Raw genomic sequence first — 60,948 nt, 5'->3', positions numbered from 1 at the left:
AATTGTGTAAAACATGGCGGATTTGGTGTTTGATTTGAGACTTGGCACAGAAATAAAACGAAAGTTTACTGATTAAAAATATTTTAATCTGGAGTTCATTTATTTATTTTAGATCTAAGAAAGGACGTCGTGGATAAACGTATTTTTTGCCGAAGGTTTTAATTGCGCCTCTTTTTTATTTAGTTATTTTTTTATGTATTTACATTTTCTATAAAAATGGTGAAACAGAAATGCGCGCTGAATTGATAGCGTTAATAAAATTTAGTGCCGTAAACAATCATTTTAATTTCGACAGCCAAATATACATATACATATATATTAATACAAAACGAATTAAAAATGATGTTACCTAATAAATGTATGCAGGCTGAAGATCCACATATAGAACACAAGCAGAGAAAAGATGATGATGATCATGAATGTGTCTGTTCTCAGTCATGTTTACATCAATGACTCCCTCTGTCTCATCCACATTAACCCCAAACTTCTAACTGCCTTCTGCCTGCTGATTCTTATCTCCATAAACTAGTCTACATCTGTGGTGAGTGAGAGTCAGGAGTTTATACACCAGTGGATTGAAAAAAACGCGCAGTAACAGGAAATCAGTGAAAATAAAAAAAAAATTTCACCAAATCAGTGGATTGAAACTAAAGTAACGAGCCGGTTTTGAAAATGTAAGAAGTAAAAAGTACAGATATTTGTGTAAAAATGTAATGAGTAAAAGTAAAAAGTTGTCTGAAAAATAAATAGTGGAGTAAAGTACTGATACCAGAAAAATCTACTTAACTACAATAACGAAGTATTTGTACTCCGTTACTTCCCACCTCTGGGCTGCACAGCAGAGATCTTATAACTCCTGAAATTAAAGACGTTATATGCAATATATATTTGTTTAAAAGGGAAGAAATATTGGATTTAACTAATTTTGAATTAACCAGCAAAAAGGTAAGACCGTGCCTTAATTTTTCTTATGGTATCATTTTACAGAAGTATATTAATGATAGTAAGCTTTATATTTCTTTTTAGATTTGTGGGGATTTCACAGCAAAAATTTTTATATTAGTTTGAATTGCCAAGTTAACCCCGTTAGCCTTTCACTGATGTAGGTTACCGTTAACTTTCTAGCGCCAGTTAAAACGGTCTAATAACGACTGTTGATAGCTGGTAAAGAAATGCGATTAAATAGTTGCATTTAAAGACAAACGAAATGTGGAACAAAGCAGCGTTAGTTTGAGCACCGCACAGATCATTCAGCTCTGACCACCATCAGATACAATCTGAGACCCTACTGCGATCAGCATTGAGATCCAGGTAGAACTGTCTCAAACAGATCATTTATTCTGTTCCATATGAATATGATGACCTCAAGTCATCACTGATTTATTCTGTTACACATGAATATGTTGACCTCAAGTCATCACTGATTTATTCTTACATATGAATATGATGACCTCAAGTCATCACTGATTTATTCTGTTACACATGAATATGATGACCTCAAGTCATCACTGATTTATTCTGTTACACATGAATATGATGACCTCAAGTCATCACTGATTTATTCTGTTACACATGAATATGATGACCTCAAGTCATCACTGATTTATTCTGTTACACATGAATATGATGACCTCAAGTCATCACTGATTTATTCTTACATATGAATATGATGACCTCAAGTCATCACTGATTTATTCTGTTACACATGAATATGATGACCTCAAGTCATCACTGATTTATTCTGTTACACATGAATATGATGACCTCAAGTCATCACTGATTTATTCTGTTACACATGAATATGATGACCTCAAGTCATCACTGATTTATTCTTACATATGAATATGATGACCTCAAGTCATCACTGATTTATTCTGTTCTATATGAATATGATCACCTCAAGTCATGATACCATCCTGACATCCGTATCTTTTGAAAAATAATGAGTTGTAAACCCATCTGCATCTGCTAAACATTTAAATACATTTTAAGGACTGGGCATCTTGGATGTTGTTTTTGTGTAAGACCACTTGCAAAAGTTGCTTGCTTTTAAGGGCCAGATTTACTTAAAGTGTACAAACCGTGATTTACTTACAGTGCTTTTACTTACCGTTGTACAAACCTTTTCAGCCTATCTAGTCCCTGTATCAAAAAGTCAATTAATCAGCAAGAGAGTGAAAGTGTAATGTCTTGTGTGATTTATAACAGACAACTAATAGCAGCTCTATATGTTATTTAAGTACCATGAATATTGTGCTTTGTTTTTTGGCAGGAGGAGCATTGAACAAATGAAGATTAATCTACAAAACCTTGACCCTGAATCAGGGCTGGATTTGGCCACTCACCACTTTGGGTCTACAGCAGCTAATATGTTTTTATTCTTTTTTTTTAGCGGACTGTATGAGATAATCTGCTTCAGTAAGTGGCACATATACTTGGATCAGATTTGCAAATAAAAACAGAAAGGTTCTTGATTTCATTTTAGACACGAAATACAATGTTTTTTGTTTTATTATTGGCTGATTGACAATATGTACAATGTTCAAAAACATGCACTTTAATAAAAAGTTTCTTTCAAATCTTAATTGATTTAGTTTTTTTGGCCACCGTTAGCTTTGTGTTTTCTATTTGACTTAACAGGAAAACTTAATGTGACATCTGTCATTGTTTCTGGGGTTGTTTCTCTGTCTGTCTTTCTTTTTCTGTTTGCAAACAGTGGACGTATTTTACGTGACTTGTCTGCATCACAACGTTTCCCAAAATGATATAGGCAACAGGGATTCCATGACCATGACTGTCTCTGACAACTAATGTAAATAAAGGAAAATCATTCTGGTTGACACCATGTGTTGCATCCACAAAAACAATCTCTCTTCCATATTCATGAAGGTTGTCTCTCATGGATGGTATTTGGAGAACTATGATAAGATCTGTTTGAGAACTATAAGGCTGATAAAAAAAGACATTGTCTTTAGAAGGGCCCTCTAGAAGGTGTGAGATACTAGTGGCATCATCTTTGTGTTGCTGTTTTTTTTCTCATCATATATGTCCGAATATTTTCAATGTCTTTTAGGGTAACAAAATAAGCTCAGTTATTGAGATCAGTATGTCCTTGTTCCCTTGACCACTCATATGATTTTAGGAGAATTATATCTGGTTTAACACCAAGAGATATTAAATCCTGAATATGCTTGATAAGCTCTTGATAATGTTTTCTTAATGTGTCCCTCAGAAGAACTTAATGGGTCATGTCCTGAATGAATGATATAAAGCTTTTCTCTATAACTAGTTTGTTGAGCCAGTCTGTCCTCTTTTTAAAAGAAACATAGGCCTTGCATTTGGCACGTCGACTTCGTTGAGTGCATGCTCCAGAGCGCTTACATAAAAATAAGAAATATCCATGTTTTTGATTTGAAGACTTGCAGAATTCACAGTCCTGAAGTTGGCGTCTTTGGATGCGTTTATAGCAGTGAGTCTTTGCTAAATAAATTTACAGGCATCCAAATGATTTTCTAAAACAAGGACTGTTATAGCTGTCTCTTTTTTGTTTCCTTTAAAGCACCCCTCTCTGTAGACTGTTGTTTTTATAAATTCCTCCATCTCTAATGTCAAAATCTAAAGAGCAAAGAGACAAAAACAATTAGATTAAACATTAATAATGTAAAGTGAACATCCATGATAATCTCAAGAAAACATCATATTCATATGTAACAGAATAAATCAGTGATGACTTGAGGTCATCATATTCATGTGTAACAGAATAAATCAGTGATGACTTGAGGTAATTATATTAATATGGAACAGAATAAATTATCTGTTTTAATCGGTTCTACCTGGATCTCACAACAGATCGCAGTAGGGTCTCAGATTCTGTCTGATGGTGGTCAGAGCTGAATGATCTGTGCGGTGCTCAAACTAACGCTGCTTTGTTCCGCATTTCGGTCGTCTTTGAATGCAACTATTTAATCGCATTTCTTTACCAGCTATCAACAGTCGTTATTAGACGGTTTTAACTGGCGCTAGAAAGTTAACGGTAACCTACATCAGTGAAAGGCTAACGGGGTTAACTTGGCAATTCAAACTAATATTACAATTTCTGCTGTGAAATCCCCACAAATCTAATAAGAAATATAAAGCTTACTATCAGTAATATACTTCTGTAAAATGATACCATAAGAAAAATTAATGCACGGTCTTACCTTTTTGCTGGCGGCACATCCTGAGTTTGCCACTGGTGTGGTGCAGGTGCAAACCGTTGTTTATTTTGTATTTTGGCGGGACTGCAAAATGGTGATAGTAATTGGGTCGCGCATATTGATGACGTCATAAACGCTGATTGCTGAGGAAGTTGTTGTCCCAGGGTCATCATAAAAGAATATTGATCTCAGGGCATCAAGGACTTGGCAAAATCAGGACTTGCCACCACAACACTAACTACAAAACACCACAAACCATCAGCAACCATTTACACACCAAACTCACACCTTTTTCTTTAACTTTTACCCTTTTCATGGATTTCATAAAAAGAGCGGTCCAGCAGCCGAACACTGAACACAGGAGCAACAGTCAAATTAAAAACTTTTTAGTCCGAAACATGAGTGATGGCCAGTAGGAGGCGCAATTGATACACATTTATTTCTTATATCAATAATTATCAGGTTTTATACTGCTATCATACCGATACATGCATTTATAGTTTACATAGAAATGTTTGATACTGTACCAAAGGCATCTACATATTTATGCATTACATCATACATTATTTTTAGCAGAAGCATCGATATTAACCTCATAAAATGACCCTGGGTTTTCCCCGTGTTTTTTTTATTATTTTTTTCTGTACATTACAGTTTTCCTGGGGATTTTAAATAAATACAAATTGTGTGTTTTCCTGAAAATTCTACAGAAAAGAAAAGGAAAAAGTATAAGCGGTTCATGAAAAACAGAATGCAGTAGCTGCGTAGTTATGACTTTATACATAAAATATTAAATAGTATTGTGACTAGCTTTCAGTCAGTACACACCAACCTCACAACGTTCATCTTTTATTAAAAATAAAACATATTTATTGTATTATTTTGATGATCTGTAGACAATATCTCCGGTGCATTTTTACACAGGAGATCTGAAATGTATTTCACACACTAATTAGTGCACTACTTTATATAAAAGAAAAACAACAACTTTCAACTCTTGTTGCAAGAAATAAATAGGTAGCAATTGCGCCTTTTACTGGCCACTGACTTTTTGTTTCGGACAGAAGTTGTAATTTCACTGTTGCTCCTGTAGGAGGCGGTGTACCGCTGCTGGTCAGCTCGTGTTATAAAATCCATGAAATGGGTAAAAGTTAAAGAAAAAGGTGTGAGTTTGGTGTGTAAATGGTTGCTGATGGTTTGTGGTGTTTTGTAGGTGATGTTTGTGGTGAGTGTGTAAGTGTACGGTGTTTAAAGCGTGTTGATGTAGAGTGTAAAATGAGTGTATTGAGGTTGAGAAGATGAGAGAATGAGAGAATAAAAGGAGAGCTGGATGATGTTGTGTAGTATAAAGTGAGAGTAAAAGACTGAGTCCCGCTGTATCGCCCAGGCTACACTGCAGTGTCTATTCACAGGCGCGATCCCACTACTGATCGGCACGGGGGCTTTGACCTGCTCCGTTCCCGACCTGGGCCGGTTCACCCCTCCTTAGGCGACCTGGTGATCCCGAGCTCCCTCAGGAGCACCATATCGATACCGAGCTTAGTGCGGACACCCGATCGACATAGTCCACTGCAGTCCAGAACCCCTGAACTCAAGCGATCCGCCAGCCTCAGCCTCCCAGTAGCTTGGATTACAGGCACGCGCCACCGCGCCCGGCGAGAACAGTGCACACATTAGCCGCTTTTCAATACTGCTCTGAGATACTGCCCTCTAGCGGACACTACAGACACTACACCGGTATTCATTTCCTTATTTCTTCTCTTGGGTTTATCACATTCCAAATCAGTTAAATCCAATATTTCTTCCCTTATAAACAAATATATATTGCATATAACGTATTTAATTTCAGGAGTTATAAGATCTCACATGGACTACTGAAAACCAGCTCGTACTTAGTGAACTGATAACATGCTAACTTTAGTAGTAAACTCTGATAGCCAAACTGTGCCAAATTAAATTACCAAGGTTTTAGAAGTAGCTGTTCAACACGTTTAATTTTGGAATCTTCAACACCATTCTGATCACTGCTGTGCAGCCTGAACAATACAGCAGGACTGAGACTTTTATTAATAAAAGAAAGCTTTAGATACCAAGCCACAAATGGCTGCTGTAAAAAATATATAATTGCTAGACAAAAAATCTGTAAGTGTTTTAGCATTTAATGTTTACATTTAAAACTTGGGAACTTTAGAAATATAAAAGCTACTTACAGCTTTTTTAGGCCAAGAATCCAGACTCGTTGAGGCGCACACTCAGACCTGCTGTGACTGAATTTTACTGATCTAATTGTTGAAAAAAAAAATGTGTAGGAATAAACAAACTTATATACAGAACCCATGGAAACAAATGTCAACATATATTTTTTATAAAGGAAAAGATGCTGTCTATAGTGTCCGCTAGGGGGCAGTATCTCAGGGCAGTATTGAAAAGCGGTTAAAGTGTGCAGTTCTCTCGTCGGGCGCGGTGGCGCGTGCCTGTAATCCAAGCTACTGGGAGGCTGAGGCTGGCGGATCGCTTGAGTGCAGGGGTTCTGGACTGCAGTGGACTATGTCGATCGGGTGTCCGCACTAAGCTCGGTATCGATATGGTGCTCCTGAGGGAGCTCGGGACCACCAGGTCGCCTAAGGAGGGGTGAACCGGCCCAGGTCGGGAACGGAGCAGGTCAAAGCCCCCGTGCCGATCAGTAGTGGGATCGCGCCTGTGAATAGACACTGCAGTGTAGCCTGGGCAATACAGCGGGACTCAGTCTTTTACTCTCACTTTATACTACACAACATCATCCAGCTCTCCTTTTATTCTCTCATTCTCTCATCTTCTCAACCTCAATACACTCATCTTACACTCTACATCAGGGGGCCAAAATTCAAAGCACACTTTAGGTCACGGGCCAAACAGGATAAACATTTATTGAACACACTAAAACTAAATGTTTTTTTTTTTTTACATAAATATGGATAAAAAAAAGACAGGAATAATATTTCAGAATAAATCAACTTGAACTTAAAAAATATCTCCTGCCAAAATTATACAAGTTAGAAATATGAACATGCTGCGAAAAAACCCCTGAAAAAATCAATAAAAATTGTGCTTTTAAGTAAACGTTAAAATAACAACAAATCAAAACAATCAGATTTCTTTGCTCTTATGCCTTACAAAAAAATAATAATAATTTAAAATAACTTAAAATATTTTGCTCGCCATAAAAATATCCCCTGTCAAACACCAGACGTCTCACAGCTTCATCATGCAGCTCTTCAGAAACTCTCCCTCAGTAAATAACCGGCTGATGTGACTCTGATTTCTCCTCTGCTTTAACACCAGCTTCACTTTGTGATTTTGCTCTGGTAAAAAAAAACGTCTGCTGAAATGCCAGATTCTTCTTTAACTCTTCTACTTTCTGTATCTTCTGCTCTGCATTCAGGTTTTTCAGCTTATCCTGATGTTTTGTCTCATAGTGGCGTCTTAAATTCCTTAATTACAGCCACATTCGCTCCACAAATAAGACTCAGCCTCCCATCAGTTTTGAAAGGCCCTGTTTTCAGAATCCACTTTTCTCTTGGATATTATGAGCAGCTAGCTTTGCAATAACTTTACAATAGGGTTGTATACATCAACAAAAGCTTGACTTATTTGACACTGGAATGTTTCCAGGTAGCCTGGTGTTTGGCAATCAGCTGAAGTGCTGCATAATGGGATCTGTAGTTTCTTTTATCAGCTCTTTATATCGCCGGGCAATAAATAACAATAATAATAGATCTATATAAAATGATCTGGTGGGCTGTATATAATTGTACATTGGGCCACATCTGGCCCGCGGGCCTTGAGTTTGATACATATGCTCTACATCAACACCTCAACCTCATCAACACGCTTTAAACTCCGTACACTAACACACTCACCACAAACATCACCTACAAAACACCACAAACCATCAGCAACCATTTACACACCAAACTCACACCTTTTTCTTTAACTTTTACCCATTTCATGGATTTTATAACACAATCTGTCCAGCAGCAGTACACCGCCTCCTACTGGAACAACCGCCAAATTACAACTGTATAGTACAAAACATAAAGTAATGGCCAGTAGGAGGCGCAATTGGTACACATTTATTTCTTGCAACAACCACAAGCAGCTTTTCATACACTGAAATTTTACAAATATATACATTTATATATTATATAGAATTATTAAATTTTGTACCAAACACACCGGGGACATACACTTCAGAACTCTAAACAGACTAAAAAAACAATGTGTAAAAATGGGAGGAAAGAATCATGTGAAAATAGTTGCTGATGGTTTGTGGTGTTTTGTAGGTGATGTTTGTGCTGAGTGTGTAAGTGTACGGTGTTTAAAGCGTGTTGATGTAGAGTGTAAGATGAGTGTATTGAGGATGAGAAGATGAGAGAATGAGAGAATAAAAGAAGAGCTGGATGATGTTGTGTAGTATAAAGTGAGAGTAAAAGACTGAGTCCCGCTGTATCGCCCAGGCTACACTGCAGTGTTTATTCACAGGCGCGATCCCACTACTGATCGGCACGGGGGCTTTGACCTGCTCCGTTCCCGACCTGGGCCGGTTCACCCCTCCTTAGGCGACCTGGTGATCCCGAGCTCCCTCAGGAGCACCATATCGATACCGAGCTTAGTGCGGACACCCGATCGACATAGTCCACTGCAGTCCAGAACCCCTGAACTCAAGCGATCCGCCAGCCTCAGCCTCCCAGTAGCTTGGATTACAGGCACGCGCCACCGCGCCCGGCGAGAGAAGTGCACACATCCGCCGCTTTTCAATACTGCTCTGAGATACTGCCCTCTAGCGGACACTACAGACACTACACCGGTATTCATTTCCCTCTCTCTGCTCTGGGGTTTATCACATTCAAAATCAGTTCCAAATCCAATATTTCTTCCCTTATAAACAAATATATATTGCATTCAACGTCTTTAATTTTAGAAGTTAAAAGATCTCACCTGGACTACTGAAAACCAGCTCGTAATTAGTGAAATGATAAAATGCTAACTTTAGTAGTAAACTCTGATGGCCAAACAGTGCCCTATGAAATTACAAAGTTTTTAGAAGTAGCTGTTTAACACGTTTAATTTTGGAATCTTCAACACCATCCTGATCACTGCTGTGCAGCCTGAACAATACAGCAGGACTCAGAACGCCATATGACACAACCCAGCCAACATTTTCATGTGGGCCCCATGTGGGTTTTAGATGGGCTGTCACTTGGGCCCTGCATGGGCAACCCAAATGGGGCCCAGAGAAATTTGTCCATCGGCTCCACATGGGCCCCATGTGTGTTAGTCAAGAAGGGCGACTGATGGGTCCATGGTGGGCTTTAAGTGGGGCCTATATAGGTGTTCTTTATATGGGCCCATTTGGGTCCCAGATAGGTGTTAAAAATGAGGCTACATGTGGGCCCCTTATGGGGTTGATATGGGACCACAGTGGGTGAGAATTGGGTCCCATTTATTAATTTCATGATTGATTTCTGTGGGTAAACTTAACGTGTACTTAATCTAACTATGGAAAATCCACTGTCAAACCATTTTAAACCTCAGTTACAATGTAAAACTGTGCCTGACCAAACAAAGAACTTATAATAGTTATTTTATGTGCTGCTCTATGTTTAAAATTACATGGTTAAGTATTTGAACTGTGAAAAATAAATGACTTCAACTCAGAATGTGTAAATCACATTTAATTTAAATTAATTTAAGTAAAAAAACAGGAAACAGGAATAACATAATTACTAAAGTAGAATAGTTCGCTGGTGGGTCTATGCAGATTCCTCGGCTGCATACCTACAAAACAGTAAAGAAAGAGAAGACAAAAAAGGCAATTTAGGCCATTTTAAAATACTACCATTTACAGCCACCAAAAAAAAACATGCATCAATATAATTAAGACATATCCTAGAATCTCATCAGTGAATTGTTCCCACCTCTGCCTCACACAGTGATAGCCAGTGTTGGGCAACATTACTTTTAAAAGTAATGCATTACAATATTGAGTTACTCCCCCAAAAAGTAACGAATTACGTTACTTAGTTTTTTATGGAAAGTAATGCGTTATATTACTTTTGCGTTACTTTTGTGTTACTTGTATCTCTTTCAGGCCTTACAGGTGTAACAGGTGTAATATAGATAATTGACATTAAGAAATAAGTTATATTAGAGCAAAAGACATTTCTTAAACATTTAAAATGCTTAATAACTTCTTAGAGAACAATAAGATGATCGACTAAATTTTGACCACAAGGCTGAACACTTTCCAGTCGCACTTCTGTACACTGCTTTTTAATCTGCCTTCGGCATCAGAAATGTAACGATGTCGTTCGTGTATATAAGGTTAAGGGTGTGGGCTGCACACCGGTGATGTGGAGGGAGAACATACCTTTCACTGTCATCTCATAAAACATCGTGCAATTCCGTAAATATGACCTCGTCCTCGTCTACATCATTCTCTGCTTCATCATCAGCTTGAAACATTCTGAACACTTTTACAAAGTTCGCGCTATTATCAGTGACCGTTGCAGTTTAGCTGTGAATTTGCTCTCTTTCTTTGCTGTGATGGCATCGTACATGTGTCTGCCACGAAAAACTTTTATTCTGAGCAGTCAAAAGAGCTGCAGAGGTGGAAAGTCTGCAAAAGTTTTTTTATATTTCTGTCTTCATTTCCATATATTCAACATTATACACACACACACACACACACACACACACACACACACACACACACACACACACACACACACACACATCTGTAGTGCTGGGTTGTTCATTTTAATTCAGTATAATTTTTTTATGCAAAATAATTTAACTGGAAAGTAACTCGCATTACTCAGATATTAATGTGTAAATTTATAAAGTAACGCGCTACTTTACTCATTACTTCAGAAAAGAAATATTATTACGTAACGCACGTTACTTGTAACGCGTTACCCCCAACACTGGTAATAACTTATGCTGGGGGAACAGTCATGAAATCCAAAACTTATGAATGTAACAATTAAAAAATTAACCTTGCGTCTTAACTTGACTCTTAAACGAATATTTGGCCATTGCCAAATACCAGTGATTGAACAATGATTCTGATCAGCTGAAAGATGTAAGTCACACCTCGGATCATGGTGACCCTGAAAGTTCAACGCACTGCAACTGAAGAAAACATATGCAAATAGAAAAAACACCAGCAAATCAAGAAAACATCTTCATCTGCAAATCCTCACAACGCAACTAAAAATTTTGCACTCAAATAGCACAGACCACAAAATAAATGTTTCATAGGGACCCCAACAGGTGACGATCCCGGGACTGCTTGTTTAGTGTCTATTGATCAGTGGTGTTGGTTGTTGATCTGAAAGGTGAGTTTTTTGTTTATTTTAACATCCTGATCATAATTCCTTGGCTTTGCCAGTTAACATAAATAAGTTTTACAGTTAATTGTGTATTTCATCAGATTATTTAGGATGATAATATACAAAAGGCCAAGAAATCATAAATAAACAATGATAAAATAAACAAACAACTCACCTTTCAGGTCATCGACACACATCAACACCACTGACGAATAGACATTGAACAATAAGCAGCCCCAGACGGGTTTGTCACTTGTTGTGGTCCCCTTGAAACATTTATTTTGTGATCTATGCTATTTGGTTGTGTTGTGAGGATTTGCAGCATTTTTCTGTACTTGGTTGCATTGTGAGGGTTTACAGCACATCTTTTGTCAAACTGATAACGTTGTATTTTTTTATTTGCTGGTGTTTTTTTTTTTTTATTTGCATGTGTTTTCTTAAGTTGCAGCATGTTGAGCTCTCTCAGCCACCGTATAGGATGCCTTGAGGATCAGTAATTTATAAGATATTTTTTCATTTCAGGGTGGAGTATTGCCTTAATTAAACAGAGGCAAAAACAGTGATTGGGATAAAATAATATTAATTGTGCAGCCCTAGCTATAGTTTATATGACTTACACTTCCAGCTGTACTGCAATCCGATCATGGTCCCGCTGGGCTCTGAAAGCACGGTTGCCTTCTCTGTCTCTTGCATTTGTGAACCATTTACCAAGTGCTGTCTCCAGCTCTTTCTTACTGACAGTTTTCAGCAAACGGTTCTGCTTCAGGCTACCTGTAAAGAAAAAAAATTATTATATAAAGTAGAGCATGCTACTGCATCAACCAGGGCACAAGCCATTATTTGTATACATGCAAGTTACATGAGCATAAGAAAAAAAAGACAAAATATTCACAATCATAAGCACCTTCTAATCCACCATTTGCCCAAACTGTTAACTGATCTGAGTAAATAGTGTTAATATTACACAATACCATGCAAAAAGTCAAATGCATCAATATGGTGAATTTCAGGCTTTGTTGTGATTAATGTTTATAATAATTAGTGGGGACTTGAACCCAGATCGATTATTAAGTTCGTACTGGTTCACTTTGGACCGTGAATATGAACTGACCACTGTAACATTAGTTTAAGTTTTTTATAACGATGAATTGTCTTGAAAAAGCCTAAGTGGAGCTGACACAGCAAGTGTTCCACTTGACTCCACAAACCGAAGCGTGCTTGAGATTAAAAAAAAAAAATACCGTGAAAGCGAATTCGGAGTTTTCGGCTCTCGAATTTGTCGGTCTGCACTGCACGGCTTAAGGTCAAACACGTTTGCGCATGCGTGAAGCCACGGGGCCGAGAGCCATGGGGGGGTGGGTCTGCTTTACTTTATGAACGGCACAAAATGACGTTCATTATTTTTAACGTTTAATCATAACGTATCATATTTTTTTAGTAATGTTTCGAAATTATAGAAATATGAACGTTTTTTTTAATCACCTCTACCTATTTCATCTTAATCACATTAAAATAAAGTTAAGTATTGTCACAGTTTCCTCAAAGCTTTTCTCTGTGTATTGTATATACACATGTTATAAAGGTAGTGAAAGAGAAAGAGACTCCACAGTGCTTTTACTGTTTCACCCTCCTGTTATCATGAGGACACTATATGAAGAAAACATTTTAGTAGACAATTTCCTAGTTATCTGCTAATCGTTAAGAATGTTCAGTTCTCCACAGGTGTTTATCTCTGAGGTGAACCAGTTCACTCTCCACACTTACCTTTTAATATCGTGCCTGTAAATTTAATTACCACAAATCTTTCAGAAGTATACATTAAATGAAAGCAAACAGTAAAATGTGATTAATTTAAAACAAAAGATAATTTCTTACCGTGACAGAGAGGTCAGGTTTTCCAGGTCAGGTCAGGTCAGGTCATCCAGGTCAGGTCAGGTTATCCAGGTCAGGTCAGGTTATCCAGGTCAGGTCAGGTCAGGTCAGGTTATCCAGGTCAGGTCAGGTGATCAGTACGTGATGACCGTTACTTCAGAATCAGAAGGTGGGAACACAGGAGCCAATGAGAGACTCTGTGAGCTGCACAACTAGTCTTTATTTTTATTTATTTTTTTATTTTTTTATTTTTTTTTACTAAAGGTCATACTATGTTATTGTTAAAATATATACAAATTTTGTTTTAATCATATAAAACACGCAAAAAACATATTAACTGAATTTATCATCAATTTAATCAATTTAATCTAAACTGGGGCCCACATTCAGCCCATCAAAATGCCCACTTTGACCTCATGCCCACGTGATGCCCATATAACCCAGATAAAACCCATGTGGGGTCCACATGGACATTTTGGCTGGGAAATGGCTGCTTTAAAATATATATAATTGCTAGACTAAAAAATCTGTAAGTATTTTAGCATTTAATGTTTACATTTAAAACTTGGGAACTTTAGAAATATAAAAGCTACTTACAGCTTTTTTGAGGCCAATAATCCAGACACGGTGAGGCGCACACTCAGACCTGCTGCGACTGATCTAATTGTTAGAAAAATGTGTAGGAATAAACAAACTTATATACAGAACCCATGGAGACAAATGTCAACATATATATTTTTTAATAAGGAAAAAGATGCTGTGTGTAGTGTCCGCTAGAGGGCAGTATCTCAGAGCAGTATTGAAAAGCGGTTAAAGTGTGCAGTTCTCTCGCCGGGCGCGGTGGCGCGTGCCTGTAATCCAAGCTACTGGGAGGCTGAGGCTGGCGGATCGCTTGAGTTCAGGGGTTCTGGACTGCAGTGGACTATGTCGATCGGGTGTCCGCACTAAGCTCGGTATCGATATGGTGCTCCTGAGGGAGCTCGGGACCACCAGGTCGCCTAAGGAGAGGTGAACCGGCCCAGGTCGGGAACGGAGCAGGTCAAAGCCCCCGTGCCGATCAGTAGTGGGATCGCGCCTGTGAATAGACACTGCAGTGTAGCCTGGGCGATACAGCGGGACTCAGTCTTTTACTCTCACTTTATACTACACAACATCATCCAGCTCTCCTTTTATTCTCTCATTCTCTCATCTTCTCATCCTCAATACACTCATCTTACACTCTACATCAACACGCTTTAAACACCGTACACTTACACACTCAGCACAAACATCACCTACAAAACACCACAAACCATCAGCAACTATTTACACACCAAACTCACACCTTTTTCTTTAACTTTTACCCATTTCATGGATTTTATAACACGAGCTGTCCAGCAGCAGAACACCGCCTCCTACAGCAACAACAGTCAAATAACAACTTTTAAGTCCGAAACATAAAGTTTACGCCAGTAGGAGGCGTAATTGATACACATTCATTTCTTAAATCAATACTTAGCAGCTTTTGTACTGTTATTATACCGATACATGCATTTAGATAGATTACATAGAAATATTTGATATTGTACCGGAGGCATCTTAATATTTATGCATTACATCATACATAATTTCTAGCAGAAACATCGATATTAACCTCATAAAATGACCCTGGGTTTTCCATGCATGTAATTTTCTTTTTTGTGCATTAAAGTTTTCCTTGGGATTTTAAATGAATACCAATTGTGTGTTTTTGTGAAAATTCAACAGAGAAGAAAAGGAAAATCTTTTATTTAAAATAAAACATATTTATTGTATCACTTTGATGATTTGTAGACAATATCTCCGGTGCATGTTCACACAGGAGATCTGAAATGTATTTCGCACACTAATTAGTGCTCTTCTTTGTCTAAAAAAAACAACTTTCAACTCTCAACAACCACAAACTTAAGTTAAACATGGATTACACTTAACCTGTACTTCAAATTCTAACTAGGAATGATCACGCAATGAAGTTCTCTGAAGGCAATCTGTCATTTGGTTCCTGTGTCCATTAAAATGTCCTGTTTTGTAGATCAGCTTCAAGTTGGCTAAATGTTTAGATAACACTAAGCTTTACAAATAACATGTGTTTAATGGTGTCTACATTTAATAACAGTCTGAGCCAGCCTGCAAACATCAGTGGAGGTTCTAAGTTCTGAGTTTCAGGGGGGGTAGGATATGATTTCATACTGATCTTCAAACTGACTTATACCTGCTCCATTCAAAGAAAGCAAGCAGTTGTGTCGTCTGAATTGCATTAAGAATTAACAAGATTTTTTTTTACAAATGATGGATATTTTAACACTCCAAGAATATTCGACTCAGCATTTTTCTTCACTAATTCATGTTTGCAGAAAGTACTTTCAAGATCAGGGTCATAGCAGCTCCATCTGCTGCCTTAAGCAAAGACAAATAAAGATTCATGAAATAAAAATTAAAAGAGCAATTCTTTTTTTCATAGTACAGACATGCAATTATTGAAAAAATGCGTCTAGGAACTGCAGCAAGTATCTCATAGCTTTCAGCTGTATATTTAATAACTAACACTGACATGGTTTAAGGTCCCACCCTTGCATGCTGACGGAACACGTACTGTACATGCACACCCTGCTTCGGCAGCGTTACAAGCTGAGATATATGCCCTCATTACGACCGGCCTCGAGAGTTTGCTATTAATTTATGGCTTTATTGTTATGCTGTAGAACAGATAAGAACACTCCTGACTGTGAAAACACAGTGCACTTTGAATGTGAGTTCCTGTCCTTAAGTAAACAGTGTGGCCGCACCTAGTCTAGCCTTCAAACAAGCCCAGGGATGTTGGTTTAGCCTTAATAATAAGAGCAAGTCTTCTAAAGTTCCTTCATTCGGGAATAAAAAATTGAATTATTATGGCTCGCACACTTTTGGGAGATCCACATAATTATTGTATCATTAAGCCAGAATGAGCTTAATCCTGTATCAGTGAAGATATAAACAACTGTATATTTTATAGTATACATTATAATCCTCCAAATGTTGTATTCAATAATAATCACAGTAGGTTTAACGCTATGGGAATGTGCTCAAGTTCTCAAGTTTTTTTTATACTTGTTCTTTGCACTCTATGACACACACCGAAAGTTCATTGCTGCTTTTTTCCATTCTTTTTCTCCAGAGCCAGGGCAAAGAGCACGGCTGATAAAAGCGAGGTTGAGTGGTCTCCGGGAATTCTTTATAAAGGCTAAGCTTTGCTTTTCCACTCAGTGTTTTTGTGATGAAACGGCTTCCTGGCAACAGTTTCCATGCTTCCCAAATGGGGCTTTGGAGAGAGAACAGTCGGAGTGTGTTTAAATTGGAAAATCAAATGTGTTGTAATGGTGGCAGAGTGGACTGGGCGTCACCGTACACAGCAAACATGGAACATATTAGCAAAAGCCAATGTTTGTGTGTGTGTGTGTGTGTGTGTGTGTGTGTGTGTGTGTGTGTGTGTGTGTGTGTGTGTGTGTGTGTGCACCATCAAGTTTTATTTGCTCTTTTTATGGCTTTTATTCATGTTAAATATTAGCGATATACTATTTTGTATGAGCACAGTTTCTTGAGAGTGCAGGTTTCTGTACAGCTTCATATAATGTTTGTGGTGTGTGTTTGTCTGTGTGTGTCTGTGTGTCAGTGTGTTTGTTTCTATTTGATCAAATAAGTGTTTGTTCCTTCTTGCATTTGAAAATAGCCACAGCAGAACAACGTTAAATTTGCCAGCAGCTTTTTTATTTCCAGAGAAAGATTTTACTCTCACAACAACAACAACCACAACAACCACAGCAAGGAAGTGGATTATATCTTGCTCAAATTAAAACAGTTATTTCCTGGGTTTTTTTGGCCATGAATGACAACTGTCTATTGTCATACCACAAGCAACGACCCACTGAAACAATGCTTCAGTTTTTTTATGTGTGTGTGTGTGTGTGTGTGTGTGTGTGTGTGTGTGTGTGTGTGTGTGTGTGTGTGTGTGTGTGTGTGTGTTTCTCCAGAATGCAGTGCTCTGCTTAGCTGACTGAGCGCACGGTGGTGGTGGTAGTGACCGTGCTGGACCCACCTGAAAAAGAATATGTATATATATGTTCATAATCTGCTTTAAAGAACCTCAAAGAATTCAATAAATATAGCTACAATAACAGGAAGTGATCATTACCTGTGCCAGGAGTCCTATTGGGGGAAATTAAAGAAAATATTATTTATTTAGCTTCATAATGCACAGCTAATCAAGCATCAGATACACTGTATGCTATAGTATTTCTGCTTAAGGATGTGTGTTCAGTGTAAGTACCTGGACTCTTCCTTCTCCAGGAGGCTTCTGTAGACGGCGATCTCCTGCTCTAAACGACTCTTGATGTCCAGCAACATTCTGTATTCCTGGCCCTGCTGCTCGATGCTAGCACGCACCTGTGCCAACTCTCCCTCTAGCATGTTAATCTGGTTCTGGAAGCCTGCTAGCATAGCGCTGTAGCGAGCTTCTGTCTCGGCTACAGTGTTCTCCAGGGCTCCTTTCTGCATGCCAGAGATATCAAGGAAAACATAAGTGAGATTGCTTAGTGTTTTAAATGCACTGAAATAGTGGCTGTTCTCATTTCTATGGTCTCTGGGTTCCTCATACCAGAAGGATTGATCATTATTGAAGCAAGGGTTTAAAATAACCTTGGAGTTTTAGAAGCCAAAATCTACACACACCTGACAGATTATTTCCAAAGTCCTGTTTTGAACGATTTGGCAGAATAGTAACAGTTACACCAAGGTGCTGCAAGTCTGCACCTAAGCTCCAAAAACGTTAGCTGTTTTGTTCACATTTTCCACAAAATGTCTCCACATTCCATACTCCCTAGATCATTCTGTTTCCCTGGGATATGAACCCAAGTTGCTCTTGGCAGGCTTCCCCACCAATATGCCTGGTTTTAGTTATCCTCCTCCCACCCATTTCTACATCCTCCCCACTTATTCTCTTTATTATCCTTATTTGACCTCTTATGTAACTTTTTTCATGAATTCTGTAATGATCTCTCCTTGTACATTTCCTCCCCTTTCATTCATTATCCCTGTTTTGAGTCTCACCATGCTTAGTTGCGACTGTAGTTCAATTTCCAATCCTTGCAGGGTTCTTCTCAAGTCTGTGAGCTCTGTCTTGGAGGTCTGAATGGTCTCAGTGTTGATGGCAACCTCCTTGTTTATCGCTGCCGACTTAAACAGAGGAACACACAAGTGTCAAATAGGAAATCTTTTACATTACAATCAATGATCAGAACAAAATGTATTATCATAAAACACTGACTCACCTTGTCATTGAACCAAGACTCTTGTTCTCTGCGGTGCTTATCTGTGATAGATTCGTATTGAGAACGGATCTCATCCAAGACCTTGTTCAGATCCTGCTGAGGCGCAGCGTCGACCTCCACGTTCACGTTTCCAGTGAGCTGAGATCTCAGAGCTTCCAGTTCCTACAAGCAAAAATTATTTGGGGATCATTCTGGTGTTTTCATTTGCAAAAGTCCTGAGAGTGAACTTGAAGAGAGCTGCAACCTAATATGGAGATCTTTTAAGAATGGTGTCTTTTTCAGCAGACAGATTCTTGGCAGAAGGCTGCACTTGGCTTGTTCAACAAAAGTATTCAAATTGCTCTAAAGATGACATCACTTTTTTATGCATTCCATATTTTTTTTTATTCTGACGGTGTGGTGAATGCAGCCTTGTTTGGTGCAGATGTGGTTGGTCATAGCGATGAGAACGTTACTAACCTCCTGATGGTTCTTCTTCAGGTAGGCCAACTCATCCTGCAGACCTTCGATCTGCATCTCCAGGTCAGCCTTGGTCAGGGTGGTCTGGTCAAGCAGACGGCGCAAGTTAGCAATGTCAGCTTCCACGGACTGCCGCATGATCATCTCGTGCTCGAATCTAATCAGGGGAGAAAGAAGGTCAATGCCAATGGCGTTTCTTATCACAGCTTTTAAATATTCAAATATAGTCACTCTAGCATCTTCATGTTATAGTTTAATGGTACAATATTTTGCACATAATGCACATATTTTTGGGGCACTTACTTTGTTTTGAAGTCATCTGCAGCCAGTTTGGAATTGTCAATTTGCAGGAGGATGTTAGCATTGTTGATGGTGGCATTCTTGATCTGAAATAGGGGAAGATATTATCAGACTGAGCAAATCTCATAAAAGATTCTTAATTTTCCACATTCAATTATACAACCAATAAAGAAGTCATAATTTCATAATAAAGCTTTTATCTAAACTTCCAACATTACCTTATCCTTCAGGTCATAGATGGTGGCCCAGTAGGCGCTGTAATCTTTCCCAGCAACTGGTCCTTTCTGCTCATAGTACTCACGGATTTTATGCTCCAGCTTAGCATTGGCGGCTTCCAGGGAGCGGACCTTGTCCAGGTAGGAGGCCAGACGATCATTCAGGTTCTGCATGGTGGCCTTCTCATTCATTTGAACGTTGGTGTCAATGTCCAGGGCAGAAGCCAGGTTGAAGCCACCATCTCCAGCAAAGCCCAGGCCTCCACCATAACCGGAAGACACATTCCTCGAGATTGCTGAGGAGATCCGGGTACTACCACCGCTACTTCCGTGGACACTAAAGGATTTAGGTGCTGAGGAGAGCATGCCCATGCGCCGCTGGGAGACCATAGAACTTCCAGTGAAGCCTACAGGGCCGCTGGAATAGATAGTACGCTGGTATGCACTCATGATTACTGATGGACGGCTTTAGAGTCGAGCTGAAGAAGGAATGGCAGAGAGGATGAAGCTACCCTGATCTGGATTCTCCTGGAGTGATCTGTTCCATCTAACTCGGTCCTTTCATATAGCCTCAGCCCTGGGGCGTGTCCTGCGATGTGTATATGTGTGTGTGTGTGTGTGTGTGTGTGTGTGTGTGTGCACCAAGGAGAGGGAGGGGAATCATCAACCACCACAGTGAGGAAACAACTTTGGAATGTGTGTGTGTGTGTGTGTGTGTGTGTGTGTGTGTGTGTGTGTGTGTGTGTGTGTGTGTGTGTGTGTGTGTGTGTGTGTTGTCCATGTCCTCGAAAGTTGGTAATACAGTAGAGGAAGTGCAATGTGAGAACCAGCAGGTTTATGCTGCACTAAAAGAAATAAAACTTTTGTGGGTGTGGAATTTTTTTAATACTTGCCAGCTTTCCTTCCTTAATATCAACCAGAGTTTGAGCTCAGTGTGTGTTTCATTGTGTTACCACATACTCCTGTATCTTCTTATATTCGAAACATATGCAAAAGTTTGGTTTTAATTATGGTCATGACTAACCAATGCCTCTATATCTGTTACTGTAAAGGAATAGAATTCTGCCAAATTCATAGTGTTACTTTTATCTGCTTTTATATAAAACATTAATCACTGAAGCATTTACATGCATGAAGATCTATTCCATAAATGCACCCTTCTTTTACAACTGATATACTATCAGCTGAGTAACAATAGTGTCCTACATTAACATATCCACTGCTGTTCCAAAGTCCTTCCTGCTGATCTTACTCTTTATACCTAATCTCTAAATTATCAACCATTGCCCAACATGAGCTGGTCCTGTCTGACTGTGTTACCAAAAATCAGCTCATAATTATAACCTCTTTTAAAACACTAACACCACAAGCATTCATAATATAGTTGTTTCGCATTTTTCTTCTAGAACATTTACATTTATGCCATTTTGTAGTGATGTCCCGCAATAGGTATTCAGGGTTGAGGTCAGGATTCTGTGCAGAAGTTCTTCCACACCAGAGTTTGCATCATGTGTCTTCATGGAGATCTACAGTACATAGGAAAAATTTTGTGCAGGCATAGGTTTGAGCTTCTTAGTTCCAGTGAAATTAATTGTTAATTCTACAGCATACAAAGACCGCTGACTCTGAAGATCAGGTATGCCATTGAGGCATCTTTCCTGCAGCACAATAAGTAAAAAAATACTTGTCAGGTTTATTGGACACTTGTAGATTGCAATTTGCTGGTTATAATAACCTCCATTCTTCTGTTCTACTAGATTTTGGAGTGTGCTTGTGGAGATTTGCATGAGATTCACTCAGCCACAGGGGTGTTTGTTAAGTCAGGTACTGATGTAGGTAAGGAGACCTTGGTTGCAATCAGAGTTCACACTCACAGTAAATGTGAATGTGCACAATTACAATTCTGTAATGGACGACACCCCAAAAATATTTTTTTATCGTCTTAGTCATAAATCATCCTCCCACACACTTTTAACACACACAAAACATGTTCAAGAAAACATTAATTACCATTATTTCCGGACTATTAAACGCACCCAAATATAAGCCGCACCCACTGAATTTGACAAAGATTTTTATTTTGAACATAAATAAGCCGCACCTGTCTACATTGAAACTAATGAACTTTACACAGGCTTTAATGAAAGACAGTGTCTGTTACACAACTTGTATCTAAACAGTAGCCTACCAAGAAAGTCATTGTTCACTGTCTTCCTCCTTCCTTTCACAACAATTTCTCTTGGGAGTTTATCTTTTGTCATCGTCGTGAGTTTAAAAATCACCATTGGTGAAGCTTTTCTCCCGATGCCGTGCAGCTCAGAACACAGGTGAAGTGCGTGTTTTCATGACCGGTTGTTTGCAGCGTGACGAATGATTCGCATTTCCTGTTGACAGTCCGAGTGAGCGGCAGGTCAAACGTCAGAGGAACATCATCCATATTTATGATGTGGTGCGGCCCGATTCAGTGGGAGCGCATCTGATTTAATATAAAGAATTTAATTGGTTCACCTGAACCCGTCCTGCAAAAAAATACGGTATATAAATTTCATTATTTTATCATAAAACTCCATAAAAACAATTACTTATAAGTTTTTTGGTCTATGGTGCAATGCTTTTGGGAAAATCGGCTAAACAAATTAGTTATGTGGCAAATGCAATTTGGGGGCGTGAGATTCGAACCGTGGTAAAGCGGGGGATTACTGTATTTATATAAAAGTTTGTGTCTTCAACTTTGTGCAGTTTAGGGAAGAACAACATATGGATAGAAAAAGAAGTCAGGTGTCCTGATACTTTTGTCTACATAAAAGAAGTATTGACTGTGCAAAAAATAAACACTCTTACAGTGTTTATTTTAAAACCTGTCTGTTTTGTAAGAGACAATCTCTTTTTGTGTCTTAAGTTTTTTTTTTTTTTCTTCTCTCTGTCTATTGTTCACTAGTGAGGTATCTGGCGAGATACATAGTTCCAGATGTGCCTGGGAGAAGTGTGTGTGTGTGTGTGTGTGTGTGTGTGTGTGTGTGTGTGTGTGTGTGTGTGTGTGTGTGTGTGTGTGTGTGTAGGGTAGAAAAAAGGTTGGCTATAATTCAGAGATGATCTCACATCCCCTCAAAATGTTGGTAAGAGATACACAACGCCAGTCTTGCTATACAGAGTCCACCACTCCCTACAACCGAAACAGGACACACTCAGATACAGTAGAGCAGATCACAAAAAAAGTGTTGCACAGTCTTCAACTTCAGCTCAAGAATAATTGCATAGAAAACAATAAAAGTACGTTCCTATTCTGCAGTGTACATTCTGTACTCATATTTTGAATGGGAAGTAAATAAGGTTAAAGAATGAATACATGGAGTACTAAACGTTCACAAAAGTTGTCCCCAAACAAAAAACACCTTATAGCATATTAGAGGACTTGTCCCTAAAACTTAATTGAGCTCCGATTCTGTCTTTTGTCTGTGAAGCTTTAGTGAGTTAAGCTAGCTAAGACTCATGAGAGCTATGATTCATTGTATAAACGGCACTCCACCCTTCGGTGCTTTCTCCCCCGTGTGTCGAGGTGTGCTCAGCTCTGGGTGACAGCTCCGATAAGAATTACTCATGGTTCAACTGTGGTCTGTTTGAAAAGTCTGTTGAAAGAGAGCTTTCGCATGCTCTCGGGAATGGGCCTGCACAAGCATGGAAACACATAGTTGTTATAGCAGCAGTTGATTACAATAAGAAGTCACACTGACCACACCTTGGAGCCTCAAAGCCTATAAACCTTGGCTTTGCCTTGAAATATGTAACTAAATTTACCACTAGTTTCATTGTACAAAGATAAAAAAAAGAGGCATGGTAAAAACAGAATCTTCAGGCTAAAGATCTCCCACAAAACCCACTGCTGCTATTGTTCTAAAGTCTTTAACTGGACTTTAATAAAAATACAAATGCATTCCAAAGAGTGACAGTAAACTTTTTATCCATATTGTGCAAAAGTAATGTCCATCTGAACGACAGAGATGCTTTATCTTTCCACTTACAGAGCGCGGATATTTTCAGGTTCACCCAAGCTGTAAAATCATAGCTACACTTTATAAACCAAACTACAGGAACACCTGGCTTTTCCACCCATATGTGTTTTTTCTGCAAACACAGTTGGACACACACAAGTGTATCGGATGTCTTTGGATGCATTAGCATGAAATTTTCCTTTCACTTGAACTGGGATACCCAAACCTGTGCACAAAGTCAGCTCCATGACTTTGGACATGGTCTTTTAACAATGGACATGGTTCAAGGAAGCTTTATGGAGATAAAGCAGTTATAAAAGAGTGTATAAGTTTAGTGCCTATAAATATGTTCCTTCTCATTTTTAGTTTATCTTTAATGAGTGAGCCAGTGGAAATTATGGCAAGGAAAAACTTCCTGAGATATCATGAGGTAAAAACTTTGAGAGGAACCATGTTTAAAAAGCACATTTCAGTCTTATGGTCAGAGGTTCTCAAACTTTTGTCTATATGTCTTTTGTCCAAGTGTATATTTATTCTGATGTATTTGTACTCTGTTTTCATGCTACACTCGTTTACCTTCAGCATTTGCTTTCTGTGCAAACCTTGACTTCATATTTCCATAGTAACTAAACAAGAGTCACAACTAAATGACCGTTTTCATATTGTTTTACATGAGCTCTATTGTTCACGGCAGGATGTCTGAGATTCCAGTTTTTAAGCCAATGTCTTAACCTGTATCGAACTGTGGAAGCTGGCGCCTAGCCACGAATTAGTTTTCCCATGCCGTAAGACGTCTGCTTACTTTCGATCATGTCATGGCAAAAACACACACACACACACACACACACACACACACACAGACACTCAGGTATGGGTGTGTGTAAATCTGGAGATAAAATGAAGGGCGACATTGTTCCCAGGCTGGCAAGGTTCCTTTTGTGCACTAGCACGGTGTCAAATTTTCCAATATAGCTTGAGTGTTTAAAACCTGTTAAATGCCACTGTGACAAATGTGGAAATTCTACATAACACTGCAAAAAAGCTTTAATTTCCATCCTGGGGTACTTGCTGATACATTTCCATACACACCTTCAGCCAGTCTTTGCTTCTGCTCCAAATCCTGTATAGTTATATGTTATACGACATGACATCTTCAAAATGACAAGAACTTGCCTGTCGAAAGTATTGCCCCTATTCGATGTACCAATTTCTCAAGTAACTGGTGACAGAAAATGACAAATGATTCAACTGTTGATTTATTGCTGAGCTGTTTTATAGACCAACACTGCTCATGCAATTTTCTTCCCGTGGAGAAATTTGAGCTCTTTCATGCCGTATGCAATAAAAAGAAAAAACATTGGTTAAAAAAACAATGAGATGATAATGTTTAAAAATAAATAACACCTGGATTATTCATCCCCAACCAACGGTGCCATGAGGCTTAGGCAGTCTGAATTCCTTATTCTTAGCTTGTGTTTTTGCTTGCCTTTGTCTAGGACCGGAAAAAAAAAGAGCATTGTGTAGTATACATCCTTTGTGCCATTTTATTTATCCACACTGAGTGGTGTAATGAATACCAGGTGGTCATAAAAAATGTGCAAACGTTGCACTGTGTAATTTATAGGAAGTCCGTAAACAGTAGTTGAGATTTTGAAATGTATTATTATTATTATTATTCATAAATTCACATTACGATTATTTATTATTTAAAAAAATTTATATTTTGACTTTCAGTAATTGAGTTTCGTGCGTTTATTAGACAGCTGTATGCAAAATTGTGTGCACCCATACCTGATTGTTCATGCACAGTTTATTGATATTTGATTAAACTAAAAGGAAAAAAGAAAAAAATGCCACATACTTGGATTTGAAAATATTTAGAACTTTTTGCTATTATTTGTTAGGATTTAATTGACTAATTAAAATTCATTAGGCACTATTATTATCAATTCCAGAGTGAGATCAAATTTCTGCAAACCTTGTGCTTAAACAAGAAGCATGTGCCTTTCCAAGCAAATCACTAAGGAAAAAAAAAATGAAGCTATAAATGGAAGTACCTACACAACACAGGAAAAGATATCAAACTGATTCTGGCTCACAGTTTTTATTGTCCAAAATAACATCAGTAAAAAGGATAGAAGACCAAAACACTGGTGCATCTGCATGGGAGAGTCTCTACAAGAAAAACCTTATCACATTACTTTATATTACAAATTTGAAATACTTTACAACGCTGCATTAAGAATATCTAGATAAGCCTGAGGAAAGCTTTATCACATGACCACAATCATCAAGTGTGCTTCTAAAGACAGGAGAGTGGCGAGGTGAGAATTTGATTGGAAAAAAAAAAAAAACATCTTGACTATTTAGGGTTTAGGTTGTGAGAATTCCAAATGGCAGCAGATTATACAGGGAGGCAGAAGAATTTAATATGAATAAGAATGTGACAGCCATTCAAGAAACTTTAAACATTGGCTTAAAACCAATAAATCCACCGTGATCTAGTTTGAATACAGGCTCCACTGAAACACAGCTGAAAATCTGTGGGTAGATCATTTTCGTTTGCTGAATATACATTTATAATCACATGCAATTAACAAGGCAGTGTAGGGGGTTGCATTGTTCTCCTGAATGCTTGTCATGGTTTCCTACAGGTTCTCCAGTTTCCTCTGACCTTGCCAAATCTTGCATGAGGGTGAACTGGATACACAAAATTGCCTCTGATTATAAACGTGTGTTATCATGGTGCTCTTTGATGGACTGTGGTGTTCCTGGGATAGGCTTACTCTGATCCTGATCAGCCATTTTAAGTGATTTTTTGTTGTTTTTTTATTAAATTTTTCACTTCAGCCACTTCAGTGCAAGCATTTAAGCCTAAACATTATTTTACAGTATAAATGTTCAATGCAAATCACTCAACACTCTTAAACTTGCTTGAGAAAAAAAAAAGTTCCAGTTCAACCTTCTAGTTCACTCACAGACCGTGGGAAACCCACAGAGAGTAAATTGCTTGAAACTGAAATACAATCCACGTTATGTATTCTTTGCATCCTACCACATAAAGTAAAAAGTAAGGCATGATAGCAACCACTTTTGGACCTGGGTGGTGCTTGTTTTTGCTTTCTAATGCCTGAAAGCTAAGCTTTGTGTAATATACACCCATAATCCTCTCTCGTCTTTCACAGTTTTTATTGTAAGGAAAGACAGGTTAGTGTTTTTTAATAAAATGACTACCTAGAAACAATTGAAGGAAAAAAAGAGAAAAGAACAAACAAAACTTTCAATTTAACCAACCAAAGTGAACAATGGAGGAAAAATATATACTTTATGTATACATACTGTACATACATTAGATAGATAGATAGATAGATAGATAGATAGATAGATAGATAGATAGATAGATAGATAGATAGATAGATAGATAGATAGATAGATAGATAGATAGATAGATAGATAGATAGATAGATAGATAGATAGATAGATAGATAGATAGATAGATAGATAGATAGATAGATAGATAGATAGATAGATAGATAGATAGATAGATAGATGTCACTGAGGCAGTGTGTTCCAAGTTACCAGGACCTACTCGTATTGACTCATGGGCACAAACACGAATCCAAATATTAGTTCAAACAACTTTCGTCTTTAGCCTAAAGGGTGATACAGTTCAACTTGATGTTGTCTGTCAAGAACTTGTCATATTTACTACACAAAAAGTTCTCAGGAGTGTAAAGTAACAAACTACATGCACTTGTGTTACAGTTCATAAGTACATTTTTCACTATTCTTTTTTTTTTTTTTTTTTTTTTTAATAATCAATTCACAACACTTTAATTTTGAATTTGAAAAATCATATAAGTAATCCAATAAAAAAAATCAGTGTGAGCATGTGCACCAAAACCTGCAGCATTAGTCAGACTTTTGAGACCTGATCCCTGGTCCAACTGATTATGTATGGTCAATTTGAATTGCTTCCGTGGATACACAAGCAATAAGATAACTAGCTGCCTTAGAAATTTTGGCATTTTACAACTCAACATCCAACCTGTATAAGCTAAGTAAGTGACTAGCTAGCTACAGCTAATTGCAAAAGATACCAAGCTGCAGTTTCCACTATTCATGATGTCATTTAGAAAAAGCAGTAGAAGTAGAAGTGAAAGGCAATTTATGGAGGACAAAAAAAAAACTTTAAAAAAAAAAAAAAAAAAAAAAAAAAAAAAACTGTTTATATACTGGCCAGAATGACCAAAGGAGGAAGGTTAAGATGACACACGATAGGTGGTGCACCATTTAACGATGCAGCATTTCCTATACAATTCTGCATGGAAGAGGCATCAGAGGGAAAACTTTCTTCATTACTTTGTACTTTATATATTACAAATGTATACACAAGTAAAATATTTAAGCCAGAGAAACACTTAGATATTAGATCAGAATTTGATCAAAAAGAACATCCTCTCTTAAGATGTGATTGCTATGGAAAGGCTATGGGAGCTATGGGGGAGACTATGGAAGCTGTGGAAAGGCTATGGGAGATATGGGGGAGACTATGGAAGCTGTGGGAAGGCTATGGGAGATATGGGGTAGACTATGGAAGCTGTGGGAAGGCTATGGGAGATATGGGGGAGACTATGGGACCTGTGGGAAGGCAATGGGAGCTATGGGGGAGACTATGGGAGCTATGGAAAGGCTAATGGAGCTATGGGGGTGACTATGGGAGCTATGAGGGAGACTATGGAAGCGGTGGGAAGGCTATGGAAGATAAGGGGGAGACTATGGGAGCTATTGGAAGGCTATGGGAGCTATGGGGGAGACTATGGGAGCTGTGGGAAGGCTATGGGAGATATTGTAAAGGCAATGGGAGCTACTGCAAAGGCTATGGGAGCTATGAGAGCTATGGGAAGGATGTGGGAGCTATGGGAAGGCTATGGGAGCTATGAGAGCTATGGGAAGGATGTGGGAGCTATGGGAAGGCTTTGGGAGCTATGGGAAGGCTATGGGAGCTATTGGAAAGCAATGAGAGCTTTGGGGAAGGCTTTGAGAGCTAAGAAAAGTCTTTGATTACACAGCAAACAAGTGTGATTGTCATGTATTAGTATGATGTGTAGAGCAAAACAGAAGAGCAACTGTTCATCAGGCCATCAGGGCACCATGTAATTTGATCAAAAGAGTCAAGTGCATAAAGACAGACATTATAGTAGAGTAGAAAGGAATAAAGCCTTCATTACAAAGACAAATGCATGTTTGAGAATTCAGTAGTTCAAAAACCATAAGCGCTGGTTTGTGCATGTGGAAAAAAGATGAGTCATTCTCGAGGAGTGGATGGCTGCATGTGTGGTGTAACACAGAGAGAGAATGATACATGCATGAATGCTTGACACCTACATTGAGGGTCTACAGTGGCTCTGGTGTGCTTCATGTGCGTGAGATGAACAGCTAATATCATTAATCAATACTGTACAGTAATCCAGCATACAGTTAGTGGATTCAATTTGTTCAAATGTCCTCAAGGTCATAATTCCCCCATGCTTATTTGTAGGGAAACAATCATTTTGCATGTATTTATGATATAGATTCGTTATATTTGCACTAAATAATCGTCTTTTTTCTCCTATCTCATTTTTTTGGAATGGTTCTGCACTTTAAGGACACAGTCTGCATTTATACTTTATGTGATAAAGTTTTAGATTAAATTCTGTTCATTTGATCTTAGAATTTAATAGCTTATTCTTTCATTAAATATAAATATGGCTATAAATGTACAGTATAAGGTAATAGAATATAATGTGCACTTTTCTCACACTTTCTTACAAAAAAATGAATAATTAGAAATCACGGCTAGTCAGACACGGTGATGCAGAGTCCTCGAATTAGGAAATTACTAGGGCAGGTTCAAACAGTTTTTTTGATCAAAGGAAAACGTTATTCATTGTCGAGTTTTCTGACTGAAATGATCTACATAATTTCGAAACGACAGGGTAGAGGACTGTTTACACAGCATAACCTAGTGGCAAAACTACACACACACACACACACACACACACACAATCTACTCCACCCATTGCAACACACCCAGTATTTCTCGAGTATTTCTCAAGATCAGTCTTTCATTAGTGTGTACAGACTGTGTGTGTGTGTGTGAGATAGAGATTACAGAAATGACAGGCCACTTATACAGTGATTGAAGTGTGAAGGCTTTGGGCTAACGATTTCAAGCTAGTCATTTTGAACCGATTTAAATAAACAATAAGTGCTCTATGATTTTCTTCCCTAATGATCATCACATATAATTAAACATCTTGATATTTACAACAGGGCCATGTCATAGTCCTGTTAGAGATGAATCACAGCTGGAAGAAAATGTCCTCTACACTTGTGAGGTCATTAAAAAACAGTGGTCATTTTTACAGCAAGACATTTGAAACTACAGTCACATTATACGGTTGTTATTTAAGACTAGTACATAACATTACAAATAAAATCTGTATATATTAAATATTGAATTCTTTTATACCTTTTAATCATTCTAGATAGGACCTTTTTAGAGTTGGTGACATCTTGATGTTAAAATATTTATAGTAACCAGAAGTGATTCCTGTGTAATAAGTCAGAGATCGGGTGCAAAAGCAGATCTTTTTCAAGAACATGCAAATATTTATAACAAAGGAACTCTTTAAAATCGAGCAAAAACCCGAGCAAAAACCAACACCCACAGACCCAAACGTGTGCCCAACTTTAAGGTGCAGGGTTCGACTGAAATTAAAGTGCTGATCAATTGTGAATTGGAATCAGGTGGAAGCAATTACTGACATGTGACATGCATGGGGCTTTTGGGTAATGTAGTCCTTTAGCTCTAGGCATAATACCTTCAGTGGTATAGGTTTAAAACTCTGACAACAGCTTTTGGAATCAAATCTTGGATATGTTTAACCTATAAATAATTAAATAAAAACATTGTCTCTATATAATTATGTATATATTTAAAGTTTATTCCAAAGTATATTATTTCATCAAGCCCTATTATTATTATTATTTATTTTTTTATTTTTTTTAACGTCTGATGAGTTTTTCCAGGTTACGTTAAACATTACATCATTATAAATTATACAGTTATTAATGCATAATGCATACACCGTGCCATAATACCACACCCAGGCTGAAGATTTGTGCTTCAGGTGATATGACAGGTTATTAACAGCCTGGCATTATCCACATACCTCACAGGTGTTCTGGCAGACAAGGTCTACATAAACACTGCATAAATGGCTAATGTAAACCTCTCAAGGTGTCTTTCTCATGAAGTCTCAGGGAGTTTTTCCTTTCCACAGTTGCCACTGACTCGCTAATTAGGGATAAACCTACAATTATAAGAAACACTAGAATTATACACTCATTAATACAACTTTATACCCCCTTTATCTCTGTAAAGCTGCTTTGGGACAATGTCCATTGTTAAAAGCTCTATACAAATTAAACCGAATTGAATTGAAGTCTATTAGTCACTAGTCTATCTGTGTTATGAGCCTGTCTCAGTAGGTCTTATCACAAGTACATATTTGAATCTAAAATATTTGGGTTTGGCAAAAAGAAAAACCTTGGAGATTTGGAATGTTACACCTCCCTGTGCAAACACAGAACAATTTGAACCAGATCAGACCGTGTTGTGTTTATGCTTCATGAGCGAATGTCTAGAGGAGGGGCAGTGGGGGAGAGAGAAGTGCAGGAGGTATAGAGAAATACAAATAAGTGCAATCTCCAGCTTTATAATCCATCTTGAATTTTAGGATGAAGACTGGGTGGAGACTGTAGTAGTCTTCATTAGGAGCAGGTATAGAAGAAGATGTTTTTGGAACATTGGGAACATAAATTGGAACATTGGAATTGGGAACATAAATACTTTTGAAACATTATTGATAGAAAATCTAGAGCTTCAGCAATGGTTGTAGTACAGTCTTGTAATGAAGACCTTTCATGATAATGCGTAGCGTCAGAGGATACGCCTCCTATTAGCCTCTGCACCTCACCATGTCATGTGTTTGTTTGCACACCTGTATATATAGCCTCACCTTTTAGAGCAGTCTTTGTTTCACATTTATCTTTCCATGATTGTTATTATTGTCCACAGTCCACAGTCTATGCCAATCCACTAGGAGAAATAGGTTCTGAGAAAGAAGGGTTTAAATTATTTTATTTTATTTATATATACTGTATATATTACACATTTCAGCTCCACTTTATTCTCTTCTCAAGGGACAATACTATAGAAATTAAACTTGTACATATTATAGAGTAGTCAATGTGCAGCTTGTATAGCAGTACAGATTTACTGTCCTCTAAAAATAAATCAACATACAGCCATTATTCTCCAAATAGCTGGCAACAAAAGTGAGTACACCCTAAGTGATAACAGTTGTACGTCTCTTAACTATGCAAAAATCACATGTCCTATTCATCATGTTCATGTTTTTGTCTGCTTGACAGGACCATTTGCTTTCGACAAAGATGGCCGAGGCTATAAGAAGATCAGAAACACCCTTAAACCGAGTTACGGTACAGTGGCCAGGGTCATGCAGAGGTTTTCCAAGACGGTTTTCACTCAGAACAGACCTCACTTGGGTCCATCAAAGAGTCCTTGTTCTGTGCGTCAGGAGCAGAAGCTGTCTTCAAAAAACAGACGCATGAGTGATGCAGCGTTGCTTTAGAGGCTGCAGAATGGGAAGGTTCGCTTGTCGGACCGTACGCCACACACTGCAGAAAGTCAGTTTGCAGGCCGTCGTCCCAGAAGGAACCCTGTTCTGAAACTGGCTCACAAAAAGCCTGCAAACAGTTTGCTAAAGAAAACCTGTCCATGAGCATGAATTACTGGAACCCTTGGTATGATCAGACTAAGATAAACTTAGCTCAGATAGTGTCTAGAATGTATGGCTGTATGTTGAGTTATTTTCAGAGGACAGTAAATCTGCACTTCTATACAAGCTGCACATTGACTACTCTAGAACATATCCAACTTAAAATATAGTAAAGATGTTGCTGAAATGTAACACAATGCTTTTTATAGGAACGTTATCTATTTGGCATGACTTTGTATTGTATGATGTAAGAAACCCACATTAGTCACACATTAGTCTTTCAGGATGCCCAAAAGCTAAATAAAGCATGTCGTACCTCTAAAGTGAGAGGTGGGAGAGTTAAGTGGTTGAGGCTCTGGGTTACTGATGGGATGGTCGGAGGTTCAAGCTCCAGTATCGCCAAGCTGCCACCCTTGGGCCCCTTGAGCAAGGCCCTTAACCCTCTGTGCTCCAGGGGTGCTTTAACAGCTTTCTAACATCACTTGGATATTTAAAGAGATAACAATTTCCCTGTGGGATCAATCAAGTATTCCACAAAAATAAAAATGAAATAAAAAATGCAACTACAGCTGTCTTAGAAAGCAAAAATGTTACATTGCATACCCCATATGACATTATCTGCTCTTCTGTGAAAGCCCATTGTCACTAAAACACGTCCCCGTTAACAGGTTGGATGAGTCGTTTTCTAAAGAAAAGGTTTCTTATCTGAAAATCCACATGCTCAACATTTCATCTAGACGAAATGACAAAAAAAAAAGCGTTTTTTGACTGGTGACCCTGAATGAGTAAACGTTTATGATAATGGGCACAGATGCTATTTGTGATATTATCACGACACTGATGGCATGAAAATGCAGGTGTCTAACCTGAAAAGATGTTTAACTGCCATAAAAGGAGAAGTAGGGGTATGCGCCTGTCTTTTCTCATGCACGAAACCCATACCAGGTATTTAAACGCAGTATGCAAGCAGGCGCTTTCTAGATACATTTATTCTTTACTAGAGAACTCTCTCCGAACAGCAACATGGCTTTTTCAGTTCAAAACTCCAGCACCAAAGCCTTCAGTGTGTATGGAGGGACCGGGAGCCACGGAACATATATCTCACCTCTTAAGCCTCGTTTGTTTTGTGGAACTCAGCCATCTTATAATCCTTTCGATGACCAGATTTTTTACATCTCAGGCAACGAAAAATCCATCATGAAGAACCTAAATGATCGCCTGGCATCCTTTCTACAGAAGGTGCACTCACTGCAGAGTAAAAATGCTGAACTTGAGAAGAAGATTATGGAGTGGTGTATAAGCCAGACTGTGGTGTCCCATGATTATTCAGGATATTTGGCTACCATTGAAAGCCTACAAGACCAGGTGAGTTAAAAAAAAAAAAGACAATAAATATAAACCCAGAATGCAAGAATTGTTCATTTTATTAATATCACCTAATCTCATTGCCATAATCGCTGATCATTGAAAAAATATATATATTATTCAGGAATGGCTTCTGTATTATACTCCCATACACTCATATTGCAAAAACAGGTTCTTGTTCTTATTCTACATGGCTTCTTGATCAGGTTGTAATTTCATGTCTTTTGTTTGCACTTGAACATCTCGAGTCATACGAATCGATGAAAAGGCAATAGTTGGAGCTTTAAAACTGATTCTGAGTGATATAAATAGATAAATAATTAGTTATTCATTTAAAACATTCTACCAATGAAAGTGTCGCAAGAGTAGGCATCTAGCGTATCTTATCTGCATAAGGGCAGAAGATAAGAGCCAGTGAGGCTGCATATTTTGTTTTCAATCACAGCACACAACTAGATGGATCAAAGTACAGACAGCTGAGTACAGACTCAGCCATGATACAGCACCCCTGGAGCACAGGGGGTTAAAGACCCAAGAGTGGCAGCTTGGGATTTCCTGGGGCTTGAATCCTGACCTTCCGAACAATAACCGAGAGCCTTAACTACTTAGCTACGACCTCCCAGTTTTCTCCATAACCTACTCTAATATGGAAATATTCAGTATTATCGTCATCACTGTGACAATGGTTATAGCATAAGCACAAATTCTTTCTTCCACAGATTCAGCAGATCACCAAGTCCAATTGTGCGACTGAAATCTGTATTAAAAACATCACTTTGGCGGCAAATGATATCAGAAACAAGTAAGTAAACAATAATATGGATAATACACACTAATTGTATTCCTCTATTAATTCTTCGACCTCACTTTAGGTACGAGTTCGAGCAATACATCCGTATGTCTGTAGAGAAGGACTCTGCTCACAGCAGGAAGATAATGGATGAGATCACCCTGGCTCGCTCAGTTCTCGAACAGGAGTATGAAAGTATGAGGGAAGAGCGGATCAAACTTGAGATGAGCCATGAAGAGGTACAATCGATTGCCTGAATGACCGATTGTTTTTAAGTATTCCAGCAGTTCTTTATGTGAAGAAGGTTTATTATAAAACGAGGCGTAAGTTCGCAGTATTTAAATGACACTTTTTCCTGTTAGAGGAAATATAACTCACAGGTGTTTCAAGGCTTTGTGGAAGCACTATGTGATATTTTTCACTCATGCCATATCTAGCTCTTCACTCCATCTTCCTCGAAATTCCTCACACACAACCTGGAATGTGCAATGCAATGCAACATGCTTGTTTTAATTTGCTTTGACTGAATGTAATAAAGGTCAATATCCTTAGTGAAATCGAATTCACATTTCTGAAGATATCCGGCCATATTCCAGATGACGTCGGTCAGTCATGTACCCTCTAAGAAAGAGTATAGAAGGTTTAAAGAACAACACGACTTGGTTCAAATATAGACTTGTCTTGGTACTACTTTTGGCATTCAGCTGAACAAACTGACAAAAACATTGAGGTCTCTCCATGGGAAACATTGTACGACTAATGTAGTGTTTATTTCCCCCTTTTCTCTCCTCGCTCATTCGTTTTCTCTCATGTATAACCATTCAGCTGCGTGCACATCTCTCGGTTGTGCATTTTAAGTCAGGACAATATTACTCTATCACTTAAAACTGACATAAAATTCGTATTAGTCATCCGCTGGTTTCTGCTTTACTAACAAAGAGCCTTGTTTTGCAAACGACAGTTTACCATGACCGTGGTTACCATGGTTACCATGGTTACTAGGGTACAACTGTAATATTTATGCTATAACAGTAGTAAAAACCATGGAAATATCACACTGAAGAGTAACAAACACGACTAAAACCATGGGCAATCCTGTGAGAGACACAAGTTTTGGCAGCTATTTAACATAATCATTGTGGGCAAACACAATTACGATATGGTTAAAAAAAAATGATGGCTCAGAGTTTAATAGCTATTAAAAACCATACTGCATAGAATCTACAGAGCAATAAATGTGCATATGTTAAGTGGGTGAAAGGGATTGAAAGGAGGGAAAGCTGGATGGAATCTGGCTAGACAAGCCGTTCTTCCTCCTCATTTGTGTCTTCATTCTGCCCCCTACTGGCAGAAAACAAAAAGAATATGGGTGCGGTTCATATTAGGGATTTGCATCTCTATAGCTGAGGCCGCTGTCATTCACATCTCAATGCATAGCCAAGGATAGTTTACATTAATGAGAGATATGATGCAGCTACCAGTGCGATCCGATTTCGAATCGATTCAACATACGTCATATTCAGACGTAACACCGATGCAAATATGTTAAAAATTATGCACACAATGTAAATAGCAACTATCTGACGCACACATTTTTTAATCGTTACATCACATCATTTATTCCGATGCATCGATGCAAATCAGTAAATCTTACAATTCCGTGTCCAAACACATATGATATAAAGTGCGTTTTAAGCCACTAAGGGAGAAAGAATATACCTATATATTCTTATATATATTTATATTATAAATACAATAATTGAAAACCACATATGTGTGTATCTTCTTTGAAAATTGTTTTTCACTATGTCTTTTAGGAGATAGTTCAGATCCATGAACAGGCTGCAGGCCAAGTGGAAGTTTCTGTAGATGCAGCACCATCTACCGACCTGAGCGAGACTTTGATGAAGATTCGGGAACAATATGAGGCTGCAGCTGACAAGCATAAGAATGACCTGGAGGCATGGTACCAAAGAAAGGTACCAGAATAATAAACCATTAACTTGTGCTAATTAGTTTTGCATCATCAGGAGGTAATTACAATAAGTCCTTTACAAATCTGTGCTTTTATAGATTTCTTCAATTGAAAGAAAACGCATGGTAGAGACGGAGGATCTGGAGCACGTCAATACAGAACTCAGACAGTTGAACAGCTATTTCCACAGACTGCAGATTGAACTTGAGACCCAACACAGTACGGTAGGTGCACACCCAAACGTTTTAGTTCTATTTAACCACAGTGTCCAGTGAGGGTTTTAAATATTTATTATACATAATTATACATACTGCCAGGTGAGCTCATGTAACCTTTGTTTTAAGCAAACTCTAGTCGTTTTCTGTCCAATTCTCTGTAAATAGGATCAGATGTTCTCCCAAAAAAACACTTTTTTCAAGTCTATGGAGTGTCTGACTTCATCTGCAACCCAAAAAATAAGTCATTTCTTGTCCTGCTAATTAAACAGGAGGATCGTTTTTCAATCTTGCAGCAGCGTGTAAAGGCAGGAGCCTTGTCCTGCCAGGTGGCATACTGTCATGCAAAAAATCACTCTTTTTCAGCCATAATGTCTGAGTTCTCGGTGCTACGTGATGCATCGAACCCAACCCCATATCCCTGCCAAGCAGTGTGCTGCCCACATGATTCACATACACATTAGGAGTATATTAAGAGTGTGGAAATAATGCTATCCAGATTTTTTCCCTTCAAGCACCTGGATCAGGGGTGGCACAACCACTGGAAATAATTCAGGAAAATGAGAGTATTCTACAGCGTATTTAAATCATCATTTAGCATGGTATTTCATTTAAATATCCAGGACTGGTCTTGGAGCTCTCGGATCTAGGAGTCTAGTTTTCCTTCAGAAAGAAACAAATCACCGTGAAACATGACAAAAACCCTGAATATGATCTTGTTCAAGAGGAAATCACAGCCATGGATATAAACAAGATGAGACAAAAAGGAGTGCTGTGACATGTGAAGCAATATGCAAGTGCTAATTATCAGAAGATCAGGTGTGATTGATCAATGTGACTTAGTCATGTGACATGTAGGGGGTGATAGATAATGTAGACCATGGTCCTTATGTAGCTTATTGGTACTCGTTCATAGATTCATCGTACACCTTACTTATTGTCTCACTTAATGCATTTCAGGTTACTGTCTTATCTTGTACTTTATTAGAATCTGTCTCTGATCTTCATTTTCCATCAGCCACTGCACCTCACTGAACTATGTCACATAAAACTTTTCACCATTCACTTAATGTATCTGTGATTCATGAATAATAGACAAACAGTTCGCAGTGTAGTTACGGGCCTTGCTCAAGTCCAAACTCTTTTCACAGCGGATGTCCCTTAAGGAAAGTCTACAGGACACGGCGACTCAATACGCGGAAAAGTTAGCAGACCTCAATAAAATCCTCGCCGAGAAATCTCCCCAGCTCCAGCAGATACGTGAGAACATAACGCAAACCAAACAGGAATACGATGTGTTGTTGGAGGTGCACAACAACCTGGAGACTGAGATCAATGAGTATAGGTTACTGCTGGAGGCAAAGGGCAGGTGATTATCACATTTAAACATTTATGTATATTTGATTTTTTTTTTTTTATTGGATTGGGTTTGGCAGTTTGTTTGGTAACACTGTATGGTAACAGTATTATGGATAATCAGGCAATTAGTCCTTAATGATGTTAATTATATATGAGCTAGTGATGACTCGGCATATACTGTTCACAAGCTATTAAGCTAGTCTTATTTGATTTGTATTCGTTTATTAGTTTGCATATGAATAAATACGCAGGGATCAACCAAATCGAATAAGATCTATAAGGAAAGATATCAATTAAATATAGATTTGTTAATATTTTGTATATTTTACTGTGTGCTGCTGCTTATGGTGGTGGATTCATGTCAAGTATTCATGATACTGTGTTACAATTGTATTCAATGGGTGGCGCTAACGTTACTCTTTTCTTTTTTCTTTTTCTTTTGTAGCGATGCCAAAGGTGAGTGACGTCTTTTCTGTTCTGAATGATTTTAAGCTACATTTGCTAAAATAAATCACTATTTTGCCATGTACTCACTTACAACCTCACATTTTTGACTTTTTGTTTATTCAAGGAAGTTATGATTTGGACAAAAACATCTTTTTTAAACACAACTGTACACACATCTGGAGCACATTTTATAATGCATAGCTCTGTTGTAGCCATTTTATATTCATGATGACTTTTGTTGACTAAAATTATGTTTTCATGTAAAATCAGCGCTCCAGTAGATACTCTGTCCCTCAGCAAATAAACATTTTCATGTTAATCATCATTTTCTTTTTACAGTCACTCTAAAGAAGATTGCTGTGATAAAGGTGGTGGAAAGCTGCGAGACACTGACACAAAATTAGTGACGATTCACAAACACACATTAATAAAGTTGGTTCTTTCACCCTAACCTAATAAAGGTCTGTTTGCAGAGCTCAGACCATGGACCGAATGCATTCATAAAAAATACTTGAAAGTGGCTCATAACTTAAATCGTTTTGTTAGCCGACTAGCTAAGTCTGTTGGCTAACACATAAGCTAAACTGTATAACAGGATTTCATGATATTCAGTAATGGTCATAGATATTCAATATCATCATTGCTAGTGTTTGATAGATGGGAAACATGAGGACCTGAGAAACCCATGTGTACTATTACAGACACATCTACTGCCACAGACCTGGAGTTTGCAGACAAGTCATTAGTCCTACTTAGTCAACCTTTTAGCTAATATCAAACAAATGCCAACTGGGATCTGCAGATACACAGTGTCTGAAAAAGGAAATCTGTTTAGTCTGTAACCTTTTACTGTCCTCATGGTTCAAGTCTTTGTCACCTGTCTCAACTTTTTCCCAGAATTGTGCATGGTTTTTCTTTAGGCTAATCAGGGTTATTGTATATTGGTGGTGAGACCTTTACAATCAAGTTGGTGTAATATTTTATTTATGCAGGTCTACAGCCTGTCCAGCATAAATACTCAAAGTGTATTTGGTTAAAAAAAAATCCAGGAGACCATCATCTCTTCTCAAAGAGCATGCACACCTAATCATAATGCCTAGTTTTAATATCATCGATTTATACTTCTGTTCCTCACACCAATCAAAGACAGATATTGTAATAACATCTGCATATATTCGGCTTTCCCTTCTGGTTTCTGTACCAGCATTATGATACTATTATTTCTATTTGTTATGCTATTTTTTCCTTATATGTATGAACCATACAGTATATTACTATATATAAGACAGTAAAATAATACTCATTAACAAATAAATACACTGTGAACCTTTAAAGTTAAATAAAAAAACTATGACACCAAATTAGCTTTGTGCACTGTTTCTTTAGCAAACGAACAGTTTACATTGTTATTAGGCAAATATTAAAAATAAACAAGAACTGCCAGTAAAACCTGGTCATCAACAACCATGAATGCAGCCTCCAGAGACTCGTCCTGCTGACGCTTCTCTGGTATTGCACAAGAATGGGTAAAAAAAAAAAAAAAAAACACAAACCAACCATACACATAAACTCTTTGTGGGCATTACACCCAAATACTGGGCTGCTACGGTCTGCTAATTTTAAATGAGAATTTTTTTTAATTGCTTAAGTTGAACAAATAACTAAATAAAATCCTGAGTCATAGTGACAATGCATGTCATAAGTAACTTTTCAGAATATATTGCTTCCTGTTCGGTGAATATTGTTTTGTAATTGCACTGTGTAACACTTGTGGTAGTTCTGCAACATGATTAATGTTTTTTTTTTTTTATTAGTATTTCTGAATGGAGATGTGGATGTAATGAAATGCAGAAGTCGTCATGTCAATGAGTCCGAAAGTCATTTTTATTTCCTTCTTTCAGTCCAGATCATTTCACACAAAGACATTTGCATGTATTTTGGTTGAAATGAACGCTGTATCATTGTGTTGATCGTAGGCACTCAGAAGTTAAGTCGTTATAGAGGACACCAATTTCCCATCAACCATCTCTTCCACGATGGTCTTCACCATCACAGTTTTGGTGCTGCTCGTTTTGCCACTGCAGTAATGAAGAACACAGTTATTAATGAAACATGGTGGGCGCAAGGATGAAAATATTTTGATTGAAAACACTTTGGAACAATTGGAATAATTTACTTCCTGTAATTTGTGTTAGTTTCCTTTATAGAGTTTCCTCTTACCTGTCAACTTCTCCATCCATCAGCCTCCTGTACTCAGCGATCTCCATCTCAAGCCGGGTTTTAATGTCCAGAAGAAGCTTGTACTCCTGAGATTGCCTTTCTGTACTATCTCGGACCTCAGACAGCTGGTGCTCCATCTGTGTTACCTGAGATTGCAATCCAGATAGTTTCATGGCGTAGCGGTTCTCTGTATCTGCAAGAGTTCCCTCCATAGATGCTTTCTAGATGGAAGATGAAAAATGAGAAGGAAATAGAATTGGAAAAGTGATGGAGATTGAGAGTGACATGCTCAAGTGTTCCAATAGAATACACTATAACTTACCATGCTGAGTTGGGATTGAAGCTCAATCTCCAGGCCTTGCAAAGTGCGTCTGACATCATTGATCTCTGATTTGGATGTTTGTAGAATTTCTGTACTGGTGGTCACCTCCTTATTTAGATTATCAATCTGCAAAGAAGCAGTAGTTAAAGCAGTACAATATTCCTTTCTTTCTTACTTTAGCTTCAAATAAATAAGATCATGCTGACGCAAGAACACCATGAACACTTGGTATAAAACAAAACAAAAAACATCTGAGTCGTTGCTTCACCTTGGTCTGGAACCAGCCCTCTAGTTCACGCTTGTTCTTAAGAGCCACAGCTTCGTACTGCTCACGAATCTCAGCCATAACACGGTTCAGATCTTCACCAGGTGCAGCATCCACCTCCACGTTCACACTACCTGACATTGTGTTACGAATTGCTTCCAGTTCCTAATAGAAAGTGAGTGTGAATAAAGTAATTCAAGTAAGAAATGTACTTGCCTTTGACAGCATTAAACATCTCTGAGTAAACATCTTTTTGGCCGATCATAGGGCTCACCTCCTCATGGTTTTTCTTGAGGTAAATCAGCTCATCCTTAAGGCTTTCGATCTGCATCTCCAGGTTTGACCTTGTCAATGTCAGCTCATCTAGAAGGCTCCTGAGCCCAGCGATGTCTGCCTCCACCGATTGACGCATCGCCAACTCATTCTCATACCTGATACACAGAGACTCTCAGAAACTGGTGGAAGATCTTCATAAAGAAAGTGTAAATTCCTGAATACATACTTGGTTCTGAAGTCATCTGCAGCCAGTTTCGCATTATCAATGTGCAGGTAGAGGCTTCCATTATCTCTGGTAGCCGCCTGGATCTGTAAAAGCAGTAAAAATGTATCACACAATCTATTATCTACTTGCATTTTTTTTCTGTAGGTCGACATGTCTGCAATAACGTATATCAAACGTTCATAGAATTCTATTTATTCCACAATCAAATGATCATAAATGGTACCTTATCTTGCAGATCCTTAATGGTGGCCTCGTAAGCAGAGTAGTCTCTGGCATGAGGGGAGGCTTTGTTTTCCAAAAACTGTCTGATCTTGATTTCCAAGTCACCATTGGCCTTCTCCAAGCTGCGAACCTTTTGCAGGTAAGATGCCAGACGGTCATTCAGGTTCTGCATGGTGGCCTTCTCACTGGTTGTCACAGATCCTGGATCTCCAGCAGCAAGTTCCCCACCGAATCCATACCCACTGCTTACACAACCACCTCCACCTCCACCACCTCCAAATCCAAAGCCACTACCAAAACCTAGCCCTGCAGAACCAATACCACTAGCACCACCACCACCAGCACCACCACCATACATGGAGCTAGAAACGGTGGAGATTCGCACACCACGTCCACCAGAACCACCGTACATGCTGGGGGCACGGCCACTAGACACTGCAAAACCACTAGAGGATCTAATAGAACCAGGGCTCCGAAAGGAGCTTCCACCGAAGGATCCGGATGCGGAGGAAAAGCTCATTATGGCTGCACTGTATAGCAAGGAATCGCTCTTTCTGGTGAAGGCTGAGAGAGAGGCTGTGGTTGAGGTTTTATATGTTGCCCTGCAGAGAAAAAAAATGCAACTCTCCAATCTCCAGTTATGCAAATAGTATTCATCCGACAATCGGATTCCATTAGAACACCGCAGAGCATGAAAAGACGAGAACAAACAGGACACATTCCTGTCATCACAAGTGTATAAGCCCTAAGGCATTTATACAAGATGCAAATTTTATTTTGCTATTGCAAAGTTAAAATAGTACAACCCACAAGCTTTGTGCAGAAATACATGCACACATTATACAAATCCTAATGCACATGCAAACACTGTACATTCCAATACATAATATTCCTTAATGTATACTTTGTATATCATATTAAATGTTTCACTATGTGCTTTTGAGACTAATGCTTTATTATTCCCAAGACAAGTGAAAGCTGGAGCAGATCAGCATTCGCAAGCAGTAAACTAAAACCTCGTTACAATGTTGGCTGTTTTGCCTGGAAATTCAACCTCCTCGAAACAGACCCTCTTTTTGTCTTTGATTTTTTTGTTCACCGTTTTCGACTGTGACATTTCGCAGTGTTTTGGCTCACTGTTTCGCCATATATATCCATTTATTACCAGGCTGACCAACTGTTTAATCTTTCAAACCTTCCTCTACAAGATCACGGCAATTACTCGTTTCTTTGGCATGTAATTTAACTTAAAAGTTTAGTAAAGTCAGGTACCAATGTAGATGATGTGAGGACGCCTGGGTTTCAGTCGGCGTTCACATTCATCCCTATAGGCTTAAGGTCAGGGCTCCACCTCTTAAGATCTACCACTCCAACCCATGTAAAGCATATCTCTTTTAGGAGATGGTAGCATAGTAGTTAAAGTATTGGACTTTGGATCATGAGTTCAAATCCCAGCCACACCAAGTTGCAACTACTGGGCCCCTGAGCAAGGCCCTTAACCCCATAGCTAATCAAATGTATAAATAAAAGTAAATGGCATAAATGCAAATGTAGACGAGGTGAGGACTTTGGTGACATTCATCCCAAAGATGTTCGAAAGGTTTGGAGCTCTGTAGCAGCAGATCTTCATGGAGCTGACTTTGTGCACAGAGGTATTGTAATGCTGGAGCAGGTTTGAGTCTCCTAGTTAAAGTAAAGGAAATATTTCATGCCACTGCATCTAAAGACACACTTGTGTCCCTCCAACTTTGTGCTACAAATTTGAGGAAAAACAACATTCACGTATAGCAGGATGTCAGCTGTCCCAATAATTTTGTCCATATGAATGTACACTCTAACAACTGTGTTGCTTTGCCTGCAATGTGTTCTTGCTGCCTAGAATTAAAATGTGACGATCATCAGATGTGCATGTTCTATCAAGTGTGAAATGTAGAAGTATAAAACTTCTGAGAGCATGTCGGATCGCGTGAGGCTGGAGCCTTGCCTTGAATGGGCATCCTGCCCTTGTGAATTTCCACACATATATTATGTAACAATGTGATCTCCACATGTGAACATGACATAGCCTGCAGCTCCTTTGTCCTTCTTCTACCCCTGCTTGTACACAAAGAAGGATCGTTTGAAACTTCAGCACAATTATAACTTTACAAAGGCAATGCTTCTGTAACAGAGGCCATGTAGAAATATGATCAGTTACATAAAGACTACACAGACAAAAGTATTGGGACACCTGACTTTCCTAGCAGTACAAATTACCGTATTGCATAGCACTATGGTTAACATTTACCATGACATGACGAAATATGTGTGTGTGTGCATTTGGTGTACACTATAATAAAGCATTATAATATAATGATTAACATATAGCGTTTATATGGAGGACGAAAAATGTCATATACATTGACTTTTCCACCCACTGCACACAATTGCATCAGATGTCTTTGAATGCAGTTGCATAAAATTCTCTCTTCCCTTGAAATAGGTGACCCAAATCTGTCAGCATGACAATACCCCTGTGCACAAAGCCATGAAGATATACTTTACATGGGTTAGAGTGGAAGATCTTGAGTATCCTATTCTAGAGCTAATACCTCAACCCTATTGAGATGAATGTGAACGCTGACTAACTCTCTTGATGCTGAATGAGCACAAATCTCCACAAGAACACTCCATAATCTATTGAAACATCTTCCCAGATGAGTGGAGGATCTTCTAACAGCAAATGTGGAATAGGATGTTAAAAAAAAAATACATCTGACAATCTAATGTTAAGGTGTTCACAAACTTTTATCTATGTAATGTAAATACTTGGTTTATGAATTTAGCACAATTAAATGAATGCCTTTAATTTATTTTGATATATATTTTATTTGGGCCATGCAGGAGTACTGCGCAGATGAAATGGAGAATGTTTGGGCATGGCCTGACCTCATTTAAACCGCCCTATGAATCAAACTGTAAACAGAATGACACTGCGAAAAAGTGTGTTTTTTTTTAAATCAGCCAGTTCAGACCAGCAATAGTGATAGATTCATGACTCATTGTGTTATTCACTTTTCCTCTTTGCTCTTGCTGATTCTTGTAGGACACAGAATGTGAGGCTTGTGAGTGTCTCGTACGCAACTCATACAAAATCACATCACTGAAAAAACAAACATGTTTTCCCTCTGGCATATCCAAGTGTGAGAAAAACGGTGTGCTATTAGATAATTTTTCAGACACAAAGATTATATCATGAGTTTTAGGTATGAAGTCCTTAGTTCTGTAATTTAACCTTTCCTTTTTTAAAGAAATTCTGTTCAACATTCCTATAACGATATATCAGTTAGTAGATTAGGATTTGTTTTTGATATAAAATCTTGCTGCCTATTCTTTAATGATCAAATATTTGACATTAGTAAATGTTCCCCAGTATCTTTTTTCATATTTTTCTTTGGTATATGCCGAAATAATGTGATCTTATCAAGTCAAGTCAAGTCAAGTTTATTTCTATAGCGGTTTTCACAACAGACATTGTCTCAAAGCAGCTTTACAGAATTTTAAGAGTTAAGGTGAATGGTGTGTGTTTATCCCTGCTGAGCAGCTGTGGTGAAGGAAAAACTCCCTTAGATGTTATGAGGAAGAAACCTTCAAAGGAACCAGACTCAAAAGGGGAACCCATCCTCATTTGGGTGACATCAAGAGTGTGATTATAGTCTTTAAACAATACAGAACACTGGAGAGTGAGAACTAACATGAGCACTGGAGTGTAAGATTATAAGTAATGTTCTTTCTACAGTCTTTTACAGTCAGTTGTGGTTATAAAACTAGGAGCTCCTGAGCAACTTATGAAATGAAGCAAAATATTTCCGCCCAGACAGCCTTCGTAATAAACGCTGTGAACATCTGATCTCATGATCGGAACTATAAATGTGCCTAGGTGCTTTCGGGATCTTGGCTTGTCATCTCCTGCCACCTGCAGGTCTTCAACGTCATGGCAGCGTATAAGACGCTGTTCTGTGATTTGCTATAGGAATATGACCCAACAGGGGTTTGCTCTGGGCTACTGATTGAAAGGGTGGTGGTTCAAGCCCTGCCACTTGTGGGGCCCCTTGTGCTCCAAAGGGGTGCTGTATCATTGCCAAACCTGCGCTATGAACCCAACTTTCTAACCACTGGGATTTTTGAAAAAATAAATTCACTGTGCTGTAATGTACCAGTAACAAGTGTAAAGCACCTTTCTTTCTTTCCCTTTAAGAACCTCATTAGGAGTTGTTTTTTATCTATATTAGTGGTGTCTAGTCTATCCAATCACGCTGGTGGCGTAGTCTATCCAATCACGAGGTTTTCATTCCAACTACAGCAGGAGCCACACCTGAAAATCTACTGAAAGCCAAGATAACATAATTAACCACACAGAATAAAGTGTAATTCCTCATTGAAATCCTGCACTCAGCATCTTGCAGATAAGATCGGACACGCCTGATATACACTGTATGGCTACAAGTATGTGGACACTTGAATATTCCACCCACATGTGGCTCCTCCCCAAATTTAGAAGCACACAACTGCTTTGCATTCAACAGCATTACACTTTCACTTCGGTGGAACTAAGTGGCCACAAATACTATACTGTTTTGAGCATCTTTAGGATGAACTGGAACTCCATATGAACATCTGACATCAGTGCCTGAATCTCACTAATACTCTTGGGGCTAAAGGATCATTAATCACCAAATCCATGGCCCATATATTGAGTAGAAATTCTGAAACGTGGTGGTTTTCATCATAAATGTCAATTGGGAATGGGAGAGAAGAGAACCTATGGGTGTGATGAGGGAACATTCATAATATTTTCTGTGTAGTCATCACGTTTAGGGCTTCACTGGCATCTTTTCTCAGTCATAATTGTTTGTGTGCATTTTCAGAATCAGAACCAGAACACTTTATTGAGCCCACAGGGAAATTGCAGTTGCTTACAGTAAAATTTAAGTGAAGAAATTTTAAAGAAAATATACATATTAATTATATATTAAGTATAAACGCTGTACAATCAATAAATCACAATCTTATTGAAATATGGACAGATAAAAAAGTTATTGCATATGTAACAATTATTATTATCATTAGTATTATTATTATAATTAATATTATTATCGCACTGAAATTAGTGCACATAATTGCTAAATATATTATAATATATTATATTATATTGTATTATATTATATTATATTATATTATATTACATATTAATAATATTATATGTGTGGAATAAAAATCTATATCTCTACCATGGATCAGCTCTTTCATACTGTATTTTGATGCCCACACGCAGAAATGATCTCCTGTGGCACTCTGTGGATCATCGTTTAGTTCTTTTGGTAAAAATAGAAGCATATGTGTTTATTTTCTGTATTTGAGGTACATCGGATTCTCTTTATGCAGTAAGTTTGTGTTTTTGTTGATTATCCTGGCCTTGGCTTGTCTGATCCAGATTACCACTGGTTTAGTACATTTCATGCTTTTACAATAAAGCGCCTGTTTCAGATATTCTTCTCCTTCATGCTTTGTTTTGTTCTGTTATCATTCCATCTTGGACTCGGGTGCATCTGGTATGCAGCTGAACCAAAAATGACAGAGCAGATGACTGTCCTTTACTATACCATCCCAAGTCATTCATGGTTGTGATGTCAAGCCAAAGCAGCAAAAATGTTGTTTAGAAGAACTCTCATTCTCAAATATTTCACCTTCAGCACGCATGCAGAGAATTCACTGTAGGTGTAGTCAGAAATCAGAAAGCCCAAAGCTCCTCCAAGCGTTAACAATTATCACAGGAATCCGACTGATGATTTTCAACTTAGAGTATACCTGCTATATATACACACCATGGGTGTGTTCGACAGGCTAAATCTCCGTATTGTTGCGAGCGCAACACGTTCGTCTTCATTTGGGGAGCAAAAAAAAAAAAACACCAACACATTTTTATTTGCACAGTTCATTTTATTTTTGCAAAATCTAATGAAAGTAAAGCGTCTATTTTACATCATGCACACAGACTGCACACGTTTCTGAGGCCCTAATGCATTTGTTTGATAAACATGACACCTAGTGGCTAAGCAGTATATTTTATTAATGAGGATATGTTCCCTTATAACCCAAAAAGACCAAGCATTTCGTTTTATTTATAATGAGCATCATAATAACACAAAAAGTTTAACTTTTATTGAATCTCTGAATTATTGCCAAAGGGCAGAATCTCTGCATTTTTATTATTTTGATCAGCAACTGTAAAAGAATTATTTTTATAACTATTATTTTTTATTATTATTATTACTATATAATTACTTGTATAGCAACATGATACTGTTAAGAAATGTTCTCTTCAGTTGTGCAGGTCTTGCACCTTCTCATCTACTTTATGGGACACCACCACTCCGTCCACCAGCTCTTCTACGATAATCTTCACCCGCCTCTGACGGAGATGATGTTCTACATGAATTTTTACACAAAGCAAAAAAAACACACAAAGTGTTATCATTTGTATTAAACTATTTGTTGTGTGTGTGTGTGTGTGTGTGTGTGTGTGTGTGTGTGTGTGAACAGGCAGAATGGCAAAAAAGTGACAATGACATGACAATGCTCCTGTGCACAAATCCAGCTCCATTAAGATGTGCTTTAAATGGGTTGAAGTGGAAGATCCCCTGCGTTAAAGCTCAAACTTAAACTCTAGAATGATCTTGGATGTAATTTTGGATGGAGTTTTCAGTACTAACTGACTGTAGAAGACTGTAGAAGGACGTTACTCATAATAACACGCTCCAGTGCTCGTGATATTTCTTATATGTCTCTGGTGTTTGTCTCTGGTGTTTGTATTGTTATAATGATTTATAATAACACTCTTGGTGTCACCCAGCTGAGGATATGGTTTCTCTTTTGAGTCTCCTTTCAAGTTTTCTTCCTCATACCATCTAAGGGAGTTTTTCCTTTCCACAGTCATTCCAGGCTGCTGATCAGGAATAAATACACATACATTTAAATATGAACGTATCAGCAAAAAAAATGTTAGAAAATTTTAATTCACCCTCTTCTTCTTCACTCTGTTCAATCTGCTTCTGTTCCGTAACTGTTTCGGTCACGGACGTAGTCGTCTTTGTCTGAGAGACGTGGGTACTGTAAACGTTCACAATACATGACAGATAAATACAAGCTAATCCATGGTACATACAATAGTTCACTTTCCAATTAAAATCTAGTTGAATGACCAGCTTTGTATCCACAAGAGCGAATCCAAAACCTCACCTCTGCGATTCTCCCTCCAGCAGCCTTCTGTACTCAGCAATCTCCAGCTCCAGCCTCATTTTGATGTCTAGGAGCATCTGGTACTCTGTGGCCTGTTGCTGAGTGTTCAAATTGATCTGCTGAAGCTCTGTCTGTAGTCGGTCGATGTACAGCTGTAGCTGTGAAAGCTGCTCGCTGTAACGTCCCCCCACCTGATCCAGGTCTCTCTGCAGGTTTTGGATCTGTACCACAAGGGTTACAAAAGATAACGCAATCCTGTTCAGCAGGGTAAAGTGTATGCTTTAACTTGGTCTTTGCAACCTTTAGGAGAGTCTTAATAATACATTTTTATCAGTGCTAAGACTAAAGCTACACATACCAGTGTGTGAACGCTGTTGATTTCTATCTCCAAGGACTGGTAGCTTTTTCTCAGGTCAGTGACGACCGTTTTGGAACTCGTGATCTCAGTATGACTTTGACTCACTTCAATGTTCAAATTTGTTACCTAGAAAACAGCAGAAACTATTAATGACTGGGGTCTAGATTTTTTCTAAAGAAAAAAATCAAAACTCCAAATTATGTGTATCATCCTTTTAGTTGCTTTTTACAAACAAACTTAATACTGAACAACAATGAAAAGCCTCATCACTGTAAGTTTCTTATAGTTACAGAGCACGTGAAAAGTGTGGAAACACAGAATCTTTGGCGTTTTTTAAGATACATGCAACAAACTCAGTAAAAGACAAAACACAAGAATTAGACAGTGAAAGAGTGAAAGAAATTTTTCCAACAAAAAATCGGACACTTTCATCTCTAACAGAAGAACTTGTGACCTGGAGAGACCTGGAGAGAAGATGTGATCAGACTGGGATCTAGATACTTTTGTTTAAAATTATTATGCAAATGTATCCTAGGTTTAAAGTTAACAGATAATGATCTAACAGGTAATGATACAGTACAAAATACTTAAAAAGTAATCATTTTCCTTGTGGTAATGAATAAAGAAACATCTCTGTGGCGTTACCGCATTCCTTGTGACTCTCCTCTTCCACCTCTTCAGCTGTCTAAAGTCGTTTAGTTCATAATTTCATATATTTTAATGTAGCTCAATTTTCTTCGCTTGTAAATCCCATCCCTTACAGATGCACGTTAAAGTCTATTCATCTATAATTTAGAATAATACAATTAAAAGTTGAAACTGAATCTGTGTAAATGCTCTTTGATCTAAAAGACAGGAGTCAATTTTAAAGCTGCAAGCGAATGAGTCAAGGGCAAGTAAGAACCTATCAGAATACCGCATGCCAAAACGCTATCAAACGACGAACGGTACAATAAATCATCTTTCATTCCCTGATAGTTTGATCTAGACGTGTTAAACAACTTGCAACATGACACCTTTTGTTTGAAGTCACACACTTAACAAGTCATCAAAAATAGCGTATAATGAGACGGACAGGTGTTTCTTGTCGCCCAGGTGTTTCATCGCTTGTTAAAAGAAATCACAGCTCTAAACGTTTACTTCTGGTTTGAGTCTGGAACCAAAAAAAAAACCTTCTGGAATGAAACATAACCACTACCAAAGTGATGCAAACGATAGAATCTGCTCATGATCTAATATATACAAGTTCATCCATCAAGCATGGTGCAGGTAGTGTCATCGATTGGGCTTGTGGGGCTACAGGAACTAATATTTATGTTGATGGAGCTCATGATGGAGGCGGCAGAAAGAATTCAGAAACATTTCGTCTGTCAGTCTTCATCATGGAGCAAGTATTACAAGCGTTTACAAAAACACTGAAAAACTTAGACAAGTCAGTCAGAAGATTTTAACCCGAGTGAGCAGCATTTTATCTTCTGATGAGGAGACTGAAGGGAGAAATCCACTTTCATATCCTCTTTTACTTCTTCTCCAACACCCCTCACATTTTTCTTGGATCTCTCACATGTCTTATACAGACTTCTAAGATGTTCCATCCACTTATCCATCCATCAACCCATGCATCCATTCTAACCAGCCAAACAACTAGCTCACCTTCTTCTGGAACCACTCCTCAATTTTCTTGCGGTTCTTTTGGATGAGTTCCTCATACTGCTCTCGCATCTCACTCAGCTCTTTATCGAGGCTTACAGCTGGAGCGCAGTCGACCTCCACATTCACCGCGCCGCTCTGTTGGGTGCGAACCATTTGCAGATCCTGAGAACAGAGGAACAGGAATACACAAGCACACCATGATCATCGGCATACAGAGGCAAAATTAGCAGAACAGTTTCCCAGATGTTCACACACTATTATACACACAAACATTTTTTAATGGAAAATTAGAACCACCTCCTCATGGGTCTTCTTGAGGTAAACCAGTTCTTCTGTAAAGTCAGCCATCAGGATTTGTAGGTCTTTGGCTTTCAGCTCCATCTCCCTGAAAACCGTGCGCAACCGGGCCAAGTCTGCGTCCACAATCAAACGCATGTTCTTCTCCGCCTCATACCTACAGGAGCAAACCAGGAACACAGACCGAAAGCTCTGCTATGAATCTAACGCACATGAGGTACACGCTAAAGATGATTTCTCACCGATTCTTCACGCAGAATACAGCAGACACTTACTTCATCTTAAAGTCAGAAGCTGCAAGATCAGCATTGCTCAGCATTGTGCCAATCTTTTGTTTTTCGTTGGTGCTAGCAAAAATCTAAAGAAAGACAACACACCGTTACAAGAAGGTGACCAGGACATGTGGAGAAACAAGGAATTTAATAATGACACAGCAATTATTGTAAACGGATGATGCTGTTTGGATGGTGCTGTACCTGTTTCTGGAGATCTTCAATGATGATGTAATATTTGCTCAGATCTTTGCTGCTAGATGGAACCCTGCTTTCACAAAACGCCTTGATTTTCTGCTCAAGCGTGAGATTCGCACGTTCTAAGGAGACCACCTGAGCAGACAGAACGTTGAAGAGAAATGTCAAAATGTTAAGATCAAGGAGAGGTCTGAAAGGAACATGTGAGGAACCCTTCTGACTGTTACTTTACCTTCTCTATGTATGACGCCAGACGTCCGTTAAGATTCTGCATAGCAGATTTTTCATTGCCAAACACTGAGAACTCATGAGAAGGTGAAAACGAGGACAAAAAATCAGAGTTCATCATCATCTTGTAAGCTGAAGTTTGGACACTTGCAGTACTGCCTGTGCTGTAGGAAGTGCTCCGTTGCAGCGTGGCTCGCATGGCAGGATGCTTCAGGTGCTCGTCGAATCCTCAATGTCCTTCAAAAGCGAGACTCTCAGAAACTGTTGGACCTGTTTCTTGCTTTTATAAGCTGCTGAATGGAGAAATTCCTTTCTTTGGAAAGGGCTGGTCTGACATCCCACACCATGTTACACCTTTCCGAAGAATCTTCATCGGTTCTTTTAAATGAGAGATGGTGCATACCTGTAAAGAAAAAAAAAGAGCCCACAGAAAATGTTTTTGGTTTAAGTGCCATGATTGACTTTTGCTTAAGAAGACTTCTAATGATATTTTACAGAACGCCTGCAGGACTGGATTATCAGCATGAATGTTTTCTTACTGCTCTCCTCTGCCAACTGTAATGTAGAAAAATATTTACCATATTTTCTTTTGGTGCGTTGATATTAATTGCATTCTAATGAAAGCGCATTAATATGCAAAAGTAATTATTATCAAGGACCAATTTTCATTTTCATTGTCGGCGAAATTTATCCAGATTTTCATCCAACCAGCATGACTGCTCGGGCACGACCGGAAACAGAAAAATAAATCAGATATAAAGTGTTTAAGAGTCTTTTTTTGTTTCTATCAAGTTGGTAATGATTTTCACGAGTTTATGTGACGTGAGGTCACAAGTAAAAGTTTTATGAGTATGGCTTTTATTTCGATGCATAAATTTGTCCCTAGAAAAAGTTTTTAACCTGATAAATGCATGAAAAAATCGAAATATATTTTTGTGCATATGCAAAAAAAAACTGTAACGATGTTCCACTTGTGATGTTTGTCAAGATTTGCGTTCAATCAGCTACAAGGATGTGTGTTAATAAAGTCAGGTACTGATGTAGCTGTGTTGAGGAGGCCTGGGGTGCGGTCGACTGAGGTGCAGAAGGTGGTAGCTTTGTGGTTAAGCCATTGGACTTTGGATTCAAAGGTTGTGAGTTCAAATCATTCACATTCATTCTAAAGGTGTTTAATAGGGTTGGAGCTACAGCAGAAGATCTTTTACTCGAAAGCATGGAAATTCATACAATTCTGTGCGTCTAAGTAACTGCTTCAGGGACGAACAACATGGATGGAAAAGACAAGTTTCCAAATACTTTTGTGCAAACGTCTTGTAGAACATGTGACGCAGGGGATTATTCTCCTGGCTTTTCACTACTAAGTTATTCATCACTCTACACCTGGTATTTGTGTTCTGAATGATTGACACGGTTATTTTTTTTTCCTACACACCAGTAGGTGTAATTTTCAGGTCAAAAGCTTTCAGATTGTCGGTGATGACAGGCATGGATTTTCTATTATGTAGAAGAATGTTTCGGTAGACAAATTGTTTTTCTTTGCCATTGTTTTAAGTGTTTTTTTAAAAGTGTGTGTGTGTGTGTGTGTGTGTGTTTGTGTGTTTACATCCTCATTCCTTGTAAGACGCATTAGTTTGAATTAATTAAAAAAAATATTTTTTTGAGGGGAAGCTGTTGATTGATCGATAAGCACATGCACGTGAAAGCTCAGGATTCAGAAACCTTGTAACTTTGTTAGGATTTCACTTTTGGATGAATGAAAGTGACATATTCGGTATTTTGTTTGCTTTCAGCGTGTTTGCAGCTTTCAGCTTTCTGATGCATGCCCTACTCCGTAACGTGATATTAAATTGATTTGGACTTTTGCAGCTCTTTGAGGCGAGTGCAGTCTTGTTTTGATGGAAAATGTGTAGACTGTATTGAGCTGTTTGATCTGAGTACACACTCAGGCCTGCGCTACGGCTTTCGGAAATCTTTAGGTACATAAACCGGGAGTCTATTTTTTTTTCTTGTTAAATATGAGCCTTGCGTCAGCCTTATTTCGCCTTTAGCTAATCGATGATTCTTATCAAAACTGATAACACACGGGTGATCGCTGATGCACCGTATGGACAAAGGTTTGTGGACCCCCAAGCATAAGCTTAAATGTGCTTCTTTTTAAACATCCCATTTTACATTTAGTCTTTATTTCCGCTTATAATATCTCCCACTCTTCTGGAAAGATGTTCCAATAGTTTTTTGTGGAAAATTTGTGTTCATTCAGAGACTAGGATGTGTTTTAGTAAAGTTAGATGCTGATGTAGGTGAGGTGAGAAGGTCTGGGGTGCAGACAGCTTTCACATTCATCCCAAAGGTGTTCAATAGGGTTTAAAGCAGGAGATCTTCCACATCGTCCAACCCACGTAAAGCAGATCTTCATGGAGCTGGCTGAAATAGTCAGGTGTTTCAATAATTTCGTCCTTATAGTGTATCAAATATCTGAGCAGAATATTGGCACAGGTGAGAATAATAAACAGGATCAGGTGCAGGTGTTTTCCTTCTCGGCCGATACCTTGGAAAATTGAGACGTTAGATGTAATTTAAGATGCAACTTCATATCAGAAAAGTGTGATACGATCTTTCAGAAGGCCCACAGAAATGTAGGTGAACAAAAACATTATGAAACTGTTTCTTTCTTTGTTGTGTGGGTGGCACCCAAAGGTATGTGGGCACCCAAAGGTATGTGGGCACCCAAATGTATGTGGACACCCAGACATTACAGAGATTGTTGAACATCACATTTCTAAGATATGGGTTTAAACAGAAATGGATATGGATTTGGTCTCCTCTTTACTGCTGGAGTTGTTTTTTTTTTTTTTTTTTTTTTTTTTTTTTTTTTTTTTTCAAAGCTTCCATTTTTCTGGAAAAGGCATTCTACTATATTCAAAAATGTGCCTATGGGTATTCTTGCAGATTTATCTTTAGTGAGGTTAAGAAGGTCTGGCATGCAATATGACTTCCAGATCTTCTCAAAAGTGTGTATTGAAATGGAAATCAGACGTTTGTTCAGAACACACGAATTTCAGAATTAGAAACTGCTTAATTGTCGATTGTGTTCAAGTGAAACTTTGGATAGACATACACAACCACACCCACACACACCCACACCCACAACCACACACACACACACACACACACACACACACACACACACACACACACACACACATATATATATATATATATATTTAGGTTAGATTAGGATTTTTAAAAGGTATAGGAGGCATGAAATAAAGATCACTGTCCTTTCGACAAACCATGTTTCTCTGGAATATTCTGTGCATGCCAGAACATGTTTGTAGCTTCCATGGAAATTTTGATGCCACATCATTACACATTTTCTCTTCACTTCGATTAATAAACACAAACATGACATTAGGATTTTTTTTTTTAAAAAGACAAAAAGACACAACAAAGCAGGAAAAATCTATCAAAGCAACTGAGTTTGTTTTGAAACCAGGAGCATCATCATGCTGGGGCACATCTCAGCACCGTAGTTCCAGAGAAGGAAAATTGTAAATAAGAGTTTATTAAAAATTGAACAAATTCGTGAAAACAGTTTGGAGAAGGTTTAGATGTAGCTGTGATGGTCAGGTTTCTATCTGCATTACTTCAGGCTAAAAAGTTTAGAACGTTGTCCCAAAGGAGCTTTACAGCATTAGATACATTACAAATATAGTATATAGTGTTTTAGTTTATCCCAATCCAGAGCGAACCAGTGGTAGGAGTGGCAAGAAAAAACTCCCTGATATGGCATGAGAAAGGAACCTCAAGAGGAACCTGACTCATCATCAGTATTAATTCTGTTACAGTAACTGTATATATTTGTAAATTCACGGCATATGTTGTTGAGTACTTATCTATCTATCTATCTATCTATCTATCTATCTATCTATCTATCTATCTATCTATCTATCTATCTATCTATCTATCTATCTGTTTAATCTAATCTCATCTAATCTAATCTAATCCATCTGGGAGACACCAGATGTCCATTCCTTATAGTTCAACCATTGCTGAGGTTACCAACAATACTTGGAACCATCTGAGTGCAAAAACTGTTTGTCTTACACCACTGTCTCATACTGTTTATGTTCATTACAGTCCAATTCCATCTTCATGGTTCCTGAGCCTCACCTTCCACTGTGACCTCATGGATCAACCTGTGGATCCATTTTAAGCAGCAGAGATTTTTCCAGATAAAAAAAAAAAAAAAGTAGTGTAACAATATGCATCACTGAATTGTTCATAACTTTTCACAGTAAAGTGTCAAATTAATACTGTATGGAATATGCATTTTTAGAAATAAACACTACTATGTTGAACCATTTTACGTTTCGGGTTATAAAAACAGCAAATATATAAAGAAATTAAAAAGAAATTAAAATAAAGTTCTGAAAACAGTGTATTAAAAATCATTGAATGCTGGAGGTGAGCAACAGTTACATGAGGGTTTATTGCTTCCTTATCGCTAGTGATGGATTATTGATTGTTGATTGTTGATATATGTGTATATGCTATAAAAGAGATGTTAACCAGACGCACAACATTCAGCTAAACAACTCTTCAGTCAGTTCAGGTGAGTGAGAGACGCTGTAGTTATTAATACTGTTGGTAAACCTGTTGTTTTGGGCTGTATTATGTATCAACTGTAAATGCGCACGTTATTTGTGGCGTCTGTCATTAATTCCGGTTTTCCTTCCCTCAGGCATGATGGCAACATTCCCACTTCTCACTCTGATCACGGTCGCACTGATGCTGCGCACATGCACAGGATCACCGATGTTCCCGTCAGCGCTCGGGGCCCAGAAGGAGCCGGAACCTCTTGAGATCACGGGGCCGCAGTTGCAGAGAGGCGCCCAGGGCCAGAGCGTGAGGCCGGAGCGGTTCGCTTCTTTACCCGAGGACCAGCGCAGGTTTACATCCAAACAGATTCTGCAAGCCCTGTCAGGTGAGAATCGCTTCTTTGAATGAAGATGATGTCCTTCATTCATGTCTTCATACGTCTCTTAATTGTGTTTTGACAGAAATCATCCAGCGGGATGACTGCATTTCAGACTACCAAGGCTGGGTGGACTTCGGGCGTCGCAGTGCAGACTGAATGCAATGAATGTAGTAAATGTAACAAGAGTAACATCTGGAATATTATTAAATTGTATTATAGTTCATGCAAATGCAGAATCACTTTTGTGTTGGTGTTTTTAATTGTGTGTGTTCAGAGGTGGCAAAAGTACACACATCCTTTACTTAAGTAGAAGTACAGATCCTCATGTTTTAAAATACTCGGGTAAAAGTTGAAGTACTGATTACAATTTTTTACTCAAATGAAAGTAAAGAAGTTTTGGCTCAGACATGTACTTCAGTAAAAAGTAGTTACTTCCACCTGATGGATGGATGGATGTGATAGCCTAGTGGGTTAATGTCAGGGTCACCACGAGGATGAGTTTGATTCCTGCTCGAGCTGGTGGTTGCTGTGTTGGTAAATAAAACTTCTGGACCTTGTCCACTCTGAAAACATTTCAATTCCCTTCTTTCTGTGTTGGATTAATTCCTTGATTTCCTGGTCATTAATGAAAGATAACCCCACCAAAAAAAAAAAAAAAAAAGCACTTCAGTGGTAGCTCAGTGGGTTTAGGCTTGTGCCTGAACATGGTCCTTAATATAGTCCACGCTGGTGATAAGGTTTCAAAGCCGGTCCTACATGCCTTCTTTCTTACTGAGCTGCCATGAAACAAAGTATGAACCCTCCAAAAAGCACACATGCTTTTCAGCAGTGGTCGCTCAGTGGTTTAAGGCTTGTGCCTCACCTAAACACGCATCCCAGTCTGATCTCTTCCATGGTTCATCGGATTAAGGCTGGTGCCTCACTGATAGTAAGGATCAGGGTTTGAATCCTGCTAGTTGTGATGTGGGTTATGTTCCTGCTTCCTAAATCTTTATATGCTTGTGTTGATGGTTTAAAGGTAGATATTCCTGCTCTAATCAAACTTCCTGGCATCTCTTCTCTGATGGTCCAGTGGGTTAAATGAGGGTTTGTGCTTTTGGTGGGGTTCAGGGTTCAAATCCTGCTTTCTGCCTGCCAGTCACGATCAGGATTCACTTCCTACATTTTTCTTTAGCGATATATTTTTGTTTTTAATGGGTTGAAAAGAAAGTTAGACCTGCTCTAAACAAGCTTCCCAGCCTGTCCTTACCGATGGTTCAATGAGGTAATGTTGGTGTCTCGCTGGTGGTGGGATCAGGGTTCAAATCCTGCTATTTTCCTGCTATTTACAATGTGGGTTCAACTTGTGCTACTTACATCTGTATTCGCTTCCTACATCTTTCTTTAGCGTTAAATTCTTGTGTTGATGGTTTGAAAAGAAAGATAGACCTGCTCTAATCAAGCTTCCCATCCTGTTTTTTCCTGATGGCTTAGTGGGTTAAGGCTGGTACTTTACTAATGTTGGTGGTCAGGGTTCAAACCTGGCTTTCTGTCTGCTAGTCATGAGGTAGGTTAAATTCCTGATTCCTACATCTTCATATTCTTGTTTTGATGGGTTAAAAAGAAAGATAGACCTGCTCTAAACAAGCTTCCCAGCTTGTCCTTCCTGATGGTTCAGTGGGTTAATGCTGGTGCTAATGGTGTGAATCAGGGTTCAAATCCTGCATTGTCCCTGCTAGTCACGATATGGGTTTGCTTCCTAAGTCTGTCTTTAGCATTATATTCTTGTGTTGATGGGTTGAAAAAAAAAAGATAGACCTGCTCTAAACAATTGTTGCAGCCTGTCCTTCCAGATGGTTCAGTGGGTTAAGACTGGTATTTTGCTATTGGTGGGGTTCAGGGTTCGAATCCTGCTTTCTGTGTTTCTTTCTTGTCTGAATTTCTTGCTTTGAAGCATGAAACGAAGGATAAACCTCCAAAAAAAAAAAAAAAAAAAAAAAAAAAAAAAAAAAAAAAGGGTGAGTTGTGGGACTTGATGGCTTTGTGGTAAAAGCCTTGCCTCTGAGCTCAGGGGTTGATGGTTCAAATCTGGCTTGTCCCCACACTGGGTAAGTTGTGTGTGGTGAGCAATGGAGTGGGTGACTGTGAACAAAGGCTGTGAAGACCTGCTGGGTTACAGCAGAAAATAAATGAATGTTTTGGATTAGGGGGAAAAGTTGGGTCATTAAAGAAATTTTTTTTTTTTGGGGAGCCTAAAGTTCATACTTTTTTTGGATGTTTCTGCTTCATAACCCCCTGTTTTCAGCTTCTCAGATGCCAGGTGGGCAGACGCCTGAATATTGCCCCCCTGGTTCAGGATATGCCCTCTGAAACCGCATCTGACCGTCCACGCAGCCATTTCTGACACCTTCATCATTACGGTCACCGGAACCTTCCACAATCTTAACTTTGAGTCCTGGCCGGGGTTTGAACCAGCAACCTCGCCAACCAGAGGTAAAGCTCTTCCAATTGAGCCACAGGATCTCCTGCAAGAGCCTGATTTTTAGGACCTTTTTTAGGACCTTTTATAAAACTTTTTAAATAATTTAATGGAAAGCTAAGGGGTAGGAATTGAACCGGGTGAGTCAGATAGCAGAGACCGCATCACTAACCACTACACTACCAGAGGGGTGACAAACAAGGCTTTGCTTATTGGACTCTTGGTTTTTTTTATAGTTAAGAGACCACTGTTTTCTCTTAGATCATGATGGTAGAGGGTCAAAACTTCTCCTTCCTGTACATTCTCTCAGTTACTCTCTCAGTAAGTCTATGAAAAGTGACTCAGGTACAAGAACCACATCTCCAACACCTGCACCACTGATATACCATGATTTACCAGCAACCAATTTTAATGACCTTTTATTGTTCTGTTTTTAAAAACTTCTTATAATGTTCAATATGAAACTAGAGGTAAGAATCGAACCAGGAAAGTCCTGAATATATGAAACCATGTATCATATGTACAGTATGTGATATGTATGTAAGCATATGTACAGTGATTAAATATAAAGGCTGTATCAGTGCAGAGACGTGTGGACATCATTAAGAGCCTTTGCTATGTTTCCACACGGACAGTTAATGAGGTGATACCGGAGAAACTGCACCTCTTCAAGTCAAGTCGGGAAGCTTATATATATAAAATTATAGACATTTTACAATTATAGACAGATTTGAATGATGTATTGTTTTTATCTGTACGATCAATAAAGACAGTAATTTAATTTTGTGTCGACATTATGAGGGAAAAACCCACAAAACGCCACCCAGAGGGTAAATTGTGTAAAACATGGCGGATTTGGTGTTTGATTTGAGACTTGGCACAGAAATAAAACAAAAGTTTACTGATTAAAAATATTTTTATCTGGAGTTTATTTATTTATTTTATATCTAAGAAAAGACGTCGTGG

At 38.4% G+C, this 60,948-nt stretch overlaps 5 protein-coding genes and 1 long non-coding RNA gene across 8 annotated transcripts; 3 read left to right on the top strand and 3 right to left on the bottom strand.

Moving 5' to 3' along the window:
- The first annotated feature begins 17,274 nt into the window (after window positions 1-17,274).
- Window positions 17,275-17,542, top strand: LOC310736282. 2 transcript variants are annotated; one of them, XR_014536503.1, is made up of 2 exons: window positions 17,275-17,414; window positions 17,467-17,542. It is a non-coding gene; the product is annotated as an uncharacterized lncRNA (long non-coding RNA). The 2 variants fall into 2 exon arrangements; XR_014536504.1 differs by having other exon boundaries at window positions 17,282-17,418.
- LOC310736275 (keratin, type I cytoskeletal 19-like) lies at window positions 17,442-20,302 on the bottom strand. Its single transcript, XM_083559679.1, has 8 exons — window positions 19,740-20,302; window positions 19,525-19,607; window positions 19,222-19,378; window positions 18,763-18,924; window positions 18,542-18,667; window positions 17,763-17,983; window positions 17,628-17,641; window positions 17,442-17,531 (listed from the first exon to the last, which is right to left on the bottom strand). The coding sequence occupies exons 1-8, from the start codon at window positions 20,184-20,186 to the stop codon at window positions 17,482-17,484; spliced, it is 1,260 nt and encodes a 419-aa protein (XP_083415805.1). The 5' UTR covers window positions 20,187-20,302; the 3' UTR covers window positions 17,442-17,481.
- A 13,163-nt stretch (window positions 20,303-33,465) lies between these two features.
- LOC310736278 (keratin, type I cytoskeletal 13-like) lies at window positions 33,466-40,390 on the top strand. The gene is made up of 7 exons (XM_083559686.1): window positions 33,466-33,942; window positions 34,662-34,744; window positions 34,815-34,971; window positions 36,550-36,711; window positions 36,806-36,931; window positions 38,074-38,291; window positions 38,727-40,390. Exons 1-7 carry the CDS (start codon window positions 33,601-33,603, stop codon window positions 38,743-38,745), a joined length of 1,107 nt encoding a protein of 368 aa, XP_083415812.1. The 5' UTR covers window positions 33,466-33,600; the 3' UTR covers window positions 38,746-40,390.
- Window positions 40,391-40,590: 200 nt separating this feature from the next.
- LOC310736273 (keratin, type I cytoskeletal 50 kDa-like) lies at window positions 40,591-42,961 on the bottom strand. Of its 2 annotated transcripts, none has more exons than XM_083559677.1 (7): window positions 42,261-42,961; window positions 42,038-42,120; window positions 41,810-41,966; window positions 41,539-41,700; window positions 41,271-41,396; window positions 40,949-41,169; window positions 40,591-40,806 (listed from the first exon to the last, which is right to left on the bottom strand). In XM_083559677.1, exons 1-7 carry the CDS (start codon window positions 42,777-42,779, stop codon window positions 40,716-40,718), a joined length of 1,359 nt encoding a protein of 452 aa, XP_083415803.1. In that variant the 5' UTR covers window positions 42,780-42,961; the 3' UTR covers window positions 40,591-40,715. The 2 variants fall into 2 exon arrangements, with proteins under 2 accessions (XP_083415803.1, XP_083415802.1); XM_083559676.1 differs by having other exon boundaries at window positions 40,591-40,810; window positions 40,950-41,169; window positions 42,261-42,840.
- Window positions 42,962-48,217: 5,256 nt separating this feature from the next.
- Window positions 48,218-52,818, bottom strand: krt99 (keratin 99). Its single transcript, XM_083559678.1, has 9 exons — window positions 52,548-52,818; window positions 52,322-52,450; window positions 52,121-52,203; window positions 51,846-52,002; window positions 51,549-51,710; window positions 49,896-50,021; window positions 49,538-49,758; window positions 49,320-49,408; window positions 48,218-48,727 (listed from the first exon to the last, which is right to left on the bottom strand). Exons 1-9 carry the CDS (start codon window positions 52,740-52,742, stop codon window positions 48,621-48,623), a joined length of 1,269 nt encoding a protein of 422 aa, XP_083415804.1. The 5' UTR covers window positions 52,743-52,818; the 3' UTR covers window positions 48,218-48,620.
- A 4,227-nt stretch (window positions 52,819-57,045) lies between these two features.
- Window positions 57,046-57,907, top strand: LOC310736281 (uncharacterized protein). The gene is made up of 3 exons (XM_083559689.1): window positions 57,046-57,158; window positions 57,288-57,530; window positions 57,607-57,907. Exons 1-3 carry the CDS (start codon window positions 57,086-57,088, stop codon window positions 57,678-57,680), a joined length of 390 nt encoding a protein of 129 aa, XP_083415815.1. The 5' UTR covers window positions 57,046-57,085; the 3' UTR covers window positions 57,681-57,907.
- The last annotated feature ends 3,041 nt before the right edge of the window (window positions 57,908-60,948 follow it).

The sequence above is a fragment of the Silurus aristotelis genome, assembly GCF_946808225.1.
Source record: "Silurus aristotelis genome assembly, chromosome: 13".
NCBI classification, from domain to species: Eukaryota; Metazoa; Chordata; class Actinopteri; order Siluriformes; family Siluridae; genus Silurus; species Silurus aristotelis.
Note: the sequence above shows the minus strand (reverse complement) of the source record. Positions and strands in the feature narration are given on the sequence as shown.

Coding starts and splice junctions, on each gene's coding strand:
- LOC310736275 (XM_083559679.1), bottom strand. CDS start 20,186: ATGAGTGCATACCAGCGTACTATCTATTCCAGCGGCCCTGTAGGCTTC. Junction 19,379..19,524: donor GCAGATGACTTCAAAACAAA/GTAAGTGCCCCA, acceptor TCCCCTGATTAG/ATTCGAGCACGAGATGATCA. Junction 17,984..18,541: donor TACAGTCGCAACTAAGCATG/GTGAGACTCAAA, acceptor TCTGGCATGCAG/AAAGGAGCCCTGGAGAACAC.
- LOC310736278 (XM_083559686.1), top strand. CDS start 33,601: ATGGCTTTTTCAGTTCAAAACTCCAGCACCAAAGCCTTCAGTGTGTAT. Junction 34,972..36,549: donor TTGAGATGAGCCATGAAGAG/GTACAATCGATT, acceptor TATGTCTTTTAG/GAGATAGTTCAGATCCATGA. Junction 36,712..36,805: donor AGGCATGGTACCAAAGAAAG/GTACCAGAATAA, acceptor GTGCTTTTATAG/ATTTCTTCAATTGAAAGAAA.
- LOC310736273 (XM_083559676.1), bottom strand. CDS start 42,779: ATGAGCTTTTCCTCCGCATCCGGATCCTTCGGTGGAAGCTCCTTTCGG. Junction 41,701..41,809: donor TCAAGAAAAACCATGAGGAG/GTGAGCCCTATG, acceptor ACTTTCTATTAG/GAACTGGAAGCAATTCGTAA. Junction 41,397..41,538: donor AGGGCTGGTTCCAGACCAAG/GTGAAGCAACGA, acceptor GCTTCTTTGCAG/ATTGATAATCTAAATAAGGA.
- krt99 (XM_083559678.1), bottom strand. CDS start 52,742: ATGCGAGCCACGCTGCAACGGAGCACTTCCTACAGCACAGGCAGTACT. Junction 52,003..52,120: donor GCTTCTGACTTTAAGATGAA/GTAAGTGTCTGC, acceptor TTGCTCCTGTAG/GTATGAGGCGGAGAAGAACA. Junction 49,409..49,537: donor CTGGAGGGAGAATCGCAGAG/GTGAGGTTTTGG, acceptor GAACGTTTACAG/TACCCACGTCTCTCAGACAA.
- LOC310736281 (XM_083559689.1), top strand. CDS start 57,086: ATGTGTATATGCTATAAAAGAGATGTTAACCAGACGCACAACATTCAG. Junction 57,159..57,287: donor CAACTCTTCAGTCAGTTCAG/GTGAGTGAGAGA, acceptor TCCTTCCCTCAG/GCATGATGGCAACATTCCCA. Junction 57,531..57,606: donor GATTCTGCAAGCCCTGTCAG/GTGAGAATCGCT, acceptor GTGTTTTGACAG/AAATCATCCAGCGGGATGAC.